Genomic DNA, 54,862 nt, shown 5'->3' on the forward strand with positions numbered 1-54,862 from the left:
GTTTCACATCCCCTGGGTGCTTGAACATGGTTACCATTAAGTTTAGAGTGTCGGAAATACATGAGGAGTCACTGAGGGATTAAAAAGTTTCTGCATTCGTGAAAACAAAAAACATATTTCTGCAGATGTAAGTGCTTTTGTTTTCCAACAGCATCGTTTTGACAGTTTAACAGCAGCCAGCCTCGGCTCTGACTCAACCCTTCCACCTCTTCTCAAATACCCTCGTAGCCATCGCCAAACCGAAGCCCCCCGGCTCTGCAGCTGTGTGTGGCCTTTATCCTCGCTGCATCTACCAACTGGCTAATTATCCGGCCACATGGGGCAGGACGCAAGCGGGCAGGGGATTATGGGAAGAGAGGGTTGGGTAAGCTATAGGTTGTAAGTCAACACAGCTTGTTTTGAACTCTGATTGGCTAAGTTATGGTCGGATCTGTGACTGCATTCACGTGGATGTTAATCACCAAAAATCTCATCAGTATCAGACATTGATATTTAAGTTTTAGAACATTTATTTTGCGTCTGTCCCACTGCTCAAGTTGTGGCAGTCCATTTATCAATTTATTTGAACATGCACTGTTTGGTTTACTAATTGTTCTTTAATGCCACTGATTTTTATATTATTAATTAGATTTTGTTGTTGTCAAAACCACACGTCCATAAATGTTGATTTCTACAATCAAAGATCATTTTTATTAGTATTTTAAATCTGCTATAGCCATTACATTTATTTACACTTATCAGTTACCTCTTTCTATTATAGTCTGCACTGTCACAGGCGGAGTCCGCCATTCGTGTGCTGTATTCAAATTACATGCACAAACAGGAAATGGCACACACATTGCTGCTTCTTTATGAATATGGTGTAATGCAACAAATCCACTCATCCCACAGTTTAAGTGTTATTCAAACAAATGTCTCTTGTATTTTTCCATTGTACAGTATTTCTGAAAGCGTAGCAGCCAAACTGCATTTCCTGTCCCCAGTGATCAATAAATTTGCAGTTTTGCACAAAACCATGGGATTTGGAGGATGTTCTTAGTTTCCACCAGTCACTAAATCAGTACTCCCTGAAAAAAAGTTATATATAGTAAAGCCTTTAGTGGATCCAGAGGTAGCTCCTCAAATTCTGATAAATTGCCTCAAGTGATATCACTTGAGTCAGCGACAGTTGGTGCTGAAGACTACAACTTTGCAAATGAAAAGAAATTGTTGGTGGGGAGTTTACAAAAAAAAAGAAATCTTACCAGTCCTCTGTAGCTCACTCCGAGCATCGTGTTGCTAGCACCACACACATTAATCTCTGGCCAAACTGTTGGCAGTCAGAGTTGCATTGTGGGTAATGTAGGCATCAGGTTTTGATAAGGAAGGATAGCGTGTGGGTTACAAAGGATGATATTTCTGCTTCTGCTGGGTCGATTTTGATCCCTTTTTTTTCCAACTGTCCATTACGAGTCCAACAATCCTCTCGGAGTGCGACGTTACTTAACTTTAATGTTGTTATAAAGTAAAGCCACTGTGGTTAATAACAATTTCAGCGTGGCCTTGTGTTGTGTCGTGCCTAACAACGCCTCATAACTATTCCAAATCACTGCAAGCCACAGCCTCGAGTGGCTTGTTGCTTAAATGAAAACGGAGTAGTGAGTTATTTGCTGTCCTAATGAGCTCTAATAAAAAAAGCAGGACCCATATAGTATGGATGACCACCACCTCTCCTTCTCTTATTTTCCTGAACACACACACACGCACACACACACACACATCCTCTGTACTTCACTGCATCTGCTGCAGTAGAATCCCATCGGCTATCCAGTTACAGCCCGCCTGGCCAGGGTCTTGCATTAGTGGCGTAGGAGAGCTGTGAACAGGGAGTATCAGATGCTGTAATATGGAAATTCCTCTGTAATGCAGTGGCTGCGGGATTGTGCGATTACTTAATTCATTTAGCTGAGTAAATGTTACTGGTCTGCCAAAGCACAGCGGGGATGGAGGGTTAGCGTGTGTGTGCGTGGGAGTAGACCTGTCTTAGGAGGGAGATAGCTGTATTGAGCGAGTTAGCTTGTGTGCGAGCATGTAATGGCACGCATGTGTGGTTGCGGGTGCATGTGCGTGTGTGTGTTACTGGTGGATGGGAGTAACAACGGGGCCTCAGCAACAACAGGTCAGGTTTAAGGCTCCAGTTTCATGTGTCCAGGGAACAAACCATTAAGAAAGAGCGCTGAGCCCACCAAGCCCACACTCCTCCTCCTCCAGTACCCACATGACCTATCCCAGACGCTGATTTGTGGCTCCTGACACTTTAATTCATTGGAAAACACTAGTCAGGACCCAGGAGTTAAGTAAGTCCATTAACACTATGCAGAAGTAATGCTTTCCAGTGCCGTGCCAGCCCTGCCACCCAGTGTGATCAAGCATGGGGATCCAGTTATTTCACAGTGGGTGAATATTTCCTGGAAGTTTTACACTGAGGCTGCTGACAACATAATATAAAACTAGAGTGTTTTTATGTGAATTTATCATCAATAAATAATCCTGTAATGGTGGTCCCTTATTCCTACATTCGATCACTCTTTTGTTCTATCCATGAATTACTGACTGCACCATGTTTTGTATTTGCTATGGAGAAGGAATATTGATATAGACCATGTTACACATTAAAGCACAGGGATCAGCTACACTTCTATAAACAACCAAGAAGTTTACAGAAATTATACTATAGATGTTACTGCAAGTTGTTTTGACACTTGTGTAATGAGAACAAGTAGGACTGTTGCTAATCTGTTCTCAACAATATGGATTGCTGGGGGCAAGTAAAAAGGCAGATCGGGCTAGTAAAGCAAACTCATAAAAAATAATTAAACTTTTTTTTCTGGAGCTGATGATGGAAGAGTCTAAGGACTGAGCCATCTTGCTTCCCTCTCATTTCTGTTGAGATTTGTGCATGTGCTGTACCATTTGGGCATTCTCAGGAAAATGGATTTCTAACTCACCTGTTCAAACTGAAAAAAACCCTTTATTTTAATTATACAGCACCTTTCGTGCAAAATAGCGATAGGTGCTTAACAATACAATGAAACACAAAGTACAATTAAAATAAAACAATACAAATACAACCATAATTATAATAAACGTTGCATAGGAAAATAATCATTTAGGAAATAAGAGGGACCAGTGTAGCACAATAGCAGAGGGTAGATTAAAAATAAAAAACATTAACGTTGAACCCTGTTACCAATATTCACAGTAAAGCAAAGTCACATAAAAGATTGTGATTCTGCTTTACACAGTCTTTCTGACATAGTTATAATATTTTTCTTGGAGTTTTATATTGTGTACTGTAACAAATTCCCAGATATTCAATCCATACGTGTACATCGGTATGCATCTGTAAATCTTTGGTAACACACAAGAAATCATCATCAGTTATTGTTCAGAAATTACTTCACAATTCAATTTTTGACTTTTATATTTTGTTTCATATTTTAAAGCAGCTACAAGAAACTTTCTTTTTTGTTGATTCTGGCGACCCCTGTGGACAAAAGTGGTATGAGCACCACCGCCTTGTGTCTACAGATCTTGATCTGACTGGGGTGTGGATTTGTTTTGGTGGAAGAATAATGAGTGAAAGAAACTAGCGCCATATTTTTAATATTTTTCTCATGATGTTGAGTTAATGTATATATTTGTGAATATGTCAAATTAACAATTGTTATATGATGAGTAAAACAAAGTCGTACACTTTGGTTTAGTGCCGTACCACCACTTCTTTCCTCAGGCTGTAAGACTCCTCAACTCCTCAACTTCTCTGCAGTCCACCGTGAAAAATAGTTTTAATTTTGTGACTTATCCAACCTTTACAAGTCATGAAATTAAAGGCAGGATGAATAACTATATAGAAATAACAAAAATGATCGCTAATGGTCTCGTTTACACATATAAATCATGTAACGGCATCAGTATTAAATGGAGACGTAACCAGTTCAGTGTTCCTTGTAGTGCATTTCAATGCGGCAATGGTGACATGCATTAGATATATGGCTAACAGGAGAATAAAATTCAGTGTGCGGGAATTCAACACTTGTTATTTTTTTACTGAAATTACCCCAAACTGATTAATGAAGTTGTGATCTTCCACTCCACTCAATCTCTGTCTGGATTTTCAACACAATATAAAGTCAAAGATGCATTTTATCAGCTGTTGTGTCCACCAAATCCATCATTTCCCCCAAGGCATCTCTCGAAAAATGATTTCATTGTCCTCTAATCCATTATATGGAGCGGCGATGTCAGCTGAGCTGTAAATGACTCAAAACACAGCTGCTGGGGAATGGAAAACGGGGAGCCAAAATTCAACTCATGCAAAATGGAAAAAGGTGGAGTCGAAAAGCTGTTAAAACTATCTGACAGATTCGATACGCTGTGCAATGTGGAGCAGAATTATTAATTTGGGAACTGGGCCTGTTAAATCTATCATTCCATTATTCTAACAGGAATCCAAAGGACATTTGCAGCCTCCAGTTCAGCGGCCAGTGAGCCCGATCTGTTGTTTTAACAGTTTAATGTCGGTTTATCTTCCATTTTAAGACGAGGAAGTGTTACTGTACTGTACAGCCTGTGCTCAGTTGGAAACTTTGCAGTGCCACCACATGGACACTCAGTAAAGTCTCTGTAGTCGAACTACAGCACTCAAGAGGTTTTAAAAGCCTCTAATCTTGATCATCCAGTCACAAAGAGACACATTTTCTAAGCATTAAAAACAGCTACCACTCACATTAATGAGCTTCTATTCAAGGCCTTTTTACGCTTTCGCACTTAGGTGAGATCACAATTGGCACTCCTCTTTTTTCTGCCACTTCTTTTCCCTCATTATCGTCATCACTTGAAGGGAGCAGTCTGGTCCATTAGCTTCCTTGTCAAGTTAAACATTTGGAAGGCTGTATAAAGGACCCAGAGGAGAATCAAGCTTCAATTTATTTATCCATAAAATCATGGAAATGATAGTTTTCCCGTTCTAATTAAAGAGGAGACAGCATGGTCTTTAGTCACAGATATGTTGTGTATATCACCATACTATCTATCAGTTGTTTCTTATACTATTTTTCCCAGAGGTGTGAGTAGAAACCCTTGTGGTACTTCGCTAAAAACTGTTTCTATTTATCTGTGTCTCATCAGCTCCATTAATTATTGATTATCAAAGTTGCTGATAAATGTTCTGTTGTTCAATGAATCAACTGATTGTTGCAGCTCTAACTCAAAGGAACGTTGACTCTGTTTTTACTCAAGTCACACTATAACTTCAGAGTGGTCAAGGGTGAAAATCTTAATTGGGAACTTTCTAAATTTTATTTTTTTACAGGAAAAGATACACAACACTTCTGCACACATGTTGCTTTAGCATGAACAAGCTAAATTTTAAAAGGACCAGAGCTTTTGATATATTGACTGGTAGCACAAAACAGCATTAGGTTTAGATGTAAGCCTCGCATAAACAAGGGGCAGAATGAAGGGAGTTATCATTATAGTCTTCATTTTTTGTGCTTATTTCTATTCTAAAAGGGTAGTCCTTAAAATTATCGTGAAATCCAATCTCATAGTTGGCATTTTTAGTAATATTTAATGTATTTATATTCTTTAACTACTTCTTTATACAGCTGTTTTATTTGTTAGTGGCTGAGTCTGCCAGAACTCTTGTAAATGTAGTATCAAACAGTTCTGTTACAGCCAGTAATCATGAGTACATTTAAGTATATTTACTTTCAACTTCCCTCCATGTCCATATTACTACCTTCTTTGCGTATATGCTGCTTTAAAGTTATTGGACCACTTTAAGTTAAGATAGTGAAGGTCTTATGAGAAAAAAAGGAACAACCATATCTCAAGCATCGTAATTAAAAAAAAACATTTTAATATATTCAAGGAAATACTATGTAGATAGAAATCTAATAAAAGTTGACTCTAAATACTCCTGAAGCTGGTCGCTCTAAAGCCAAAGCGTGGCCCTGACAGTACTCATGTCAGCCCCGTGTGGTGGTTCAGGCTGAGAGGTTGTGGGGTCTCCCGGCAGTGCCAGCGGGAATCGCAGGGGGCACAGGAGCCTTGGAGGTCCTGGTTTTACAGCGCAGCAGTTCACAACGTACACACCGGCCCCCGCTCTGCTACGACTGGAGTTTGTCACTTGCAGATTTATATTCCTCTCTATTAAAGCTCCTTTACAAGCCCGCCGAGATTCCTGGAGATGTAGAGAGGGAGAGGGAGAGCGAGGGAAACACATAAGGAGAGGCATGAAATGAAAGAATAAAGCATGTGAGACACCAGGAACAAAGCTCAGTTTAATGACTGTGAGAGAGTCGGGGAAAGTGCGTGTCAGTGTCAGTTCACAATGATGTTGAGTCTGAGCCTTACAGATCCATTTAGTGGCTCGCCAATCAGTGTGGAACTAAATCATCGATGTTTAAAGGAGAATTTACATGTCACTCTCCATGTGAAAGTGAAGAACACGTCAAGACTATCTTGAGAGAGAGTCCAGTCTGGGTCTTTGAAGTTTGTTTGAAGAATTTTGAAGTAACTAAATAACAGTTATAAAAGCAGATTTAAAGCAGAGACGTATTAAAAGACAGTATGTAGCTCATTAAACGGTCACCACTTACATGTTTCTGTGTTCGCCTGAAAATAAGGCGACTGAATATTTGCAACTAACTGTGCAAAACCTCAGGTGTATTGGTGTCTTTTTTTACGATTAAGAAATTGTTCAAATAAACATTCAGAATAAATGTAAACACTTGTTAACTACAACTGCATTTCCAAAGAGAAGTAGAAGTCAGTTAGGCACCTCTGTCGGGGAGGAACACCTCAGAAATCAGCACTGAAATGAATTACGACATATCATGATATAATGAAATCTAAGACGATAAACAGTCTCATATCACGATAGCGATATAATATCGATTTATTGCCCAGCCCGACTTTGAATGTTTCTTACTGTTCAGGATCCAGCAGTTAATTCACAGCGAACAGAGTGAACAGTCTCATCAACTCCAGCTTTCCTTTTCCTTTTCATGGGAGTCTGACTTTCTTGACTTGTGATACCCAAATGAAATTAATTTATGTCATCTTCTGTGGTAGCCTAGACCCAGAAGTATCCACAAAATCACCCTGGGAGCTTCCACAATCCTGTTTTCCATCCTGTCCACTCATTTCTCGGTGGTCCTATGCATCTCTGTAATTACAGCCTGAAGAGAAGAGAAAGCTTCTTTCCTCCACAACCGAACTGAAGTGAATTATCCTGTTCGCATTGCTACATTCAACGCTTCACTTCATTTAAAACTTCATAGAAACAAATACCAGGGCTCTGACCCCGGACAACAACATGTAGTTTAGCTTGGCTTTAATTTTGTGGAGAGAGGCACCAAAATATACACAACCGCAAATGTCAACCATGACACAACAAAATTCAAGACTCAAAATTCAATTCCATTTGTGGTGAAGAGAGAGTAAACTTAGAAAAACAAACAAAAAGTTAGCCGGTAAATTAAAAGGCCTTTTTCAGGATAAACCTCAGGCGTGTAGCTCTTCTTTCTGTCTGACAGAGAAGACAGTCACACTACCAGACATTCTGTAAGATCATGAAATGTATGTAAAGTCAGCTTTTCATGAGCTCAGAAAAAAACATCTTTGTGACGATGCATTTTCACAAGGGTTTTTCTCCTTCCTCTCCTTCCTCTCGCCTCTACCTGGCTTGAAAAGACATTTGTGTTGTGGATTCACTTGAAACTCCTTGTAGTTTTCCGCAGCCCTAAAACTAGCGTGAGCAAGTAGCTAAAATGTGTATGCGCAGTGATATAAAGCTGCTTTGGTGAGCAGCCCTTTCCATTCGCAATGCGTTTGAGGTGTCAGCCATAGACTCTCATGCTCTGTCTTTCATGTCACCACTTTTGCGCTTTGTTTTTAAGGCGCAGGTAAAAACGACGGCATTTCTGGAGACAGCTCCAACCGGACAATCAGCGTTTTTGGAGGCCTACCCCCAGAAAAAAGGGGACATCTGTTACATGTTGAACAGGTCAAATATTTGTCTTACTCATAGTCAAACAGCAAAAAAAAAAATATAGCATTTATGATCAGTATTAAACATTTAACATTTAAAAACACACTGTAATTTAGCTATAATGTAGTTATCCACAGATATAAGGACATTTTAAGTGTATATTAATGGACAGTATTTGTCAACAATTGACTATTCTCGTTCTCATCTGTTTATACACCATTAACATTAAAGTTTGTCTTAAACCATCTATTAAATCTTAACATATTGCTTATGAATGCCACATAGTGTTGTCAATTCCTAACAACACAGAACCTAAAGGAACAAGATGTGCACTTCTTCCTTTGTACACAAGAGGGCGCTGTCTCCCTTTGTAACCTGAACACCAAAGCATTCCCTCACAGGCCTGTTCTGGCTTTCCTCTGTGCAGGAGATTAATGAAAGGTGTATAAATTCACAGTTCATCACCGCCGCCTATGTGAGGAGAGGTGGAGACGAGCTGCATGCATATGGAGGAGAGGCTCAGTGAGCATATGGAGGGGAGGTGTCCTGTCATCTCTTCCTCCTCCTCATCCTCTACTGCTCTCGCTCACTTGTTCCTTTTGTCCTTGCTTCCTCTTAAAGCCAGCCACCTGCATTATGACAAAAATCTGCATCCCTGTCAGCTGGTTTCCATCAGTTTCTATCAAAAACAGGCAGGTTGTGTAGGAACAGCATGGGGGATATGTTTCACAAACCACACACTGTCATTTGAGTCACATCACACACTTTTCCCCACATTCTCCCGATCGCCATCTGACTGGGCATGCTGAATCACCGCGCCTAAAGATAGACTCTCATTTGCTGCCACAGCATGGGTCAAGCAGTGCAAGATAAAGGTGACTCAAAAGTCACGCGGCGGAGTTAAAAAGTTCAACAGCCTGTTTTGCAAAGCAGAACAGGCAGGCATATGGCTGTCCTGTCCTCCCACCTCGAAGCCTCCTGAGAAATGGTGTTTGTCAGAGTAATAAAGCTGTCCCATAACCCCATAACCTCTGTAATATTCATGATCCAAAGTTTGTGCCTCGCAGGACAGCTTGATAAGTGTTAGACCCGCGTCTGTTCCCAGGCTCAACCATAACAAGTGCATTGTCTACCTGGGTTACCATGGGACGAGCTAGTCCAGACTCCCAGCTTGTTAAAACACACTCCTCATTGGCTGAGGCCAGGCGCTCACACAGAGCTGTCCTCGTCTGTTTACTGATGTCACAGGCTGGAAGGAGCCCATAATAGGCAATGGCTCATCTCAACGTTACGACTGTTTATGAACGAGGTGAAAAATGACACTTTTATTGCCCGCCGCCGCCGAGTCCCTCTGTCCTGCCGTGCCCCGGCCTGTCCTACCTGGTCCTGTCATATCAACACAGCACTTCTGGGAGAAAATAAGTCAACAGGGAGACAGAGAGAGGAACACACAACAGAGAGGGGGAGGCTATCTGGACAATGACAGGTTTAACGCAGTATCTCATAAACATGCATTAATCAGAGCAGAGCGCTGGTACAACTGCTGTGGCATACAGATCAGGACGGAGAGAGGAAGAGACAGAGAGACTGGTGGAGCCATGATTCACACTTTGTGCTCTGGTCAAGTTGTGTCCTCGCCAGAGTCATCCAGTGTGGTTCTGACAACCGAGAGAGGCACGAACACAACAAGCAGCATCAGCAGCATCGTTATCAACATAAATCAAGTCATTCTTGAGGAAAATGACACATTTTAGTGAAACGTACTGTGTAAACAACTTTGATCTACTGGAATACTCAATCTTAAGTCACACTGCAATGTTATATATCTCGAATCGAGTTAGCTCACTACATCTTTCACAACCAGTGAAACACTAATTATTCTTTATTAGCTTTTACAAAGCACCTATCGATGCCCTTTTCTGCATGACCAGGGTGCACAACTACCAGAGCATACATGTAAAAGAGTTCTCCCTCAATAACCTTTTAATTACTGCTTATTGATAGTAAAAGTGTAAAAGGTCAAAGGTTCATTTATCAGTCATTTCACAACACCAGGGTTGTAGAACGAAATTTATAATTTAACCATTTATATTTAGCTCATAATTTGAGGTTGGAAACCTTATTTTAGATTTATTCAGACACTTTTAACGTGTAGTTTTATGTTTTGCTACATAAGAATAGACAATATTTATTGTTACCACAGAAAAATTATTATTTTTGTGTTAACTTCCCCTTAAAGGGCCCATACCGACTAAAGCATATTAAAGGAGCATTTCACCCCAAAATGAAAATTCTACTCACCCTCATGCTGAAGGAAAGTCGGGTGAAGTTTCGTAGTCCATAAAAACATTTCTAAAGCTTCACAGCAAAACAGCGTTGCTGTTGCATTTTAAAAAATATTATTTTAAATATAAAAAAACAATAAAAACAAGTGGAAAACAACAAAATGAAAATGTCTCCATGCAGCTCGTCTGGTGTAATCCAAGTATCTTGAAGCCCTGAGATCCAAAATTGATTTTAAGAGACGTTAATTAAACCCTTTTTAAGCTGCAGTCTTCACTGTTGCTGATAAAAGCATCAGCGTTACTGTCTGACGTGGGTGTCGAGGGTGTAACTAATGCCTTTTCAATTCAATTTGGGATGTCAGGGCTTCCGGAGTTTCAGATTCTTGTTGTATGGAGCCATTTTATATTTTGCTGTTGTTTTAAAACAAGTTACCATCTACCAACTACTATTATCTTTAAAAACAGTAATGTGTATTGGTTAAAATCTACTGTCAGTACTGAATGTCTTGAATTTGCTCTGTCTCACAGTAAAGTGTATTACTTACTGAAGGACACACACATTGTCACACGCCAGCTGAGATCCAATCTGTGTGTTTCAAACAGCAGCTGTCAGACTAGAAAACTAACTTAAGCCCCTGTTAGTGTTTCCACTGAATCACATTTACGCAGACAGAGCCGAGAGATTGTGAGACTCATGTGGGGGACAACTGAGGAGTGTTAATGGAAGAAGATAACGGTAATTATAATCATGCAATGTTACAAAATTAGGATTGGAGGATACCTTTAGTTGTATTGTGTAAAATACTGTGGTATTTCTCTTTGTGTCCACCAGAGTGCAGCATTCACTCATTCAGTCTCCCTCTTTCTTTCTATCCAGCGTGAGTGTGGCTGCAGGGAGCTTCAGCAGCCCCACTGAGGAGCTCTGTTATGTTATCACAGTCTGGGCTATTTATAAAAGTCCTGATTCAGCTGATGTTTCCATTCTGAAACAAAAAAACGAGAACCTAAAAGAGCAAAGCACGCTCAAAGTCACGCTACGAGTAGACACCAGAGTGTCTATAGTTGTCGCTACATACATGAATGATCATCGTGAAGGAATCTGCCAGTGTAGCAGCAGTTAACTGTTATCAAATCAGGACTTATATTTCAGTAAATTTCTGTATTTTCAGTCTGTGGAGTGTTATTCGTCTTGCACTCTGCCTCTGTTCCTGCTGTGAGGGAGTCACAGCGAGGTGAAAAGGGTTCCCGTCGTGATAGAGTCTGGAGCCAAATGCCTTCTGTTGCTCATTTTGTTATGATTTCAGTGCAGAACAATATTACACAACAAGACCAAATCATTTTCAGGAAAATAACATTACCAGTAACTTGAACTGCATGTTTTTTTTCTTAGCTCTCCTGCTACATCAACAGTGAACTTGAGTGCTTAAAAGACCTTGTTATGTTTGATTTGATCTATGAGCATCACAAATTTTTTGTCAAAACTTAATATTTTTCTGTCTAAATAAATCTTGCTGACCTGAGTACTGATAGCCCTGCTCGCATCAGGTTACTCTCTTATATGAGAGACAGACGACACATTGTTGGCTTTGGTCCTCTTTTAGTCTCATTAACCATCCACATTTCGCTCTGCTTTTTATAAAATACATACTGTATGTCCAACTGCTTGAAATATTGCTGTGGAGTCCCTGACATTACCCATACATTTCTGAAGAGCCATTGCAAAGGTTGGCTCACCACTTTTCTGCAAAATCACAGATAAGTTAAAGCTTTAAGTTTCTTTATGTTGAAACTTTTTACGCTTGTTTGGGCACAAGTTGCAATTTTTCTCTTGTCACAACACTGTGTTTATCTTCAGGTTAGGTTTAGGCACAAAAACCACTTGCTTGTGGTTAAGAAAAGATCATGTTTTGCCTAAAATTTTTGTTTTGGTTGCCACAAACAAGGCTGGAGATGTCCCAACTTCCCATCAAAAACATCCAGTTATTTTGTCCAAACTTACAAATGTTGAAAAAGGCAGTCTTGATCTGTGGTCACTGGCTTGGCAGCCGTCTGGGTGACCTGTAAGCTCCTTTTTTCATGTAATTAAATCATTCACCATGAGTGAAACACTATGAATGTCTTCAAGGATAGATTGTCTGAAAGTGTGCGCTGTTATCCAACAACTATCAACAATTTTGCTATCACTTTGTTACTTTAAAGGTAAGACAAAACAATTCTCAGAATCTCAGATTCACCCAGTAGGGCATAAAACCAGAAAAAAAATCTGCTACATCAGTGTCTGTACGTGGACAGTTTTCACACCCTCTGCTTCCTCTCCTCTTCATCACATACTGTCCTTACCGCCTCTGCCTCATCCCTTAACTTGTCTACTGTCTACACAATGGAGCATATACAGTCATACTTTCACAAACAATTATTTTCCATTTTTTATATTTTGACATTTGGCCGGTGTGTCTATCCGCTCCTACACAGCTGTTTTTTTAATCTTTCAATTTGATCTTTTTTTCCACGCTGATAAATAAAGTAAATAAAGGGCTGAGCTGGCGCATGTGTGTTGAACCAGGGACTCAAATTCAATCTAAAAGAAGAGAGGCGCTCTCATATATTCAAGGACAGAGTTTTGAATGAGGTTCTAGTTACCATGGAAAAAATTTACCTCTGTCCCACAACCAAAAATGAAGCCTGCGGCAACCTAATACAGGGACTGCATTGCTCGCTGCCGAGCGGCGTGCCACGTTAATGTGTCATTTGAAAACAAGGGTAGCCTCTGATGAAATGACAAAAGCTTTGAGAATGTTGATACATTTTCCTCCAGTATACACGTGTTTGAACGTTTTTTTGTATTAGATGGAAGGAACCATGAGAACAACAGGAGCCTTCTTTCATCATCCTGCTGGTTTTCAGGCTTCATGATATTTTAGCCTCTGTGATTGAGTTGCACGGCTAGTTTATTAAACTCTGCAGCTGTTGTTTGTGAAGGCACCTAGGAAACAGAGGTAATTGATGGACCTATTGAGTTACACTCGCTGCATATGAAACCTCCGTAGCTGAGAAAGTCAAGGATACTAATACGAGCTCAACTTTGCACCCCAGCTCACTGTCTACACACAGAACAGTTAGTGACGAGCTGAGTTACTACGAGTTGTCATGAATTATTGCTTGTGTGCGTGCGCTAATGTGCATGTACCGTACACACATGTACACATGTACTCTCGTAAGTGTCCAAATGAAAGGTCAGACTATAAATACTCAGATTGTTGAACTCACTATCTTCAGTTGCGCTCTGAACAGTGGACCATTCACAAACCTGCAAGATTCTCACTGCAGTGAGGATAAAAGAGCATAAAAGATGTGCTGTCATGTATCTTTTAACACCAAAAGGCTGAGTTAAAAATAACACCACACGGGTAAAATAACACTCAAAGCTCATGTATATGCAAGTCAGTTGTGATGAATCAAAACACAGCGGGCGGAAACTTCTGATTTAAACTTCTTCCTTACATCTTTGGCCCAGGACTATCTATAGCCCCTTTTCCATACATATGTGCTGTCTTGGTTTGACTTGGCGTGTCAGCCCAGCATGTCAGCTACCCGTTTGAAGGTGTGTCTTATACTTATGACAGGCTTGTCTTGAGTTGTTGATGTTTAAAGATATAAAATGTGAGAATTCTGCATTAAAAATGTCTAAAACCGCCTAGACCTAAATGTTTCCAACAATGTTCAAACGCCTTTGAAGGAGATTAAACGTAACGTGAATGAAACTTTCCGGTTCTCTCTCTTCTTTTCCCCTCTCCTCTCTGTAACATTACGTTCTTGAAGTAATTTACATTTCCCTTCAACTTTAGTCGGAAGTCAATATTTAATCAGACAATGGAGGTCTCCTCCGCGGATCGCTGCTGCAGTCAGGTTGATAAACATGAGTGAAGATTCAACTTTTTAATCCATGAAGTTAAAAAGTGAGGTCTGAGCTCTTCTTCCATCAGTAAACAGTTCTGGATCAGAGCAGAATCCAAAGTGACTCCGGATGTTCAATTTCTCTAAAGGTCTGGCTCTGCAGCAACCGTCTTTTATCTTGTTTTGATTGAGCGCCCCTTGGTGGCAGAAATAACATATTGTGCATTTAAAAGTAGCGCCACCATTAGCACTGCTGTTTCTAGCTACTTCTTGATTTTTCTTGCCGTCTACCAATTGTTGTTCAATAAACGGAGCACAGATGACAAACTGGATCAAAAAGGGGAAGCTACCCTTCATCCCTGAATGATGATGAAGCCGATCGGACGGCACCGCAACCAGCTTGACGGTGGTTTGGCGCGCTTTGATCAGGTGTCAAGCCTAAAGTTCTGGCCCCTATATCATGTGCTAATGTATTCAGTTTTTTTTTGTCTAATTGTTACTCATTCATTTGTGTTTGAAGGGTGAGTTATGAGGTCTAACAGTTTCCTGTCAAACAACCTCTGTCCTGAACAGCAGACCACTCACAAGCTCAGAGGTGGCTGACTCTGGAAAACATGATGTACAGCTATGTATCTTTAAACAACGGGGGTAAAATAACAATCAGAGTTGGAGCCACGAGGACGTTTTGGGAAACTTTAAACTCAGAGCTCTTGTCTTCATTTTCCTGCCAGCTGTTTAAGCATCTTTGTGTCAAAATTCTCTCAGTAGCAAACTAAATGTGAGACTCCATCATCCATCAAAATTGAACATTATAACAGTGTGTGGCTTTGACTACTTGTGTGAGCACTTAGCAGATAAGTGCTCCAGTAAAATGGGGTCTAAATTATTGTTTGGGTTTGCCGGGCCCCCCACAGTGCAACATAATAGGTGGGTTAAATGTGTCATGAAGACTGTGGCGGGGGGTTTCCCAGGGTACAAAAGTAGATGGAAAGATGAGGAGGAAGGAGGACGGGGGGTGGGGGGCTGCTTTCTCTTGGCAAGGAAAGAGGAGGGCGACCGAGCAGACAGCTTTGATGATACCTACAGACAGTGAAGGTTTAAACTTCCACTGGGGTTGTCTTAGATCAGCAGTGGCAAAACAGGAAGTTGCCTGGGGGGGCTTAAGAGGATGAAAACTCCTGTATAGCGAAATTAAAAGTGTGATTTTACTATAAATAGAATAGAATAAAGACGTTTTTCATTTTGATATCATAAAATTGACAAAATAGTGCCACGGTGATGCAGAAATATCTTCAAAATACTTGCAGTATTTAAATCTAATAGATCAGGAAGTCCATGGTTGGGTAATACAGATTGCTAAAATCAAGGTGTCTTCTATCTGGTCTAAGGATGTCGTTTTCTTGCCTCATTTGTAATCCAGTGAAATGACGCAGCTCAAAAACCTTCCAACGGTTTCCCCTCAGGCCGTTGGTGTGACCAGCCTTTCTTCATGTGCAGTTTGTGGGGATATAGCGAAGCGAGGTCAGCGATTAAAAGAACTTATCTAGAGCAGAAGAAAGAGACGAGTAGAAGTGTGGAAGTAAGAGGCCGCTCAGTTGCACGCATCACCCAAATTCACTGGTGTGTCTTCGAATGTTGGGACACGCTCCGCTTTATGCAGCGGCAACCGGGATGTTGTTGATGCTTGACAAGCAGTATCAATATTTCAAAAAGCACAAGAACTCTCAGTCCTAAAGGTTTTATTGCAAAAGAAAACCCTCAAAATAGGCTGAACAGAGCTGTAGCTACAGCTGAGGACGCTGAGGTGGTGTTCCCTCTACAGTTTTGCATTGGCACAGTTCCTTTTTCTTATAGTTGATATTCATATATATTGCATTTCAAGGGTTTTGTTTCCATGTGAACTAGGACATCAAGTCCTCATGAACAACTCCAACAAAAAAAAGCATCTGATGTTTATGAAGTCATGACTTAATGAGGTAACCAGAACTGTGTACTGGCTGACTGGATTAACTTGCTGGGGCACTTAATGAAGCCATCGTTAATAATAATTCCATCTGTGCTTTTGCTGCTACGCAGGGTCCAAACGTCTGCTGCGAAACGGGTCTATACATGTTCAGGACAGAAAAAGAAAGCCATGACAGAAGCCCATTAGGTCAGTAGGCCGACAGAAATATCCTTAATCATGAACTCACGGTCACTTGACGCCTACATTACTTATTTTACATTAGTCATATCTGAATGTATTTGGGGTGTAATTGCAGTTGACGTTTTGATACAGCTGTTCTCATGGGTTCAGCTGTTATTTAAATCAAAGCTGTCTCAAGTGTCTCATGAATATATGATATCATCCCTGCATATGAATCACGAGGCAAATTAGAGCTATTACACGGCTGTGAATGAGCACCTAAATGAAAATGACATGTGTAACGTTCTGATAAATTGACTCTCACTGCTGCCGTAGCTCCACTGCACAGTGTCCGACATATGGCATGGAGTCCCCACGCTGAGCGCTGGCCTGTCTCTTGCGCAGTGGTTAGTGTGCGGCTAATGTGTAACAAGACATGACACTTCAAAAGTCCAGTATGTGCCACAAGCGATAACAACAGCACGTTCACTCTGCAGGCTTGTGGACTCAGCAGCTCTGGATGACAGCGTGTTTTTATCTCGCCTCCGCGCAGAGTCGTCGTTTGCTATCATTTCGATCTCGCAGAATGAAATGCTTCTCAGTTTGTGTCCTCTCTACGAGCTCCTTGTCCTTCCCTGTCCTCAGCTCCTCCGCAGGTGGCATATTTGCATCTGCGCGGCGCCCGTGTCATGCCTGGTGACCTCATGTAATCTCCTCGTTGGCTGTGTGAAACGGGCCATGACCTCTTCTGCTCTCGCTTTCCATCTATCTCACTCCATCCCTCGCTGCTCTGCTTGTTTCTCTGTACCTTCACTCCTGTCTCTCTCCCTCTCTCGCTCTCGCTCTGTGTCTGTGATGCAGGAGGATAATTCATACTCACCGGCTAAGAGCTGACTGCAGAGAATCACAGGCCAGAACTCATTTACAGCGACAATACATTACAGTGAGGGGGACAGTGGTCACAGCTCATCCTGACTAATCTACATCACAGGAGTATATGATGTGTGGCCGAATGTATTTGGACAAATACAACATCTGTATTACATCTTATTTCAAAACTACAGGCATTAATATGCTGCTGTAACAGACTTCAGTCCTCTTTGAAGGCTTTCCACAAGATTTTGACTGCAGGGATTTGCTCCTATTCACACCAAGAGCATTAGTGAGGCTGAACACTGATGTTGGGTGATTAGGCCTGGCTCACATTCAGCGTTCCAGTTCATCCCAAAGGTGCTGGATGTGGTTGAGTTCAGAGACCTCGTTTAAATGAATGTTCTTAGATTTATACTTGAACTTAGTCTTAAGATTTTTTCCAATGGCGTGCATACGTTTGTAGATTAAAGTACTGATCGTGAAAACCATTTGTAACTTACACACCTGTGATCTATGCATCTCCAATCAACTTAAATCGACGGCACCTGCCTTGCAATTTGTACAATGTCAGCAAAGATAGGGGGTTTAGTGGGGAATAACCATGGACCAGAAGGGTTTGGGGAAGATGAGGTCAAAGTAATGATAGAGGAGAGTGAAGTCAGGCAACGTGTACTATTAAGCGGATTAAATAGTGGGTTGACAAACACAGCAAACATGCAGCTTGGAAGTGCTTTGCCGTTGGAGCGAACGGGCAGAAAGACAGAACTGTGGCTCGTATTTAAAATAAATCGCAGGGATATAAGAAAAAAAACAAAACAAGGGGAGAGAAGAATAGCCATACATAACAGCAGCATAAATAATGACTGTAGATCACCATTGATTGTTCATTTTCAGTCAGATCAGTCAATAAAGGTCTTTCCCTTCTGATTAAAATTTCTTCCCGAAAACTGCATGGTGCACCTTAACGAGTAGGACCTAATCTTGAAAAAACTCAAGTATAAGGACGAGGGTTTCCACATAGTCCGCGTCTTACCCAGAATCATCTACATCGCAGGTTTGTCACAGAACGTTCTTCAGCCTCTCTGAGGCAGAGCAAGGACAGAAGATATATTAGAAGAAGAGTTTTGTACTTTAAGTTTAATAAAAATGTAAATGTGAAAGTTTGTCTACCAGCACCTCTAAATCTCACTAAATATGTTACATGTGTTATATTTAAGCTAAAAATCCTCCAGTCTTGTCGTCATGGTGAGGCAACCAGCACAGACACAAGGACTCTGTATTTATTTATTACACCTGATATTCTACAGCAGTGGTTTCCAACCTTTTCATTTTATGACCCCTTGGAATGAAGAGGTGTCAACTTGTAGACGCTCATAACAAAGTTATGGCTATTAGTGAGCAACTGAGCCGACAAAAAAATATAATTTTGTAGAACAGAAATCTTATGATCGTTTATCCCTGGACTGTTTTCATGGTCCCAAACTCAAGAATGGGAGCCACTGCCAAAGACAATACACTGAAAGTAAACATCATTCCATCACATAATGAAATAATCAACAAATATAAAGAAAACATGCTGTCACATTGGTACCAAACTAGCCGTACAAATCTTACAACCCTGTAGTACTGACTCTGCATTCTTTTATGCTTTTATTTGTGTTCCCATTTTCCTCTCATTAACCACAATCTGAATCATCCTTTGGCAAATGTTGTAAAGTTTGCTTAAATTAATAAGAGAAGCATGACTTCATGCGTGAGTCGTGCTGCTGTTTAGTGAAGCCTTGGTGGGATGACGTGCGAGTGCGTCTCCTAGTGACAAAAGGAGCAGCTCTGATGTTAACCAGCGCAGCAGAGATCCTCTCTGCTTTATTTCACCGTCTCCTCTGACTGGGAAGTATGCACACACTTCATCATGTGTGTGTGTATGTGTGTGTGTGTGTGTGTGTGTGTGTGTGTGCGCATGCACCTGTTTGTCTGTGTGGAAAAGGTAGGTCCTCCTCCTCTCGTCTCCTGCTTTGCCTAATACGTCCATGCAGGGCTCGCTGGAGAGCGGCGTGCAGCGGCACAAAGATCAGGGCTATTCTGGTGCTGCCAGGCTGCCCAGTGCTGATAGGAAAGGATTAATGAGGCGGGGCGCTCATCACTTGTAATTAGAAACAACGCTAAAAACTATTTTTGTGCCTGTTCCTATGGAGAGATCTTGACCCTTAGGCCAGCCCCCCTCAACAACCCCACACCCCTTCGCTGTTAGCCATGAGGCTGTAGACGGAGTAAATATAGGCCCATAACTCCTGCAGCTATGTGACACATGGTTCAATGGAGGGGAGTGCAGATAATTCACAACTCTGGCTGTGTACTCCGCTGGATGCTCAAATGTCAAGAGGCTGAGAGAGGCTGTCTCTTAAAATACACACTGTAGGGCTTGTGTTGTTGTTATTGATCCCAGTGATTAAAGCAAGTCCTGTTATGCTTTTTCGTTTATTCCTGCCCTTAACTGTTTTGTATACTGTTTATTCTTGTGCATGTAAAAGATCTTGAAAGTTAAAAAGGTCAAAAGGCCGCACCAACAGAAGCTCCTCTCTCCCGCAGAAAACTCTGCTCCTGAAACGCCTCCTCAGTAGTCCCGGATTTAATTCCAGGACTTTGTGATGTCACCATGTCACACATTTGCATAATTTATTTCTAGTAATCTAGCTCGTTTGGCACGTAAGAAGCTTTTAGTTCCCTGAAAAGTCGTACCTGAGAATATAAGTTCCAGGTTCTTTGGATGGAAACACGGCTAACGTTCACCAGCTAGTTGCTTACTTTGTCTTCCTGCTGTTTAATGCAAGCAGGTAGTAAATGTTAAGTGAGTATATAGGAACTGATGAGAGTTAAATTATGTTACACAATCCAGAAATAATGAACTGAAAGATGCTGCATGATACTGTCAAGTGTCAGGTGATAATTCTGCAGTTTGTCTCTACACTTTCTCATTACACACTGTGATTTGCTCCATTGTGAATATAAAAATATTGATGTTAGCCGCTCTAAACACTTGAATACAACATGAAACATCTGAGTATAACGTCTTCACCGTGTGTGAGAAATAGAAACAGATTACAAACAAAGAAATTAGCTCCTCCACTCAGGGAGGAAGAAACCAGGAGAAAACAAACCTCCAGGACGCCAAACCAAACTTGAAGCCTCCCTGTTTATTTCAAAGCTCACAAGTAGGGATTACAAAATTACAGTGCTTCAATTGCAACAGTTTAAGGAGTAGTAGGAGAAGAGATGACAGACCAGTTGAGGAATCTTGAGCAAGTCATGCAAAAAGGTGTGGGAGAAGGCCTCCGTTATAATAGCACCCTTTGTGGAAAAAGAAAAATAAATCCATCTGTCCGTAGGTCAGTGCAAAAATAGTAATGAATATATGCATACAAAGAAAATAGATATATATTTATATACTGTATATACTTGAACGTCGACAACAGACACAGAGAAAGATAGAGAGACTTGTAGAGCGAAGCCCATTTCCACCAGAGCCTCTGAGGCCAAAGCGGAGACTCTTAAACAAGTCTAGTCGTAAAGAGTGCACGTCAAACATGACAGCTCGATATTGTTCTAATACAGAACCGTGTTTCCAAATAAAAGGGAACAGATACCCAGATGCCTCTTGGAGCTGTCAGTCAGGCTGTGACCTCTAGAGAAAGAGCAGTGTGGGAAAGACGGACAGCACCATTATGACTGCGAGTGTCCCTCACAGACCATGAGCACACAGCATGCTTCGTTTTCCAACCAGAGAGTAATGTACAGTATGACGGTTACATTGTTCAGTCAGATAGATCATTACATACAAAAGCCATGTGCCGCTGCGGTCGTAGGAACCAGCAGATGGGACGAAAATGTACATTATTCTTATATAACATTGGCTCAGATGATAAGCACTCTGTCTTTTTTTTTTTTTGCAAATCACTGAATATAAATGGACAAACTACAAACGTGTGGTAAATTGTTATCATATACCTTTTTATCATATTCAAATATATATTGTGGAGCACCAGTAGACACCAATGACAACAGCAACAGAAATACAAGTGAGGACGCGGCGTCGCCACACAAATTTTCTAGACTTCTTCATCGATAAGTCACGTTAAAAAAAAAAAAAGAAACTCACTTCAATCTGAGGCTGCAAACTGTTTTTCATGCTCGAAGTGTTTCTTCTCTCTCAGACCTCACAGAACGAGTAAAGACACAACCTGTTACAGTTTTGTTTGCATAGCATGGATTTTCACATGAGGGATTTTTGGAGCTTATTGTTGTGAATGTTGGTGTTGTATAGCCTTAAAGGGACAGTTCACCACAAAATCAAAAATACAAATTTTTTTTCTTTTACCTGTAGGGCTATTTATCCATCTAGATTGTTTTGGTTGGGGAGTTTCGGCTGTCTCCACATATCCACATGTCCCACCAATATAACGGCCCCAAAAAAATACATTTGACTAGGGGGTCGGCCGATATGTTCTTTCAGGACTGACACTGATCATTAGTAATCAAGGAGACCAAAAACTGATATTTAAAACTACAGACAAAGAAAGAATGCTGCATCACAGCAAAATTAAAGGTGCTTTATGTAAGTTTACTCGCCAAGAACCGTTTCCAGCTCTGGAAACGCCAATGTTCGGCTAACTACAGTATTTTGCTACATTTACTATTTCTGACACTTCTTCGAAAGTGGTTTCTTGTCCTCAAGGCACTACCTCTTAATCTTCTAATCTTCTCATGTTGGACTGAGGGCCGACCAGACACTACAACTCACTGCTGGCTCTTTTTGAGGTACAAAGTGCTATGAAGAGACAGGATGGGCAGAGGCTAGCTGGTACGCGTGCTAACAATACAATACATAGACGTCTTTGACGATTGATCTGTTGATTGTTGTAGTCAATTTTTAAATGTTTGAAAATAAAATTCTTACAAATATCTCCTTTAAAGCATGTTTCAATTCATTTATTTAAAAAACAAACAAACACTAAAACAGAAAAATGCTTTATATTGGCCCCAATAATCTGCCCGGCCAATAATCGGTCTATCCCCAATTATGACCCAGTTCCTCAAGATAAACCACATATCTTGTCATGTAGGAACTATTTTCTTCCTCTGCAATTTCCAAATGTTATTGGGCCAAATGGATCAAATTATGATCGTCAAACGAGTCATTTTGCAGCGGTTGTGAAGCTCAAAATAAGTGTCAGCCATTTTACAGACACTTCTTTCAGAGTGTACGCTAAAGGGAACAAGTCTTTCTGGGCCCCAGTAGATGTTGTAATTACATGATTACGATTGACTGGGGGTGAACTGTCCCTTTAAAGAGCGCACAGTGAATCTCTTTTCACTGTGCTTTGAAAACTTGCATTCTCCTTCACCTGGCTGACAAACTCTGGGGTTCAAATGTACTTTTGAAGATGTAATGGCTCACAGAGGCTGTGCGGCAAAATAAATGTTTGTTTTTGGTGTTTTGAAAATAATACTGTTCGCTCTGTGCTTCATTTTCTTTTCTTTTCATGCAGACAATAGGGAGCTGAACACAAACCAGAGGAACATATGAACAGGAACAATGATCTGTAAGGAAGCTGCTTCCATTCAGTTCAGTTAGAACTACAAAATACTAGTTGAAGGCCTCGTACTCTTTGTTTTTTGGTCTGAATTTAAGGTTGAAAATTTAGTTGAAGGACTACGTGCTGTTACGCTTTAGAAACTTTGAAAGCCCTTGGGTTTATCAAATCGTTACCAATTAAGATCAAAAATGTGCGGTTCAGGCGAAAAACAAAGCAGTCTGGAAAGGAAAATTAACATTTCTCAGACAACACTGATCTCTAAAGTCTAAAGTCACAGTCAATTCGCCCAGACAGGGTCTTTATACTGTGTGCTAGTAAGGAGTCAGGGTAGGAAATCTAGTGACTCACTTGCAGGTGATGGAATTAGCTAGTCTCAATCTCAGCTCTGTTGTGAGTCGCACATGTGCAGTACCGATCAGGCACTCGTGAGAAAATAGAGGTGGGTAAAGATGTTCATAAGCTGCAGCACAAGCGAATACTAAATTCTCTTTGAAACAGGAGTTACATCTTCAATATGCAAGAATTTTTTTGATAACTCACTGTGTCCTTACTTAAATGAAGATTGAACATGACAATTAACTTTAGTCTTTGTTATCTAATAAATAAAACGAACGGTCCAGGGTTTGACTTTGGGCATTTCTGACCATTGAGGTTAAACCCTGCTGGGTGCCAAGAAGTTTCCCTTTTTTTTAATTTTCACAACAACTGAAGCATTATTTGTGTTTAAAAACTGACGTGGCTGAAATGAAAAATTTAGATTCTGTTTTGAAAAAGAAAAGCAAAAGATCTGCAGCCTGGATCAGAATGAAGGCATGAAGAAGTAGCACTAGCAAGTTGAGTATATTTTTTGCCTTTCTCTCCATATCTACACGTCGCTGTTGTGATCAAAGGTGACTACGCTCAGATGCAACAGGATGAAGGTAAACTTTGTGTGCGTGCATATACTCGTTACTACACTACTGTTTAGTGCGGAGTCGATTTACAATTCACGGTGGTGTTCAGATTCTCCCTCAAATGCCACCACGAGATCACAGTTACGTAACAAACGTTTTCACCTCGAGGCTTTCTTTGAATGCAACTTTCTGAAATTCAGAACAGGAACGGCGGAAAAGTTCAATCAAGTACAGAGACCGAGAGGAGCTTCTGCATTCGACCTCGTTCTGCATTCGTCTGCACGTGATGGTGTACCATGCGCAGGCCCAGTGGTGACACATGAATTAAGGCATCGATAGAGGCACTAGAACAGCACGTGACAGCAGCGCTCGCCTATGCAAGGCAGAAGAGCTCACTTGACTGTAGCTTAGTGTCAGCGACGGGGAGTTGCAAAAGATTAGAACAAGGGTCACACTGCTCTACTGTACCGCCACCGTCACACTACACCGTGACCCGCGGGAGGAAGTGAACGTTTGTCTGTACCTCAACTCTGCTACCACACAGTGGACTAAATCAAAGCTCAAAATTTAGGGCATTTACACACACACACACACACACACACACACACACACACACGTAGCTACATAGAGACACAGTAGAGTGCATTACAACAGAGCTGGCTCATGGATGAACGGGATCAAAAGAACAGAGGAGACAACAGAAGCAGGCAGTGAAACTCCTCCGTTCTGTTACATTAAACATCACCAGTAGCCCTGTTTTACAAGATTCACTGATTATTTCAGAGTGTCCTTTCCTCTGCCAGCAGCCATGCATTAAAATAAGCTCTTATGGCTGTCTGGTAATAGATGTATTGCTAAAAATATATGCATATGTGGATGTAGGAATGGCAAAACGAAGAAGCAAACACACTAAATATGGATTTCAGTGACATAAACCCACAAAGCTGCACTCGAAAAAACAAACAAAACCCCATTTTTTCTGTCTCTTGTACACAACTGCGCCAAATATTACAGCATAACTGTATGCACCATAAACATATAGAACTGAACAACAGTAATTACATTAACATCAAAATGGCATTTCAGCAAAGAGCTGGAAATGTTGCGTAATCATTACCGATATATACACATAAGATCAAGGTCTCAGTTGCATTCCACTCTGAAATTATTGCACAGTAAGCCACTGTGGGCTCGTCATGGTCACCCCCATAAACCCCTGTATAAAAATAGAACAACAACATGAACACACCAAACAAGTCTTCATCTTTTTTTGTTTTTTGTGTGTTTTTTTTTTTTTGTTTTTTTTTTGACAGGCACTGCCGTGGCCAACCCCGCCTGAGTCTGCAAACAGAAACTGTGTGCCACAGTGTGAGCTTTAAGAGTTTCTCTTCTCAGTAATTGCCCCTAAGCACATAGAGTATCTTTCCAAAACCGATTTCCTTTCCCCTCATGTTTGCTCCTCTGCGGTCACAGATGGAAAGCTTCCCACTGACCGCCTCTCCCCTCTATCTCTCCATCTCTATCGCTCTAACTCTTCTTCTCCTCCGGGACTTCGGCCAGGTCCAAACAGTAGGGATTTTTGGCATTTCTCCTCACCACTGACCCAAAGCTTTGGCACTCCAGAGAGTCCAAGATGAGCATGAGTAGATTCAAGAAGAATACAGTGGCTCTCACAGAGCAGCCGCGAGAGTGAGTACAAGTGTGAGCGTCAAGTCGACATGTTCGTTTAGACGACGGTTTCCACACCAGTCAGCTTTGGTGTGAGGATTCGTGGCGTTATTCCGTTGTTGAGGTCCTCCTCGAACTCCAACAGCTGGCCCATGAAGTTGAGGTTCGGGGAGATGATGGGCCTCCTGGTTTTGACGAACTTGTAGGCGTCCGTCATGGTCATCCAGGTGTGCTTCATCAGGTAGGCGATCACGATGGTGGCTGAACGAGAAACGCCTGCCTGGCAGTGGATCAGAAGGCCCATACCTGCTTGATGTGCTTCCTCTGCAGAGAGGAACATGGAAACAATCAGAAGATGATAAAGTAAATGTTTTGTTCAATCGGGGGAAGTTCACTTATCATACATGATGTTAATACTTCCCTTGTGACCGGGCAACTATCTACATCTACATCATCAAACTTGTAGAGAATTGGAAACTGTACATTCCTGCTCAGATTAACTGAGCACTAGCCCACTTATAATACCGTTTCTATGTCTATGTATATAGTCACAACAGAGAATTTTATATTTTACTTGAGATTGAAAATATCTCAATGGGCTCCACAGAGTGAGGTGTATAGATTCTGGATGTATCATACTTCAGGAGGAATTGCTTTAATCCTTTCTGACATTAACGTGTTTTGGTCCAGGCGATCACCTCAGCTGGGAGCCACAACACGGCTGCTGCTGCTGCTACTTAATCTTTTGGGGCGACTCTGACTATCAAAGTCGTGTTGTTTTTGCCACTGACAGGCTGAAGTTGTTATTATAAGTGTCTGACGACATTACACAAACAATTCTTACAGACAATGGCAAAAACAAGCACTTTTAGTGGACATAACTTAGACGGTTGCAGTTGCCCCCAAAGGATTCGATTGCAGCAATTGCAGCCATGTTACAGCTGTTTAAAAAGACCAGTGATGATCATGTCATGTAACTGTAAACGGATTACCTAGAAACCTCTGAAGAGTACACTAATTGTTTGTTCTTGTCTTTTTTTTCCTCTTACGTGGAGGAGGTGGATAATGTTCCTGTTTGTTTACCACTTCAATGTTTTGTCTCTAAAAAGTTATAAATAAAAGATATAAGATTACTTCTTCAGGCCCCCATAAAGCATTCAGTTATATTGCTTAAAGCTCAAAAGATGTTTCATACCGATGAATTCAAACGCCTCCTCGAAGTACTGCCGCAGGTTCTGCTTGTTGCTGTCTGTGGCGGGGAGGCGCTTGTAGATGAAGAGGCCCGTGTCGTAGTGGTAGAGCGGCAGGTGGGTGGTCACGTTGAGGATGTAGCCGATGTTGTAGCGCTGCAGCAGATGGATGTCCTGAGCGTCGTGCTCGTTCCCCAGGTAGAGAAAGGGCAGGATTGGTGTCAGCTCTGCGTTCTCGATGTCCGGGGTGGAGGGCAGGGAGTGAGGTAGCGCCCCCGTCAGGCCGGCAGCTGCACCGGTGTCCAAACCCTCATGGAGGTGCAGCGAGTGCTCGCACAGGTTCTCGTGGTTCTGTCTGAAGCAGCTAAGTCCTCCTGTGTAGCAGAAAGATTGTGACATGAGCTCAAAGTTAATACCAGCGCAGGGTGAGCAGGAAGTATTTAGCAAAAGAAATAATTACTGTAAAACAACCTTTTCTTATTTACTTTATATTTCATGTCACCACAAACTGACCTTGTTGGTCTCCTTGGAAAGAGGGTGAAGCAAACACTGCCAGGGGTTAAGGGTTCAATTCCCACTGGAGCCCTCCATGCTAAAAATACATGTGTCTGTCCGCCACATGGCACACATTACAACCGAGTGGGACAAGTACGCTTTGCATACACATCTGATAAGAGCAACGACAACTCGCTCTAAAGAGCTCTGAAGCACTAAAACATAACAGAAACCTCTCGATCCTCAGACCACACTGTTCATTTGGTTGTAAATTTAATGTCTCCATTTGGATATTAAATCAATATGAAGGGACTGGCAGTGTTTCTGTCTCAAAAAACTGACAGTAAACTTCATTTTGAGGAGAGAAAATCTCAAAATACCTGCGAAGACTGTTTCCACTAGCTGGACAGAGGCCTGAGAAATCCCCTTTGTTAATCTGCAGGTAAATAGACGTACTAAATGTTTAATATACTTCTCGCTGGACATCTGCACTTCTCCAAATAACTGGTTTGCACCTGTTGCCAGTGGTGGCAAAGTTTCCCTTCAGTTCACGAGTTGTGTGGAGGGGGGTGGAAAGTGTCACACACACACACACACACACACAAATAGTATCAATCCATGTATTGTTCACATTGCGAGAGCTGACATCATGCCATGTGAGGTCATCACACAACTTCCACTTGGTGACCGGGCAGGTGGGGATCTCCTGTCAACTGTCGGGGGAGTGTATTCACCACCAAGAACAAAGACATTAACCTGATGTTGTGGTACAGTCCTCACTGTAATGAGGTGTCATGGTAATAAATAGACTACAGTAAAAAGAAGAATGGGAAGTCTTCACGGGTTATCTGACACCAGATGTTAAAGGTAATTTCCACTGGTATTGATATTTTATTACATGTCCAACAGTTTGAGCTCAAAACACAGAGCTGTATTCATAAATTCAAAAACCTCGTCTGTATTGAACATCTGCAAAAGGTCGTAACGTACACCTTCAGTCACAGTTTAAACAAGTTACAAGATCAGGATTTTTGACAGCCACTTCACAGACCTTATAAATTAAGGTCGTCAAAAGTAACAAGATTTCAGTACTTTTTCAAAACCTCATGTTTAAAATTTCCACATTTGATAGTGTCGAAAGAACTGAAGCCATAAAACAGTTGATCTACAATCAGATTTTCATTATGTGCAGGTTGTTGAAATGTTTTTTTTTACTTTGCTGCTATCGAAACTGATATTGCGTATTTTCTTTAATATACTAGTAGTGCATTGAAGTTTAAAATAAATGTTTTTTCCAACTGTAATTCTGTCCAGCACCTAATGCTCAACCTGCTTTTGTGACTTTTTTATAACATAAGCAAACCTTTGCAGCAGACACAAAGTAACATTAGCATTTATTTACTTGTTTTTCTGGCCATCTTAGTTCAATACTCAGTCTCCTTTTAGCTCTGTTTTGGTCTCCACCAACCCCCAGAGGCAATGTCTGGCTAAACTCTGTGATATGTTCACACGCTAGTTGCTAACTTTGTCTGTCATTTGTTGCTGAGCACAGAGTGTAGGCAGTGCAATTGTCAGAGCTTTTTCACAGGAAATGAGGTTGAAGAGAGCAGTGGGAAAGAACCAAAACAACACACCTGCAGGAAGTAAATGTCTGCTCATTATTTGAAAGCATAGTCAAGTCTCTATGCTAGTGAAAACTGCTTCCTACTTTGGCTCAGACTAAACCAACATCTTTCTTTTCAGGTCGGAGTCAGCTGAAAAACCATACGTTTCCTAGTAAACTGAGAATAACAGAACCTTTAGAAGCAGCACACTGCTGTGAGATGAAATCTGTCGAGTGTGACCGTCTGTCATTAAATGCGCCGCTATGTTCACAAGCTGGATGCAAGGTTTGTGTGTTGTTTGGTGCTGAGCAGGTAGTGTCGGCGGTGCATTTATCAGAGCTTTTTCACAGAGAAAGAGGTTGAAGACGGCAGTGAGAATGAACTAAAACAACGCTCGTTTCACACATTTTTGAAAGCTAACAGCTCTTTGCTAGCATCAACAGTCAAGTCAAGTTGCCAAGCTAGTCACGTAGTGAACTGTGAAAACTGCTTTCCTGTCTTTCTTTTCAGGTCGAAGTCAGCTGATAAACCATACTTTTCCTAGTAAACTGAGAATAACAGAAGCTCCAGAAGCAGCACATTGCTGTGAGATGAAATCTGTCAAGTGTGACCGTCTGTCATTATCTCTCAACTAAACTCACAGGGGAAAACATGAAAACTGTGCCTATCACTTTCATAAGCGATGGGCTCGGTTCCTGCTCAGAAACTACCGCTTCTGCCTCGCAGAGGCCTCTCACACCACAGACCTGCTGTTTCCAGCGCTTACCACCCTAAACCTTCCGACACCACTGACATGTTGTTTATGGCAATTCTGACAGATTAAATGTAACCTATTACTGCTCTCTGAGCTGCAGCGTGGCAGCGACGGAAGATTTCTGTGGTTCAAGTGAAGCAGAGAATCACACAACAACAGTATGACGATAAACCATGACTAAAGCGTGCTGGTAACAGAGCAAACATGAGTAAATTATTCAGCAGCTTTCATACACACACGTTCCAAATATGTCACTAGTGCTGCGAGTAATGATCAAAATCCTCTGACTACGTCGCCAAGTTAGAAAGCTCTTATACGTATAAGGAAATGAAGTCTTAGTCACTACAGCGATGAGACTGTCTTAGATTTTGGATCTCATGTTCAGTGGCTTTAAATTATTGCATTACAGTAAACTGGTGTCATTTTTTTAACTTGCCAGACTGTCCTACTTGTTCTAATACTTGCTCTTACCAACTTATACATTATATCCACATTCCTGATGATTATTTATCAAAAATCTCATTGTGTTGATATTGTGAAAGCACCAATAGTCATGCCAACAATATTTTCACAAGTATTCTGTAAAAGAATATCATGGTATTTGATTTTGTCGCCTAGTCCTACCATTTAAGAAGTGCTTTTGAGGAGATTTCAGGAAGGAACAGTTCACCCAAAAATGATAATACAGTCATTATCTATTCACCCTCATGACGATGGAACGTATGGTGAAGTTACATTTCTGGAGCTTCACAGCAAAACAGCATTGCAGCATTCTCCTAAACAACTGGAGTAGATGGGGGGGGGAAAAACAGCTGAAAAAATACACAAAATGGCTCCATACGTCTCGTCCAGAATAATCCAGGTCTTCAGAAGCCCAAACGTCCCATATTGATTTGAAAAGATGTTATTTGAACCCTTTTTAAAGCTAAAATCGTCACTGTCGCCGGAAAGCTAAAAGCGTTAGCATTCACGGCGTCTAGACTGGGATCACCTGCTTGACCTCACGTCCAAAATGTAAATAACGCCTTTTCCAAATTAATTTGAGGCTTGGATTACGCCGTACAAGCTGTATGGAGCCATTTTATATTTTTTTCCTGCTCTTTTTCTACGTTATAAAACAAGTCCCCATCTACTTCAGTTGCTGAGGAGAATGCTGCAACGTTGTTTTGCTGTGAAGCTCCAGAAATGTTTAGTGGACTACAAAACTTCACCTGACATTTCATCCACATGAGGGTGAATAGATAATACCTAAGTTTTTAACGGTGAACTTTATTGGGCGGACTCATCCTTTAAGGCCATGTTCCCCAGCCCTATAATCACCATTGTGTGTAAAAATTAAAGGGTTATTCATAATGGGACCAAAAGCCAAATTTTGTGCTGAGGGGCAGGTTGTGTTCACATTTTGGTAAAATATCGACCATTAAATCATAGCATACAAAGTGTTTTTGGTCATTTAGGCTACAATCAACATGTAAATTTCAACACATGGGATAAGAAAAAGGTCTTGTAATGCAGATAAAGAAGTCAGGCTAAGCCATTCAAATCCCTCAGCAGAGAGGATGTCTTGCATTTTGCAAGAATTAAGCCCGGCGAAGAAAGAGCAAGACGGTCTGCCTGTTCCTCCCACCGACGCAAGCTTCAGACAGACCCCGGCGCAGGATGAGAGCCTCGTCCATCAAAGCACGCGAGGACGAAGACGCGAAGAAGAGGAGAGATCAAGGTGCTGTGATCTTGCGGCTAGACGGTGACTCGGAGGCATTCGGGAAGCACTCGCACAGCCCAGCCCCCAACACGACATGCTGCTCCAGCTTCAAACGCACACACACACACACCAAAGATAGAAAACATGGCAGCGACCCAGGGAATGCTATCTCGGTAGACCGCCTTATTTACTAACAGCTGCTTCTCACTGCCTGCAAAATGCTTAATATGTGTCGTATAGAAAGCTGGTGAGGAGTGTGTGCATATGTTTGATGTAGACACAGTGTGCATGGGCTTGTACGTGCAATAGATGTTGTATAAGATGTTGTAAGAGCTGACAGGAGGAAGAAAGCTACAACCAGTGTGTTTACAGGCAACATCAGCTGACCAAAACAATAAAAGGGAAAGTTTAACAGGCTTTGCACACATTGTTATGCAGCCACACTAGTTTCATATCAGTTTATATTGCCACTAAGCTTCTAGCACTGCTAAATCGGACATTGCTTTCAGATGTCTGATCTGATTTACTCTCTCCGGAGTCAAACTAAAGCCCATGAAATTGTGGTTTCTATCCCTTTTTATACAGGGAAGCCTTTTCCCCCTCTCGCCCAAGCCTTCACAAACCCTCTTAGGTGTTACCTTTGAGGATGATGGGGTCCTTGCCCTCCCTCCTCAGTGACTCCAGGACCACATGCAGCGGCTGGGAGAACGTCAGCCTGCTCGGGTCCGTGGTGCTCTCGTCGTAAACCACAATCTCTTTGGAGAAGATGCCCTTATAAGAGTCCTTGCCCTCACGGCAGGAGATGAGGTCCAGCACAGTGATCTTGCCCTGCTGCAGCCGTCGCCGGCTGATCTTGTCGGAGCAGTTGATGTGCACGGCCCCCCGGATGTGGCTCTTGTTGTACTCCATGAAGGGCCTGCAGTCGATGATAACCGGTATGGGCCCCACAGGGTGTCCCATGGGGCAGCAGGTCATCCGTTTGGCCAGCTCATTGGGGTGGATGACCCTCACGGCTGACAGGGCCTTCCCGGTGCCAGGGGTGAGACTGGGGGCGCTTAATGCTTCATGGTTGCTGACCATAGGAGTTGGGGCGCCAGCATAGCTGAGGTTGGGGCTGCTGGCGCTCACCTGGCTGTGGTTGAGGCTCTGGCTGTCCTTCTCATAGGTAGTCACAGAGCAGCAGCTGGCACTGCTGCACCCACACGACAACGAGCGCGTGGAGCCCTTGGATGAGGGCATATACGTTACAAGATTGGCCGTCGCCCGGATCTTCACCACGGTGGTGCTGATGACTGTCTTGCTGCTGCTGCTGGTGGCGATGGAGTCCAGGTAGCTGGTGTCCAGGCGCAGTTGGAGTTCCTGAGGTCGAATCGGCCTTGGCAGCGCCACCACAATTCTGTCGTCAAGGGGAGATGGAGGCATGGGGAGGCCGAGGGCTGGACGTTTACGGAGAAGTCAACAAGCCGCTCTGTGGAGACAGAGGCAAGAAAAACAGTTGGGTTCAATGAATTCTGCGTCCACTGGAGAGCACAAAGGCGGACCTCGTGTCTGTTTGATCAACATGCAAACTAGAAAACGCCTGCTGGAGCCAAATATTAGTAGTGTCAACACCTGCAGGGCTACACCCAACTTGGTGGGAAAATGTAGGCGTGACAGACTGGCCACTAATAATAAACAGTGAAATCATCACAGAGTCTGGTGTAACTGAATCACTTTGTAATTAATATGAATCATCCTCCAGATACTGTACGTGTGTGTGTGTGAGAGAGAGAGAGAGAGAGAGAGAGAGAGAGAGAGAGAGTGGTGCTGAATATTTCATCCCAACTCTGCTGCTCTGTCTGCTCCAAAGCTTTTATAACAAGAGAGGGGAAAAAAAGAAAAAAAAAAGATAAAATACTGCATCAACGCTACGCCGCAGTTTGCTCTCTCCCCCAAATGGAAAGTCGGGGTACAAAAAAAAAAAAAAAAGAAGGGTGGCAATTCCTTTTGATCAGCAGCCTGAGCATTTTAAAAGCATGTCATCCTGGCATATTATGTAAAGACACCCGCCGAGCACTGCCTGTCCCGGCCGTTGGCATCCTTTAAGCACGGTGCAGCTTCAAGCAAAGGCACAAAATCATTCATGGCCAAATTCATTGAAGAAACCGGCATGAGAACGTGCCGAGAATATGATATGGCTCTCAGGACGAGACGAACTGATCAGATGAGCTGAACACGGCAGGAAATTCAATTACACACCGCTGTATGGCACAGAAAAAAGAAAAAAAAAATAGAGAATAAAAGCGAGGGGGCTGCGTCTGAAAGCTGGAGATTGTAACTTTGTCGCAGCGGTGAGATTTAACAGCTGTGATAAAAAATCTAATTACACAATAAGGATATTAAGCACTAATCAGCTCAAAATGGATGCAAGCAATTAGATATTCCTCTTCATTAATTATAGAGTCGAGTGAAATCTCTATGACTGTGCATTTCAACAACAACTTGAACACTCATCTTCCAAACTATCCGCTCTTACCGGTGTGTGTCGCGGGTCACTGTAGACGGATTTATGATCTCCGCTCGCTGACAGCGTTGCCTCCATTCAGTCCGTCCCGGTGTTGTGGAGCGGCAACATTTTTTAGTACTTTTACCCTGCTCTCCCCAGAAATAATATTGAAGGAAGTCTGCCAGCCTACAGAAGTTGCGCAGCGGGATTGACGCGCGTCTGAGCCAATGCGCGACCTCATTAATATTAAACGCGCTCCCTCTGTACAGTGAGGTCCGGCCCTGCGGTGGGCGGGGCCTGGCCGGGCTGCGTGCCTCTCTCTGTGGCGGCCTGTCGCTCGAGCTGCCTTCGGTCGAGTCCCACGTACGAGTAGGGATGATGTCACTGGCAGCCAATCAAAAGTCTCTCCAGGAGGCTCGAGGAAGAAGACGCGGTGCCTTCACGTGCTGCTCGTAAACTCTTGAGGTACAGTCAAGTAGTTGAGCCGCCAACAAGGAGATGTTAAGAGTGAAACAGAGGCGCTTTGTGCTGCAGTGGGAAAAGACGAGCGAGTAAAAGCAATTATCACATGTAGCCTAAATATACAACTCAACATTAGCTAGAGGTGTTGGGATATGGATGAGACGCATTATTTCTCTGGAGCAAAATTATTCACAAAACACAATATAAATATTCAGATATGTCACAGAATAAACAATCAAGTGAATTTTGAGTAGTTTATGTTTAATAATGTGGCAGACGATTAAGAAGAAGGCCAGATCTTTTTGAGTAGACCTCCAGACAGATTTCCGCCTTGTTGGGCTACAAAAAATGTTTTAGCCAAAAAAAAAAGATCTGTCCTAACCCTACCCAAGTGGATTTTGAACCTAAACCTAGCCAGACCATGAACGCAGTATTGTCACAAGGTAAAATTGAAAATTGGACCTAGAGATGTAAAGTTGCGACAAAAACAAATATAAAGTTTCACCTTATCTGTGGTCTGCCAATATTTATTCTGGCAACTGGGCAAACTCACAGTGAGGGTACACATTATTTGCTAATTATACTGCAATAATATAAACTCTTGACATACAGTAAAGTAGGTGAGCCGCCAACGAGGAGATAACAGTGTAAAATAGAGGCACTTTGTGCTGCAGTGGCAAAAGAAAAGCAAGTAAAAGCAAATTAGACATGTAAATATTTAGATTTCTTTTTATTTACTCTCAACCACTACATCACGGTGTGGAGTACAAACACAAAACAAAACCATAATACAGTCGTAAACAACCGGAATAGTTTCCCAGCACGATCCAAGTTATTTAAAGAGAGGCCAAAAAAATGTTCCTAATTTACATACAATCTTTGTTTTATCAGTCTGCAGTAATAGTGTAAGTTTAAGCATAGACAGATGATTAACAAAGTATTTTGGCAAATACGTGTTTTTACACTCAAACAAAACATGTTATTCATCCCCCAGGGAATTATCATCACACAAAGTACAAAATCTTTTATTCCTTTCCAGACCTTTATAGCTTCCTGTTATTCTGGTGTTCATAATGCCACTTGTGCTTTTAACTTCTGCTCAACTGTGAATTTCAGCCGTTTAATATTAACACATCTCTGAGCCAACCAAATGTTTGCAAACCCATCTAATGTTTGCTTATTGGACACTTAATAGAACGGAGCCATTGTTAACGAAATCGGTCACACCTGTGCTGTGACAGCTCAACATGTCAGCTGTGAAGAGGATTTATCCGGACCAAAACTGTGGCCTCCTCAGAAAAGATAATCAGCAACATAAAAATGCCAATAAGTTTACATAAATTCAGCTGTGTTTCTTTAAATTTGAAATATCTCCATGTCCTTTATCTTTTCATTCCCTGTGTTTTTATTTCCTGTTCAGTCTTTCTGGTCAGCTTTTTCCAGATGAATCATTTGAAGGCCTGCTGAGCTTGCTAGACAATATCAGCAAACTACTTCTACATTTTCATATTCCTTCAGCTGCACCTCCCCTGATGTGACTCTTCTGGGGTTTTGTCTTTCCAGCTTTCCTTCAGGTGTCAGTTACCAGTTCAGTCACTTTGAAAGGAGATCGAACACATATGACCAATGTGAACTCCAGCCCACTCGCCAGGATCGAATGTTGTCAGATAACTTTCTGCAACCCACTGATACATACACAATTGTAGGTCTCATGTTTACCATATAGACATGTCCACACAGTTGTCATATCACGTTTATATTACTTGTTTATGACCTGACCTTCGTATGGAGAAGGAGATGGAGGGGAGGATGGTAGAGTTACAGACGAGAAGGCCAGATGTTCTTGACCAGACTTCCGGACAAATTTCAGCCTTGTTTGGCGACAATAAATAGATATTTTTGATGGGAAGTCGGCACATCTGCTGCCATGTTTTTAAAGAAATGTAAAGTTGCAACAAAAACTACATGTCATTATATCTGTGGTTTGGCAGCCCAAAGTCACACCGAAGGTACACATATATGCCTCTGTTTGGGTTTGAGTTTAAGTGGGTTTAAGTTTGATTTATGAATAAATTGTCACCATACATACACTCTCTCCCGATTGTCCAGTGATTACATTGGTATTTCCCACAGCACTTGAAGGCAGTATTACATAAGCGAGTATGACAAAACCAGACACGCCTGACAAAGCCAGTTCTCTTTTCCATCCCCAATAAAACTGGTTCACCAAACTGAGGTTAACTGTAGTCTTTGTTAGAATAAACAAATTAAAGGTCATCAGGTGTATATTTCCTAATATCAAATGACCTTTCCTTTAAAAGCTTTGAGAAGTGCTTAAAGTAACCAGACTGTAATGAAAGAACAAAAACTGTCCTGCTTGTGTTAGACAGCTGACCTGTGAGTGAGACAGGGCGGTAACATCATTGGTGGTAATAAGTAGGTGTCTTTGGCAGGAGTGCTATTAAGCAAGTGCCAAGTTGGCTGACTGCACAGTCCCATATGACAGGACCCATGTTGCACTGAAAGGGTCTCGCTGGCTTCAAACCCCAAATACAATCTGAGCTCTCTATTTATCCTCATTGGCAACCTGAAACAATGCAGGGCATGTATTAATGCTTCTATTATTAGCCCCCTGTACAGTTATTTATAAATGGGCACAGCTGATCAAAGCCTATGCAGATTGGATTCCCAGCTACTCCTGTTTCACTTGTGATGAAGGGTAAGCGAACAAGCACCCCCTGCCTTCAGGAGGGACTCAAAGGTTTGGTGTTTTTTTGCAATGAAGCGGTCTTGTTTTTATTGTTATCATTGTTTTACTCATATAAAATCAATACGATAAATGTAAAATGTATGATTTTTAAAAGGCTAATTTGTTATTTTGACCTCGATAAAATAACATTTACTTGACACTGTATATCTAGAGTCTGTGGTTTAAGGTTTATTAGATAAATTGTAGGATTAAGTGTTCCTTCATACAGTAGTGGAAAGTAACTGAGGGTAATACTGTACTTTTTTACTATCTGACGGCGGAAGTTACTTTACAAACATTTTTCTGACCATGTTTTGCTTTCTTTGAGTAGAGTTTTGGATTCCAAACTTATACTTCTAATGGAGTATGTTTTGATAGCTGTGTCTTGTCCGCCAGTATATTAAAGGGACTCATCATTATCTACTCACCCTCATGCTGATAAAGAGTCATGTAAAGCTTCGTAGTCCACAAAACCTTTCTGGAGCTTCACAGCAAAGCATTGTTGCAGCATTCTCCTAAACAACTGAAGTACATGGCTCCACACAGCTTGTCCAAATTAATCCTCATCTTCTGAAGCCCAGAGATCCCAAACTGATTTGAAAAGATGTTATTTACACCCTTTTTTAAAGCTGAAATCTTCACTGCAGCTGCTAAGCTAAAAGCGTTAACGCAAACCCCTTTTTACAGAACAGTAATTACGTGTCTATTGAGATTTACTTAGATGCTGACATTGTATTATTATAATAACGTGGTGGTATCTGAAATAAGAGGTGTAGTGACATCACAACAGAAAGTGAATATGTGTGAAATACATGATAATAACTCCAGCATTTGGTTTGATATTGTTACACAGTACTAATGGTAGAAAGTCTCCAGATCCTTGAAACAACTTTCAAGAGATCTGTTGGGAATTCAAACACTGGATGCAACACGACCTGACCAGTTATGTAAATTCAACCAGTTCTGCCTGTACGGCTGGTTTTCATTGGGCCAAATGTTTGTCAAGCTGACACCCTACATCCTCTTCTACAAGTGTCAGAGGTGTTAGATTCACAGTAATATGGGGCCCTATTTTAAAACAACATGAATGAATGGTTGCATCACAGAGGATAAAAGGGATTGCCACAGTTGCATCATCAAAAATGTGAAAACTATCTGATAAGAGATTGTTGTTTTGATAAGGAGTTTGCGGCCGTTATGATGACATGGTCGCGATCATGATCAGGAACAATGAAGCAGAACTCAGATGCTAACAGGTTACCTGGAAGTCATGCTGCTTCCAAGAAGAGCTCAGTACTAATTCAGCAGTGGATGATGAAGCAACCTGCTGTCGACCTTGTCTCCTTACAGTTCTACATCTCTATACTACTAATTCGCTTTTATAATTATGTCTTGGGAGGAAATGAAATTTTGAAAAGATGTAACAAAGATGACATTTATCTCTAACCTTAGCCAGTGCTGAAGCAGGGTACAACCACTGAAAATCATCCTTTAGTTGCTACAAGTGGATTCTGTATTGAAGAAGAGCATATTGTTGGGAAAACAAATGAGATGTGTCCATTTTATACGTTTCCTTATATTGGCTATAAACAAGGATTATGAAATTCTTTGTGAGGCTGTACTGAGGCACAGCGGTGTTTTGAACTAAATGTAATGTTAGTATGATAAAGTGCTCATAATGACGGTGTTAAGCTAAGCGATGCTGATGCTGAGAAGGCAGGCTATCCATGAGTTTCCTGGGGAAAGGATTATGGGTCACACTTCCTGTGCTTGCCAGAACTTGATTAAGTACCAGTGTATCAGAATAACTGTCGCACCAGCGGCAGTTTCAAGGCTTTAGAAGGGTTAGCTAAGTCTGCCAAGCAATAATAATAGTGTTAGTAGTATTCACTCAATAAAGCTGCTAACCTACATCTACAATGAATGTCTAAGAGAGAGAATAAGCTTCGATTTCATGAACCCTCCTCCATGAACAACGAGGCCTCAACATCTTCATCGACATCTTTATGTAATTAAGTAGTCTGTTGGAGAAGTTGCTGTTGGTCAATGTCACCTTCGCATTTTTACAAGCGTAAAGTCTCTGGCTGCATCCAAAATTCCTTACAAACATACTGTTTAGTTAGCTTAAACAAAGTGTGAGTTTTTTGTTTTGTTATTTCCTGTTTTATTTTGAAGTTCTGTCCTCGTGTCATGCTTTTCATTTCCTACCTTTGTCTGCTTTCCCGCCATTTTCACTCCTCCATTGTCCATTGTCATTGCTTTTGTTTCTTGGATTTCTCCCATTTTGTTATCACCCTTTTGCTACATTTTCAGCTTTTTCTTATTAAAGCTCGCTTTTTCATTAAGTTACTTGTCTGCCTGTGTGTTTGTGTTTGGGTCCCCTCTGTTTAATCGCGACAGTCTGAGGTTTTTTAGTACGTCTGAAACCTTAGTATGAAACCAGTCGTATGGGAATTGCATAGTGTTTATAAGGAAATATTAGAGTATGCAAGCACTGCTGCAGTGACAGCATCATGACGTACACTGCCGGTGTTTCTTCTTCTTTGGATCATATACACCAGACGCTGCGATGGCGTATTGCCTTCTACTGCTTGTCATTAATGTTCCCTTTGATATTTATTTATATTTTGTATACACTGTAGTCCAATACTGCTCTGCTATTCCATCAGTTTCTTGTTACCAAGTCACGCAAATAATTTGCACAGGGGTGCACCGCAGTAGCACAGTTGGTAGTGCGTGCACCCCATGTACAGAGACCGTGTCCTCACCGCTAAGGCCCAGGGTTTGAGTCCAACCTGTGGCCCTTTGCTGCATGCCATCCCTTCTCTCTCTCTCCCTGTTTACTCTCACTCTTCATCCCAAAAATAATTAAATAATAAAATAATAATCTGCGCAAGGTATCTCGGGGTCTAGGAATGGGGTGGATAGTGTTGATCATGTTCACCATCTTAGTTTGGCATGTTTGCATGCAAACATTTGCTGATGAGCACCAAACACAAAGAAGCCCTTTTGGCTAAGGCTGATGGGAATGTAATCAGTTTGCAGATATTTGGTTGAAAATCAAAGTACTGGACAAAATTAAAAAGAAATATAACCTGATCAAAGTCATCCGGATTCATCCTGTAGGAGCTCGAAATTCCTTACAAAATGTTTTTGCAATCAATCCAGCTGTTTTTGAGACGGTTCATTGGACGCAAAGTGGTGGACCTACAGAGTGACAGATGACACTGTGGTCCTGAGAAGGCCAAAAATTTAATTTAATTTGCATTATGTTTCTCTCAAAAACATATTTTCAGTTGCAAATAATTGTTACAAAATTGTTATTTCTTGAGAGAGTCAACAGGCAAGAAAGTGACCATTAACACATGAGGCTAAATATGAACTTATAGTTTATTATTTTATTATGTTATCATCTGATTATTGAGTTCAACTTGCCAAAGTGTGTAAAATCTGTTTTGATGTTCTCATATCAAATATCAGTGAGTTACTTACAGGAAAATTGAAGGATGCCAAAATCCCATTAATACCAGTAATCTCTCTATTCTTTTGTCATCGGAAATTATGAGCAGGTGGTTCTTAAAATGACTGTTGCTGATAAAGTGTTTACAGATGTTAGGAGATTCTTATTATTTCATTTTGAACGCTCAGCAGGATGAGACACCTCCTTTTACAACCATCTTCTCCTTTCTGCGAGATCTGGAACCGGATTGCGTCGACTATCTTGCTTCACAAATGTCAGCTCGTGGAAAACATGACGAGATGAGTGTGTGTGTGGTTTTGTGTATCTGTTTAGAGATCACACACATGATATGAGATAATGTCAAACTTTGATGTAAAACCCAGTCAAGTGGTGAGACCTTTTTAGACGCTCGGGATGGAAAACATGAGTGATCGTGGTGCGGTGTTCGCTGGCCCAGATGAAAGACCCAAACCACTTCCTGTCTTCTGCGAGGTGCAGACTCAGTGTCACATTTAGAGAGCAGCACAGGAAGATCTCAACCTTATGTAACCTGGAAACCAGTTGTCATACATACATTCATTTAGTGAAGACCCAGGAGAGAGTGTTTGACTTACAAATTAGCCCATTTGCTAATTGCTGTTTTAGTCTTTAATATGCAAAAGACAGCCCCCTCACTCCCTGTTTTTCATCCCATCTGGCCATTAACTCCATTTCTCTTTCAGTGCTGAGGATTTAAGAAATGGGAAAATGTTGCTACCGATGGTTTTCAAGAGGGAATGGCACAGATGGGCCTACTGCAGACTTAACAGCTTGAAAAGCAACATGTCCAGCGATCGCAAGGAGGGACACTGCCAAAGATTCAACAGCCTGTCGACCTATGCCCTTTTATTTCTGCATATTTATCAGCTTCCAGTGTGTTCGGCTGTAACACAACACACAGCTTTGAACGTGTCTAACCTCCTGAAACTCGATGGGCTGATTATCTCTCTGTCGTTTTGAATCTATTTCATTGCCTTCATTAGGTGGTTTAATTGAATGAGCAAGACCTCAACCGAGGACGGACACCGCTTTCCAAAATAACGTTCTGTTCATCATTAATGCTCGGGCTGTGTGACCATCATTGTACAAACTGTCTGAGCCCAGAAAGAAAAAAACAAAACTGTCAGTCCAGTCTGTCGATGCATTATGGTGCCTCCCTCTGAAATACTGTCACACTGTGACTGCACGGCTTTGTTTATTTTCTGATTTGTTGGATGGAAAGTCGAGTTCCTGTCTAAACTTTTGTAAGTGCTGACAGTATGTGACAGACATGAGTTTCAGAGATTTGATACATCATGTGGTGACAAAACTCCCCCAAAAACTAATACTAAACAAATATCTGATGAGCTATGTAAATGTGGAGACTCCACGCCGAGAAGCATTTAATCATGATTGATGCGTCAGGAGTCCAAAATTGAACTCTTGTAAGCCAAATAGAGCTTACATTTCCTGTTGTGCCCTATCTTTAGATACAGGACACCAGAGCATTAAAGGATAAATTCACCCAAAAATTTAAATTCAGGTATTATCTGCTCAACGTCATGCCCGATAGCCTCGTGGAGGTTTTGTACTCCACAAAACATTTTTTGGGCTTCAAAGCATTGCAGCATTCTCCTGGACAACTGAAGTAGACGGGGACTTGTTTTAAAATGTAAAATAAACCAACATAAAATGGCTCCACACAGCTGATCCAGTGTAATCCAAGTCCTCCTGAAGCCACGAGATCCCACATTCATTTGAAAATATGGTTTTTACACCAGCGATGTGCAGTCAGGCATGCTAACGCTTTTAGTTTAGCAGCTACAGTGAAGATTTCTGCTTTCAAGGGGGAGTAAATATTTTCTTTTCAAATCAACTTGGCATCTTGGGTCTTCTGGAGACTTGAATCATTCCAGAAAAGTTGTGTGGAGCCATTATGTTTCATTTCTGTTGTCTTTTTATGTTTTAAAGGAGAATGCTGCAAAGCCGTTTCGCTGTGAAGCTCCAGAAATGTTTTGCAAACAACAAAACTTCTGCCGTCTTTCCATCTGCATGGGGATGAATAGATAATGACTGAATTTTCATTTTTGGGTGAACTCTTCCTTTAAGTAACATGTATTATGTAATAATTAAATGACATTTACGAGACAATAAACACTAGATAAAACCAGGAAAGCTTCATTGAGAATTGTTCCAGTGGTTACACATCAAGTGACTTTCAGCTGCTTTCATCTCTTTCTCGTCAGCTGATTTTCAAATCATTTCGATGTTTACACTTTAACTGACACTTTAAACCGTTCCTGCTCTCAGGTCGTCACCTTTGCTAAACACAACTTACCCAACTGCTTCCACTGTTTGCACTTCACTCTACATTTCAACTGACTTTAATCTTAGTTGAATCTTTTAGTCTGTACGCACACACTAATTTCTTTTCCAGATGTTATACTTGACTGACACTTCGAGGCCAAGTTTTCATTTTGATTGACATTTTGACACCATCAGCACGTTCACCTCAACCTCAGCTTCATTCAGTGCTAACATGTTAAATAAAAAGAAATTAAAATCAATACTGTTATTTAAAGTCCCATTTCAGCTTCTTTCAGTCACTGTGTTTCTACTGTCACTTCAACTGCATCCTGAACTATAACTAAATGTACCTTTTTTCCATTTTATTTAGTTTTGTTTAACCTTTATGTAACAAGGAAAGCATTATTGAGACCAACAAAATCAGAATGAAACCGAAACTGACATTTCTTCTGCGCTTATCTTTTTTCAGCTGGAGATTTCCTCTCCTGTAAGTGCTTACTCTTCGACTGGCGCTTCAAACCCTTTGAGGTCTCACGCCTTCAGCTTTGAACAACAACACCAACAAAAACCACTTCACCTTCACCTTCACTGTCTGTCCTCTTACATTTCAACTGACATCTTTAACTTTATAGACTTAAAGTAGAAGACTTCCACTTTAACCAGAACTTCTGGCTCTGCTCACCACCTACGCTTCGACTGACATTCAACGCCTTTTTTTATTTGCATTGCAACTGTCACTGTTTATTTAACTTACTCTCCAACTGACATTTCAACCGTATTCATCTCATTTTATTCAGCTGTCGCATCAAACTGCCTTACTTCATTCCATATGTGAAATTTGCTTTTTCACATGTGAAAATCACTGAATAGTTGGCGGTTGTAGCTCAGGAGGTTGTAGCTCAGGAGGTAGAGCGGGTTGTCTAGTAATCGGAAGGTCGCTGGTTTGAATCACCAACTCCGCCAGCTGCACGTCGAAGTATCCTTGAGCAAGATACTGAACCCCAAACTGGTCCTGATGAGCAGTTGGCACCTTGCATGGCAGCCTCTGCCATCAGTGTGTGAATGGGTGAATGTGACAAGTTTTGTAAAGCACTTTGAGCGGTCAGCAGGTCAATGTATTTGCTAATCACAGGTCACAGGTGACCTGGACATTTTCACATGTGATTGACTTTCCTCACATATAAATGAAAATGACCAAATGTGAGATGCACATTTTCATATGTGAATGTATGCATACGTTCATATGTGATTGGCTTTTTTCCACACGTGAAAACAAAACTTGGCTCATGAAATCGCATTAAACTTTCTTCTTCACATGTGAGTTCCACATTTTTCACATGAGACTGGCTATTGTTACATGTGAACTAAAATGTTAACATGTGAAAGGAAAACAATGTCCCGTGTGAATTGGTGATTTGATTGGTGATCCCACATATGATGTGGGTTTTTTTGTTAATAACATACATTTATGCACAGTTGCCTTTTCTTTTTTTTTACACATGTGGATTAGAATTTGCAGAAATAGGTAAAAAAAAATAAAAATTAAAAAAAAACCTTGTCTGAACCTTTATAAAATAAATAGTAACATTTCTTATACAAATTATAAAATCATGTAAAAGATTGAGGTCTATAAAAAACCTTAAAACAAACCAAGAGCTGTCTAAAATCACAAAAGCACTACATTTAAACACATTTCATATGTCGTCTTGTGATACCCACCTCCTCCAAAACCATCTCACACCCCTGAGGGGAGTTCCATCTGAAGGCTGAGAGCGACTGATGACTGCGGTGCTGTGAAAATATAAGAAAATCTTCTACTAAAAGGACAAATGTCTCCTTTAAGTGTTGCCTGTGCGAGGAGGCCAGCGGCCGTGACAGATTACCGGCAGAAGTATAGTTTACACCTAACAATAACAGCTACATCAGTGAACTCATAACAACCCTATTTTCTCTGAGTTGGGCTCGTCTGCTCAGTATTATTCATTCAAGTTGGCATGTCCCTTAGCCTGAGGAGGGGTGAATCATCCTCACGGTCACTTAGCAACAACCAAATATTGTCTAGTTAACGATCAGAAAAATTTAAACATTCGCTCTCACTTGCTCGCATATACACTCAGTGCATGAAGTCACTAATGACGCGTCACTAATCTTCATATACAGGGCTCGGTGTGTATGTGTAGTGGCTCTGCGTTGTGATTTTGGTTTACCTCATGCTTTGATGAAATCTGAGATAATGATCTCAAGAATAGCAAATACTGTCATTCTCCCTGCAGTGGGAGCCCAATTTAATTCTGACCTTATCCCAGAATGGAAGCATATCATACACATGGATGGATTTACACGACTGAGGGTATTAGATGATGTCCTCAGATATTTATACCCATCGCCCACAGCGAGAGTCTGTTTATTAAACGTTTGCGTCTTCTTAGAGGTTATAAACCAAACTCCTCAGCCGTGACCCTCGAGTGGAGCAACTTATCAGGAATACTCGACCTCTGAAGCAAACACAGGGATAACACAATATAAATAACAATGACTCCGTCTGCACCCGCTGCTAATCGTGTCTAAATAGCAACTGTTTCTAGGACAGGGGGTCACCTGCTGCGTGGCTGTGTGGGAGCCAGGGCCTTTCAGCTCTGCATGTCTGTCCCAGAGGAGGGTTGGAGTTTAACCTCTGCTGGTTCTGGACTATAACTGCAGTAATAACGCTGTAAATTAATGGGAGATCATGTATAGAGAGTCAGGAGTTACAGGACAGTTATCTGGCTTTGTTTACATGTCAAACTATGAAGCAGATTTTGGGATGAAGTTAGTTTTCTTTTCTTTTCTGCTAACTCCACATTATTCTACGCAAGCTGCTGCGGCTGTCAGAAATGTAAAACGCTCCACTTCCTGTTTGACAGAAGAGGATTTTTCAAGGAAAATCTAAGCAGACGGCAGGTGTACAGTATAACAAATTTCACAAATGATGAATGACATATGTGCTCAGTTATTCAGTGAATAGCAAAGAATTATTTAACTTTTTATTTCTTCTTTACTAGACACTTAAATTTGAGTTTTTGGCGCGCTTACTTAGTTACTTACCCCAAAAATGAACATTCAGTCATTATGATTATCTACTCACCCTCATGCTGATGGAAAGTCAGGTCAAATTTCGTCATCCGCGAAACATTTCTGCAGCAAAACAGAGTTGCAGCATTCTCCTACACACCTGAAGTAGATAGGGACTGGTGTAATCCGTGTCTCCAGAAGCTCAGAGTATCCAAATTGATCTGAAAAGACGTTATTTACACCCACAAAACTTCACCCGGCTTTCCACCGACATTAGGGTGAGTAGATAATGACTGAATTTTCACTTTTCCTTTAAGACAACATTAAGGTTGGACTAAAACCAATCAGCATTTTCAGTTATGATAGGTTGAGAAAGTTTCCAAAAGCTTATTCCACTTTAAGATGTTTAATGCACACCATGTGAAACACATAATAAATCCTGCATTGTATTCCTCTGGCGAGACACATTAAAGCCTTTTTCTCCTAATACATGTGAAAAAAAAAAAAAAAACATGCACCTGAAGTGGAAATTCCTCCTTTCATCCACACTGTTGAAAACAGCTCACCATGATGGCATCAAACTGTTTTTCATCATCACAGCTGCTTTACATACGCTGGACCAGTATGACAAGTTGTACAACTCATAAAGTTTGTGTGAAAATAAATCCGTCAGATCAGCAACAACACTGACACCGACGCTCTACTGTAGGTTCAACTTATTTGCATATATTCTAGTCTGGTGTGGGTGATATACGCTGTTATGCAAACAGGAAGCGATGAACATGATGTGATGAACACATGAAACCTTGACAAGGAGCAAAATACAAAGCGACAGCAGTAAGCAGGCACTCAACTCACCACAGTTCTGGTCCCTTTGGTTTGTTTCAGTATATTAAGCGTTGAGGATTGGTTGATTTGAATATTTGTGTTTTTTCAATTTTTTGACATCTCTAGTTATTTATGTCGTTATCCCAGAATAACAAATGTTGTTTTTCCGAGATAACAAGATCATTTTCTCGAGATCTTGTGAAAAGGAGCCTAATCATCCCGAGATCACAAGAAAACAAAAGGTGGTTCCCTCTTTATAGCCTAATGTTTAATAGATCAGCAGTGGTCGAGATCTCAAGAAAATGATCTCATTATCTCAGGGAGACAACATTTGTTATTCTGTGATAAAGACATAAATAACTCATGGTCTCGAAAAACAATCAAATTAAACTTGTTATCACATAAAAATGGAGGAAATAGTGTGTTTGACCGAGGGTTTCCGTACTGCAAAACCTCTAAATCTTACCAAGTATAATATATTATTGATAATACAGACACAGACACCTGTGAAGTAGCACTGCAGTGAGATATAGGGACACTTTTAAAGACCATTGTCACTCGTTCCATTGGCACCGTGTATTCATTGATTTGTTCTACTTATTTTTCATGTGTTTCTTACCCAGCATACAACCTCTATTATTATTTCAACAAAATAAATGAACCTTGAGATCCTTTCATTGGTTCTTCCAGAGTTTTCAACTGAATCTCAAGGTCTTCAATGGTGAATGGAAATTATTGTTGAACGTAACCTTTTTAATCCCCCCAAAACCTGTTCTTACACGTCTTTAACGAGACTGAGAGTATCAGTTATTGTCATTATTTTTATGTTATTTTACTGATGTGTAAATGGGAACAAAAAAATCCCTTTAACAGATCATAATTCAAAATGTACGCCATTGATGCCCTGTTTAAACCGTGCATCTCCAAAACATCAGCTTTCAATGAGCTGAGGAAAACAGCTCTGCTTTCAGCTCTGTGGCTTTGAGTTTTCAATATAATGAGCTTTTATCCATTTGGTCAGATGTGCTGAAAGATGTTTAATGTAGTTTGGTCTGACCACTTTGGATCCAGGATCCAGAAGTTTTAAGCAACTGGTCCCTTTAAGTCCAAAGTTCTGTTTACTGAGGGACTGATCCAAAATACCAGACATATCCAAGTGTTGACTGTTATTATTGTGGGTATAATAACTGAGTTATTTTAAGACACTGGAAGGAAATAAAGGCCCCATAACTGAAATAATGGGTTTGTGCAATGGTGGAAACAGCATCTTACACATGTAGGTGCAATCAGAGGAAGGGGTGTCTCCCTGGGACCAGTCCCGGGCTAACAAAACTTAAAATGGAAGATAGGTCTGGATAGATATCAGCCTCCTCTGTAACCATGTGATTCTGTAGACCAGGCCTACTGAACTACTTTTTCAGAAGGGCCAGATTAAGAATACATAAATAAACATTTACATTCCCTATGCCTGACCTAGCCCAGTCACCAGGACATAATGTTAGCAATTAACCTTTGTGCAAACCACAGACACGTCCAAGGTTGACCTTTGAAGCATGTGTGGCACATAACGTTCACATTAAATGTTTATTAGCTGACTTTCATATCAGGAAGTGGACGATCACAGCCAACAACACTGGCAAACGGCCGACTGCAGATCAGGTCACACCAGGGGATATTTTTAAGGTCACCTGGGGGTATTTCCATCCCCTTTTGTGGCAACCCAAAAGCAGCTATTTGTCACAGGAGGTCAGACCATCTCCATCCGTGGTCATGGCGACCAAAGCAAGTATTTTAAGCCAAACCATGATGTTTTCATAACCCCAGCCAAGTGGTTATTGTGCTTAAACCTAACCAGAGACTGAGCACAGTGTTGCGATGAGCAAGAAACAGAAAATGTAACCTTAACAAAAAGACATATAGAGTATATATAGTGTTCTGGCATCCTGGAGCTATAGATGCAATGTACCAAGCTTTTCAAAAACTAAAATAAATAAAAAATCACAGACTTGGCTTTCACTGAATAGCGACAATGTATTCGTATCACCTATCAACCTAACCTGCTGTAAATAATTTACTGCTATTGAAACAATTCACCATACATCTGTTATTCTGTTATCTGTAGCCAACATCAGTAACTACTTGTACCCTCCTGAGAGCACATCACATGACCCAACAGTCTTTGTCCTCCCTTCTTCTCTCCCTTTATCTGAGTCTCCTTGGAAAACTAATGATGTCCTTTCATGCTCTTCCCCTCCTCGTTCACAGACTGACAAAGTGGAAGCCTACAATGCAGGAAAGCTGATGAGTATGCAAATGACTGGAGCAAGAGAGACAAAGCAGAGAGGTAGTAGTGAAGAGTGATATGTGTCATTTGGTGATGTCATGCATCCAAGCGTCCAGGGTGACAGCGGCGGTGGTAACGGCCTGAGTCAGAGGATGACATCAACGCTACAAGCTGTCAGACAGGTTGTGAAAGGGCTTAGTCCCACGCTCCCATTGTTCTCTGGTTAATGCTGTTATTCAGCCTGCCACCGGCCTTACCATTTGTTAATCTGACCTAACACACAGTTAAACACAGCAGGACAAAGACACACAAACAGCAAATTTAAAGGCCAGCATAGAAAAAAAGGCCAGCGGTGAAATGTCAGCCTGTAATACACCATCACAGCTTTTTGAATACAAAAGAAGAAGCACACAGTTTTGAGTGAGGTCAGGCAATGAACATTTAGCGGTAGACAGATTCAGCAGAGGTTACAAAGCTTGAATTGATTAGATCAGTGTTTGGTACAAAATGTGTATTAAACCACCATAGAGAATGGCCCCCCACAGAGTAAACTGACCAGCTGCTATTGAGCTTCTCTTAAAAATAAAAGAATATATCTGTGAGGTGTTTTTAAAGATTTACTTCCGCACAATACGAACCAGTCGGCTCGGAGGTTAAGCCGAAATTATACTTTTGCCAGGGTTTGCTATGGTCCACGTGAACGTGTCAGCTGGTGGATGCCAGATAATAACTGTACACAGTAGGCGCTTTGTTAATTTTTAACAGGGGAGACGCCCCCCACCCCACTCTGACTCGAAACTCCATGCTTAACAATACACAGATCTGATTGGCTCAGTAGCATCGTGTGAGATGATTTAGACCACATGCAGCTGGTCTGTGAGTTTCCTGGGCCGGTAGTGCTGTAAAGGTGTGAAAAGCTGCAAAACATCGAGGTCATCGTCGCAACAAAATCAAGTTACTCAGAAACCCACACAGAGCCGACATGTACGCCGTGTGGTGTCACGATTCTCGAACATTGGTAAATCGGGGAATATGGAAAGTTTGAGTCCTGCTTTAGTGCCACTGACAGGTTAAGGATGTCAGAATGTAGCTTACTGAGAGACACAGACACACACATAGTTGGTTTTGGGCCTTTTGTGTGAATTGTGAATATTGGGGAAAATTAAGATAAGATAAAAATTGGGTATAATCAGTGTTTTGAGCTAAATCAGCATGATAACATGCTCAAAGTGACAGCTAATGCTAAGGTGCTGGTGATTAGCAGGTATGTCTATAATGTTCACTATATTAGTTTTGCGTCTTTGCATGCTACTAATTGCCTGTTAGCACTACGCACAAAGTACAGCTGAGAAGGTTGATAGAAACCAAAGTAGTTGACAAATGGATATTGTCCAATGTCCTGAGGACGACACCAAATCACCAGTTATAATACTTCATCCTGAAGCCATCAGGACTGCCTGAACTAAATTTCATGATAATCCGTCCAACTTTTATTGAGACATTTCTCTAAAAACCACAATTATCAACCAAGTCATTAGGATTCATCCATAAAAAAAATCAGCAGCAATCCATGAGGTAGCTGTCAACAGACCAACATTTCCATCCACAGACTGTTATGATGACTAAAAATAATGTATCTAAATGCCTGGGGGTCTGGATGACAAAGCCCTGACCAGCTTTAATGCATTATTTCTACAGTTTGTTTATAAATCGGTTAAAAGCTCCTTCACTAATGCATTTAATAACCTGCCCCCCTTTAGACATTACATATCCAGATGACAATTTTTACCTGAGGTCAAAGTTGTTTCATATTGAAAAGCTCCCCTCACAGCCATCCAGACACAGAGGGGGTGAGAGGAAGTGCTGATTGAGGGACGGATGAGTAAAAGCGGAAATGTAGAGACAGACAGACAGACAGACAGTGAGATAGGCCACGCTCTCCAGCTCCCACATTCATTTAAAATGCACCAGGCTTTGTTGTATTTTCCAACCACGCAACCCCCCACTATGGAGACAGACAAGGCTTCTGCGGGGTCGGGTCGAGTTCAGTGTTTGTTCGTTGCTCACTGTACTTACAATTACAGATAAGCAAGGACAACATGAGTCAGTACGCTCAAATGAGTCAGTGTGATGCACGAAGGGAACAAGAAAACCATTTCCAAGAAATGTCCAGCCTACCTGGTGTAATACCTGTAGAGTTTCTGAGGATTGCACCGAGTGTTAAACATGCTTCCTTTACGGACTGATAGGTGAGTGTGTGGGTGTGCCGGGTGGATGAGATCATCGTGATGATATCACCTCAAAAATGATATAAATATCCATTATGTTTTCTTTATAGTTGAAAATCTAAGATTACATGTTTACTGAAAAGAGTCATTATCTGCCTCTGTGTAGTCATAACAGTCACCAGTGGGACAAGAAAAGGGCATAAATTAAAAGATTACATCATGTGAATCTACGAAAGGAGCCCGTGTGTTGAATAAAAGAACATTAGATCTTTCAGAGGCTCTATTCACACATTCAGACTCCTCAACATAACAAATAATAACCTGTAGAAGCTGAGATAAAGACATTACATCAGATACTGGCAGTATGTTGCAGGTGGTTGGAGTGCCTCCTGCAGGGAAGGGTTTTAATAACTCCGTTACATAAGAGAACTAGTTTTCAAAGTACTTTTACCTACAAACAGTACTAAGGATAAGAGCTTTAGTACATTTATTTACTGTAAACTTTTTGTGTTGTCACATTAAACTGCAGTTCACTGTTTAACGCCTCACAGAAGCTCTCAGTCCTGCTGTGTGTTTAGCTCCGTTAGCTGCTAGTTGCAAAACAAACCAACAAACCACAAGACTCCGCTCCCAGCGACTGCTAATTGCCAACAGCTAACTAGCTCTCCTCCTGTTGATTTTAACATGGATTTGCTGTTCACATTATAGCAGGGAAAATCAGGTTGTGTGTACAGTTGTTAGTGAGTTTACTGCGTCCTTTCTGATTTTAACGCTTTATATTTTTGTAGGTCGCGCGCTGGGTAGCCATAATAGCACGATAAGATTAGCTCCATTGTAGTCAGCGCTCATTTCAGTCTCATCGCTAAGTGATAGTTATACACGACAGTAGCATGGACGAGAACGACGTGGATAGCTCTGGACCTGAGTCTGGCAAAGTCTAAGCACAGAGATATAGCTGAAGGCTTTTATTTCTAGATGAGTTTGGTTCTCAAGTACTCTTCTAAGGTTATCAGCTCAGTTCGCATGACGTCACCCGAATCCGACAGTATACCGGATGTCCTGTGCCCCACCCGTACGTGGCCCAAGGGTACACTGATAGCTGGAATGTTGCTGCCAAATATTAGTAGACGAGGGCGTTGAGTGATCCGAAAAAGTTTTATATTCAATTATATGCTTCAATATGCAATTTAAAACACTCCACATAGTTTGATGATAACCTCTAGAGAGAGCCAGGACAGCAAAAGCTCAGTGACCCCAAAATCTTTGACTCGAGAAGGAATGTCACATGTCTTTGCTGAAATATTCACTTCTAGACGCAACATTTCAGTCTGAGTTTAACCATCCAAAATACTGTCAAGCACACCGAAAAAAAAAGCGGTATCTGTAGATTGTGTCACTGCTGTCTTGCTTGTCTTAATAATTGATGTCTGCTGGAATTCTGTTGTGCTTCTTTCTTCAAATTTCAGATCATTCTGGGGGTTTTTTTTCCCCACTTGTGCTGCAGTTGGCTGGCCTCGACAGAGCTTGAAGGAAAGTCACAACATTTGGATTGCCACTTATCACACTCAGGCACGCAAGAAATTAAACCTCCATAGCCTCAGGTGAATGCTCTGTTGGTCAGGGGCACTTTGCATTTTGGAGTCATTACATTGCCGTTCTGCTCTGCTTGTCCTCTGCTCAGAGGGGGGAAACGGTGGTCGTCCGTGCGACTGCATGCATGAGCAACGTTTCAGGAACGAGTCCTGAGTAATTATCCTGTTCCAGTGATTGTCCGGTCCCCAGTGAAGACATGAGATCACACGTAAATATATGTAGAGAGGGATGAGCTGTTTATTCCAGGGCCAAGATTTTTATTCCACGCTGGGTAAGTAGAGCAACCTTAGAAGTCAAGAGGATCAGTTTGTGTTCGCCAGCCTGATCTTTTCTCACAGTCGCTGCGCAGCAGAGAAAGCTCCTGGTCTCGGCACACACAGAGCTGAGCGCCGTCTCCCCAGAAATCAGCTCACAGTCTTTATTCTCCTAATACATTATTGAAAGCTATTTTTGCTGCTGCACTCCAAGAACAAAGGTATTGCAGTTGTCACTTTCAACTTCACAGACAGAACTGGGGGGATATTTTGGGAATCTTTTTTTTCGTTGCTTCTTTCCTCTTCCTCAAGTTCCCCAACATTTGACTCCCCTCGAGCAATTTTTGTCTCGTAGCATCTGCCAGTATCATGAGTGTGTCGAAAGCCTTTTGTTATCAGGCTGCTCAAAAGGGCTATCGTGGGTTTGGAGTACACCCCGTTATAAAACGGCCATTTTGCACCAAACGTAACAAAAATGGGATTCAGAAGACTGCATACCAAGAGCCCCACAATCCCCTTTGAGTCAATCAAGACTAATTCAATATCAAACTCGATGTGATGATGACTCATCCTGCACTCAGGGGCGGATATTAATTTTTTTGTCCAATAAATGCTTTCTTTACTTTATGACGCTGCCATGGATGTGTAAAAAGAAGAAAGTCTCGAGAGGAGCGTGTTGCTCATGACTGGGCCTGATCACTGAAACTGGGTCATGTTGCTGCCTGTTTTTACTACAGTAAAACTACAGTAAGCTGAGGCCACTAGCATTCAGTTAGCTGTTTCATGGGGACTTTAATGTTATGCCATCCACCCATCAATCAATCTTCGACTTTAAGTGGTGAGTGTGTGGCACAGAGCTAGCGTGGTCCTCACTGATTACTGTACAAAAACACAAATTCATAACTTTATTCGCTGATGCAGTTGAATCTGGATCGTATTTTATGGAGACTGTTCTTTGGGTTTTCTCTTTGCCTGAACCCTCAGTGATTTATGCAGTTTCCTGATGAACAGATGGCTTTACTTAATGCCAAAGTAGCTGCTAACAGCGGCTAACTACCTGGCTCCGAGTGAACATGGCCGGTGTTCGGGACTGAACACAAAGTCTGAGAACAACTGCGGCCAGTTTGACAACAGGGAATCTAGTTCCGAGGTGGTTTATGGTGTTTAGCTGCTGTTAGCTGCTCGTTTAGTCATGCATGTTACCGTTAGCAGTCCTATTAGGTGACTAACGTTTGGCTCCAGATTACCAGGAGCTAAACCCGGCAAGGTAGTGTATTCCCCGTTGTCAAATTGGCAGCCATCGGTCTCGGATGCTGCATTAGGTTCCGCTTAGGCCATGTTTGGCCAGCCCTCTCGTCACTTAAAGAGGCTTTACGTAACAATTTGTAGCAATTTACATGTATTTATTACTTTAATAACTGAATTAAAGCAGACTTCTTCTCTTTATTTTGTTTTGTTTGATCTTCAGTTGCATTTTGATGATTTGGACTTCAGCCCTGCTTGTAGAATTCAGCGCTGGCAAACACATCAGTATGTTAAGTCCAAATTGCATGGCTGAATTATCCCCCCCGCCCCCCCCTCACCAACTCTCAAACCACACCAGACTTCAAATGTCTTGCAGAGTTACTGAGATGTTACACTGTCACTGTGCAAGTCTGGATTTTAGGTTACAAATCCTCAGAGCCCTGCAGACCAACCAAGCGAACCCTGAGTCACCAGCTGCAGTGTGTGTGTGTGTGTGTGGTGTGTGTGTGTGTGTGTGTGTGTGTGTGTGTGTGTGTGTGTGTGTGTTTTGTGTGCTAGGAGAGGAGGGAGTGAGTCTATAAGAAAAAGGAAAACTCAATTAGTGTCAGCCTCACACAACAAAGCAACATCCAGCGTCTTTCTACGCCGGGCATAAAATTAAAACATCTCTCCCTACACGATTTGTTTGTTTTTTTCTCCGCAGTGAATAGATTCAGTCTGCAACCTGCGCTTGTGATTAATTACACAACAATTATTATGCCTGTCAGTTCACAGCAGGGTCAG

General features: G+C 41.4%; 1 protein-coding gene across 1 annotated transcript; it reads right to left on the minus strand.

Moving 5' to 3' along the window:
• Positions 1 to 20,389: 20,389 nt before the first annotated feature.
• On the minus strand, positions 20,390 to 33,818 carry dusp10 (dual specificity phosphatase 10). Its single transcript, XM_084377997.1, has 4 exons — positions 33,631 to 33,818; positions 31,754 to 32,583; positions 26,566 to 26,934; positions 20,390 to 25,694 (listed from the first exon to the last, which is right to left on the minus strand). Exons 2-4 carry the CDS (start codon positions 32,535 to 32,537, stop codon positions 25,429 to 25,431), a joined length of 1,419 nt encoding a protein of 472 aa, XP_084234123.1. The 5' UTR covers positions 32,538 to 32,583; positions 33,631 to 33,818; the 3' UTR covers positions 20,390 to 25,428.
• Positions 33,819 to 54,862: the final 21,044 nt, after the last annotated feature.

Source organism: Pagrus pagrus (assembly GCF_965226575.1).
Source record: "Pagrus pagrus genome assembly, chromosome: 16".
In the NCBI taxonomy this organism is placed as follows: Eukaryota; Metazoa; Chordata; class Actinopteri; order Spariformes; family Sparidae; genus Pagrus; species Pagrus pagrus.

Excerpts from the sequence above, each read along its gene's own strand:
- dusp10 (XM_084377997.1), bottom strand. The coding sequence starts at position 32,537 with ATGCCTCCATCTCCCCTTGACGACAGAATTGTGGTGGCGCTGCCAAGG. Across the intron at positions 26,935-31,753 it reads GGACCCCATCATCCTCAAAG|GAGGACTTAGCTGCTTCAGA; the intron begins GTAACACCTAAG and ends TCTGCTACACAG. Across the intron at positions 25,695-26,565 it reads GGAGGCGTTTGAATTCATCG|AGGAAGCACATCAAGCAGGT; the intron begins GTATGAAACATC and ends TCCTCTCTGCAG.